Here is a 72,089-nt window from a genome sequence, read left to right as displayed (position 1 = left end):
AAATGGACGCATATTTCAAATATCAAAGTACAAGGACAAATCTCTCAAACTCCCACATATATGACACGTGAAAAAAAATGTAAAACGTTTGAAACGTTTTTTTTTTTTACAAATATCAGTTCTAAATGCGTACAATTTAAGGGTAGAAGATCACGAAAAGTTGCGACAGATAAGCAAGCAAAATGTGTTTTTTTTCTTTCTGTAGATTTTTTGTCGATAACATTTTTTAACAAACGGGATTGATTAAACTCACTTTGATACATTTAAACGTTCGTATATTGCGAAAAAATGTTAATTCTTATAATTGATACAGTTAATATTCAATGTGCCAAACGAGCTATGATGTATGAAATCCACATCGCACTAAAAATAATAATCGGAACACCTTGTTTACAGCAGCAATTATCGGAAACACATAAACACATGTACTTTAATCAGAAGAAATTGAACTAAATCAAACCCTCCGCAGAAAAAACAATGGTTTCTCTAAAGGTTATTTCGTTTATGTCATATTCTTAGAATAAAATTTTATATCGCGGATGCTAGACAAAAACACGTCCATATAAATGTCCTTAATTTCCCGACACAACCTCCAGGAAGATAAATCACTTACTAAAGACCACAATCATGATTGGATACTTGCTTATCCCGTCCGTATAGATGCTTAGAAGGCAATAATCACTTCAATACAGCTTTGGTACATGCGATATGGCATGTATTGACTTTCCATCAAACTCTCAGACGAAGACCATGGAGCTGACACAAGGCTCATTGCATCACGGAGCAACAAAGATATTCTGTAAATAATGAAACTACACTTTGAAATATTTCATTAAGGAAATTATCGTCATGGGTGATGCTTGCGATTTTCCTGTATATCATAATGCAAGCTGCATTAATGGAACTTTAAATAGGACGGTGCTAAAAGACATGCTACACTATCATTTGTTCGCAGTGTCATTGAATCATGTAGGACTAGTAATTATTTATATTCCAATGTTTCTTGTCGGTTTACTTGGAAACGGATTCCTCAGTGTGACAATAATTTGTCGTCGACGATTTTGGAGTATTACAAACTTCTTTGTGTGTAACCTAGCATTGGCAGATCTAGCAGGTACGGGTAAAACGGTTAATGATTTTCTTATATGTCTCAGGGTGTTGGTGTTGGTGTTTAATACAAAGTCTTCCTCATATTAATATTGAAACTTACGCGATTGTCTCACTGGAGCTAATTAAACGTAAAACGTGGTCCTAAAATAATCACTTATGAAAAGTGAAACTTGGCTATGGGAACGCGTATCGAATTTTAGAAAAAAAAGCAATTGATGACTGTTTACTTTGAGACTTCATTTTCAGTGCATTCCAAATAACCTTTAAATTGTACGTTAGAATAATGGAATTTACTTTTTCGTGCTATATCGGTGAGCAGACCGCTGTCTCTGTAAAAAACGCCCAAAGGTCATTTTGAGTGTGTCGTTTACAGTCTGCGTAAAAATGACCACAACCTTCTACTTTCCTTTTCTTGGTACAATACCTGGTTATATATTTAACGTCATGTTTTTGTAATTTTCTCTCTTATTTTGTGTCTCATGGCTGAGATTTCACAAACTATTTTTGTACGTATTGTTTAGTTCATGCCAAGTGCTCTAATAGAGCCTTGATATTAACAATACAACTTGATAACATGGATATTTGGAGGACCTCATTCTACAATTGATAGGCACCGAAAGAGGCAAGTTCGGATAATAATGCTATGAGATGCAATAAGAAACCAGCCCCTACTAAAGCGCTTTAACGGACCAAAAATGCAACCGTAGAAATGGGGGTGGTGAACCAAAAAATGAGGGTAAATTGGTGTAAATGTTCATGCCCAGAACCTCATACAAAAGTAAAGGTAATTTCTTTGTCACTTTCGTTAATATATCGGGATGACGGTATCGCTGATCAATTAACATTGTGATTACAAACCATAAACTCTCTAGCCTTTCCCAGCGTGTTAAATATGAAAGAGTTGCCTCATTATTGGCAAGTCCTTATAAAATAAGATTTAAAGAAGTAGTAACAATACTGCGAAATAAATAAAGCAAGTAAAATTATGATGTTATTTTATACTTGTTTTCCATACATTGAAATTGAATGTCGTGTATGCTCCAGAGGTCAATTATGTATACAATAATGCTTTAGGGAGAATTTGACGAGACTTTGTTTTCAAGGAAACTAAACAAATCACGTATCTAACGCTGTGGGTCATTATTTTTCGCCAGGCCGGAATGTGTTATATCGTGTTTGTTTTCGTGTCCACATACAAATGCAATAATGTGTCTCATTATGTTGAGAAACATCAACACGACACCGTAGTTTCATTAATCTGTGTATATTGCTACTATTTACAAACTGAAGTTGTTGTGTTTTTTTTACATTTTTACCAAACTTATTCAATGTCAAACTTAACAGATATTAGTCAAACATAAACCTTGTCAGTTTGTGTGCCATCCTAAAAGATCAAACCTAAGTGTACGACATTATTGAAATTCAGGGAAATTACATATTTATATAACTTAATGATGATTAAATTAGGGAGATTTGTCGCTTGGTATATACTGTACAAATACATGTTCTAAAAGGAAATTAGTACATCAATGCAATATTTACCATTTAAAACTCTGTATGCGCATGTAAACATTTTGATGCGTTCTTTCTTGAAAATTTATTTTACAATGCAACATTAATGAATTCTTTAGTGACCAAGTAATTTTCAAACGCGATTTGTTACATGTTTGTCAGCAAAATGCTAATTTACATGCTTAAATAAGGCAGGTATACGAGGAATTTGCGTGATGTCAAATGGACTTTTTTCCTTGTTTATTCACTACTCATACCAAATGACACGCTATTGCTTTCTCTTTAATGTATTAAGCTTACTTCAGAATGAAAATGGAATTCTCATGACTTGACAGCTTTGTAGTTGACAGTCACGAGTGCGCAAACTTGCGTGTAATTTTCCTTGTATTTACCTTTCTTTTGGGTTTACTAATAAATGCTCAATACAGCAATACCACAATACACACATACGCCATGCAGCTGGGCAAGAATACGCCTAATGGCGAGGCGAAACTACCCAGGATTATTATAACGTATTTTTGCACCGCCACATCGCTACAAGACGTATTTTCGTATTTTCGCTCTGCAATTTGGCGTTATTTCGTATTGTCGTATTTTAGGAGAAATCATCGACTATAAAATAAGGAAAACTATGCAAATATGAGCCATGCAGTAAAACGGGGCTCTGAGGTCATAACATTTCTTTGAGATATTTTAATTGGTATTGCAAGTTGTAGTTTTTTTCTGTAAACGAATCATGTGTGAAGATGGATTTGATAATCAATGGTTAAACGACTAAAGTTCTTGCAGTGTCTACCAGCTCATAGTGCCATCTTGTCCATGCAAAGTAATATCAATAATAGTTCTTCTAGTACATACTGAATACCAAGGGAGTTAATCTTGAAATATGGATCACAAAATAACGGCGATACGAATGTGTACAACTTTGTCCCATACGTAATGGTTGTTAGATTAAGATTGAAATAAGATAAAGCATGTGACAAATGTACATATAGTTATTGGCATCGTGTACAGTGTTTTCGAGTGTTTCGTTGTTTTTGAAATGTTAAAAAGTAGAAATAACCAATATCAGATTTTCACTTAAATTTACATTTCTTTATATCGCCTGACTTTTAGTCAATTCCGAAAGGACAAACCCTTTTTGAAATCAAGGTAGAACGGGATATAACTTTTTACTTAGGTAGCCAAGAAGTATAATTGTGCGTATTTCACAACTATCAATGTTCAAAGTTTCATTCAATTATGTGTAGTTGTTTCCGACTCTGCTCCTGACTAGAAATGGGCGCATGTTAAAATTCAAAATTTAAAATTCAAAGTATACGGAAAATAACTCAACAATGTGACCAAGAGTTAAATATCTTGCGCAGTGCACAGGTTGATATTGTCGTAAATGCTACAAATGTTTAATACACGTATTTCACTTAATCAATTTGAATAGTTTTCGAGTAATGGTCTGGATGAAGTGTACATAATTAAAAAACGACGGGAGAAAACTTTGCAACCAAATGCCCCAGAATAATAAATCATCTGTCAAGGTGCATGCCTTCAATTTCGATCGATCTATATTTCATCTTTCACTTAATTAAAGTTAATACTGAGTTCTGATCCGGAGGCAATTGTGAAATAAAACTTTGTGAATAAGATACAATTACAGCGCTGTGCACAACTTCACATTTTCATATATCAATGCTGAAGGTTTAGTTTATTCCTTTCATCAGTTTCTGAATTATGCTTCGGAAAGAAGTGTTTGCAAAGAATATCAAAGAATAAGTGGATATATATTTGCAATAAAAAGTGCTTAAGATATAAAAAGAAACTGGCGCATTGTATAGCTACACATCGCCATCAATCAATGTTCAAAGTTTCATTCAATTCTTACCAGGAGTTTCCAAACTTTCTATAGCTCTTTAAGAAATCAAAATGCAAGGAGGTATTTATTTCAACAGCAATGTGACCAAGAATAATTATTGCGCTGTGTACATGTTGGCATTCTTATCTAGAACAAAGCAGTTCAGCGCTCTAAGCGTGCATATTTGATTTCTTTTCAGAATTAGATTCATAAAAAAGTGGCGAATTCTGGACGACCATCGGTAAAGGAATATCTGAATCCAAAGGAAAACCTATACCTGTGGAAGCTTATGTAATGAAGGCATTGTATCAAAATATATACATGAACAGAAAGAAGATTTTAGCATGTTGATTTCTAATTAGAGATTTAATAACATTATCGCTTAATTCTCATTCTGAAAAATGGCAGCAATATTGAAGAACTTAATAGATATATATGTTACCATAAATGAAGTAAGAAAATCAGTTATCAAAGCAAAACGAGAAAGAGCTTTAGGAATAGAGGATAAACCTGTTGATGTATTAAGAAATAAGTGTGCTATATCATTTTAATACATATTGTATCATGTATGTGAGGAGCATTATTCCAAGAATTTGGGGGAAAAGTAATTTCTAGTCCGATTGCAAAATCAAATAGGTTAAACCCTAGAGACCCCTGATCATATAAGGGTACTTCACTTTCTTGTGGTATGTATACGATACATTATTCAATTTTGAATGAAAGACTTCAAGCATGGGCTGAAAGAAACTATGTTAATAGACGAAAAAAAAAGGATTTCTAAAAAAACGTACTATAGATCATGTTTTCTCCTTGACTTATATTATTGATACAAGAAAACAAAATGAAGAACCCTACCGTCTGTGATTTTATTGATTTCAAGAAAGCGTTTGATTTCTTTAACCATAGCATTTTCTAGGAATAATTAATGAATCTGCCGGTCGGGGTTAATGGCAAAATCTTAAATGCTCTAAAATCTTTATATCAGAATGTACAATCCACTGTTAGGAATAATAGGAAGTTTACTGATTGGTTTAATGTAAAATCTGGATTAAGACAAGGCTGGAGTTTATCGCTATTCCCGTTTAACCTGTTTGTGAATGATTTAGTTATTAAAATGAAAAAAATGGTAAAGGAATTTGTATTGCTGAAGGGAAATTATCTATATTACTATATGCATATGTTATTATACTCATAGCAGATAACGAGAATGATTTACAAAGTATGTTAAATGTATTAAACACATGATGTACATAAATGTATGTCTAATTTCATGGCAGTTTATGCTGTTAAAAGTAATACAGTACATTTAAGACCCTAATCTGTAAATAGACCTTCATTTAGTTTTGCATGTATGGACCATGAGCTTGAATTTGTCAATCAATATATGTTTATCTGCATGTTGCTGAATAGATACCTTAATTTTAACATAATGGCTAAACACTAAGCCGGACAAGTGGGTTTCCTCCGGTTTCGCCGACAACACAAGACCAAACTCTCGCGTAACATCGTGACAACAAGAGTGATTAATATAATGTTGAAATAACTTGTTTAACAATCGTTGCAAAATAAATGGTCATGGAATGAAACCGATATTTCTGAGTCATGCCGGTAAGAACGTGGTTGGTCCTTAACGATTGAATGTTTAGCAACAACGAAAAACGCATGTGAGAATTTCAGCCTCAAATTGAATTAACACAAAATATTGGAGTATTGGAAACAAGATACCAAACATAAAACCAATGTTGACAAGGAAGAAAGCATTCCTGCAAATTACAACTTATCTTTGGTTGTATTCCTTTTTCAGACTTGATCCATTATTCGAGGTGCTGGCTGCATATGAACCCATGTTATTGTAGATATCGACCATATTTAACCCATGTGTAATAACCCAACGTTAAAAATGCATAATGTTTGAACCGCTTTTTTTTTACATATATCAGGTAATAATGGGTACAATGTAAAGGTAAGTAGCCCGCGAAGAGTTTGGACAGACATTCACACAACGATCAACAATCAAGTTTTTCATTTTAATAGAATTTTAACCGATTACATTTTAATAAACGGGATTGATTTAACTCATTCGGATGCATTTAAACGTCCGTATATTTCGGAAAAAAACGGGTAGATTCTTATTAATGATACTGCTATTATTCACTGTACCAAAACAGCTTTGATTTATGAAATCCACAGCGCACTAAAAACATTCTCGGGAAACCTTGTTTATAGCAGCAATTATCGGAGACACATAAACACATGCAACTTTATCAAAATCAATTAACTACATCGAACCCTTCGCAAAAAACTATGGTTTCTCTATTTCTCTAAAGTTTCTTTCAATTAGGTCAAATTCTTAGAATGTCCTTTTATATCGCGGATGCTAGACGAAAACACGGCCATATAAATGTCCTTAATTTCCCGACACAACGTCCAGGAAGATAAATCACTTACTGAAGACCACAATCATGATTGGATACTTGCTTATCCCGTCCGTATAGATGCTCAGTAGGCAATATTCACTTCATTCATAATGACTATGGAACATACGATTTGTTATGTATTGACTTTCCATCAAACTCTCAGACGAAAACCCAGGAGCTGACACAAGGCTCATTGCATCACGGAGCAACAAAGATATTCTTTAAATAATGAAACTACACTTTGAAATAATTCTTTACGGCAATTATCGTCATGGATGATGCTTGCGATTTCCCTGTATATCATCATGCAAGGAGCATTAATGGAACTTTAAAAAGGACGGTACTAAAAGACATGTTCGATAATCATCTGTTCTCACTGTCTTTAAATCATTTAAGAGTAGTTTTTATTTGTGTCCCAATGTTTTTTTCGGTTTACATGGAAACGGAAATCTTAGTGTGACAATAATTTGTCGTCGACGATTTTGGAGTATTACAAACTTCTTTGTGCGTAACCTAGCATTAGCAGATCTAGCAGGTTAGGGTTAAACGGTTGAGGAATTTCTAACAGGGCTAAGGTTGTTAGTGTACGTAGTTGTTTAACAGTTTACAAAGGTATCCCTATGCCAATTGGCTACACGTTGTTTTGTTTTTTTATATATTTTCAATCACGATTTGTATATTTAAATTCAAACGGGACATGAGGTCGAAGTGTCTGCACTTCCCAAACATATTGGGGTTACCCTTGTATAAATTTTGAAACTTAAGCGATTGTCTTACTGGAGTTAACTGAACGCAAAATTTCATCCTAAAGAATAACACTGAATGAAAAGTGAAATTGGAATGCTTATTGTTAACGTATAACACATAAATAGTGCAATGCAATTGATGACTTCTTTTTTTACTTTATGATGTCACTTTTCATTGCTTTTCAAATATCCTAGAAATTGAAAATGCATTTTTGAATTATGTATTTTACGTTTTTCGTGCTATATCGGTGAACAGAATGCACATTCTGTATTCAAAAATCGCCCAAAGGTTATTTTGAATGCGTCGTTAACAGTGTATATAAAAACTGAACACCACCCTTCTACTTTCCCTTTCTTAGTTCAATTCCTGGTTAGTTACATATTTAGTGTCACTTTCTTTTAATTTTCTCTCTTAACATTTTTTGTACATAGTGTTTAGTTCATGTCATTTGCTCTAATAGAGCCTTGGTATTAAAATAAAACTTGAAAACATGGCCATTTGGAGGACCTCGTATTACAATTGATTGGCAAGTTCTGAAAACAATGCTATATGTGATTCAACAAGAAAACAGCCGTACCCTACTAAAACGCGTTAACGGATCAATAAAGACACTAGCGGAGTTCGTGGGACAGGTGAACCGGAAAATGACGATTAACTGATTATAATATAATAGACGAAACAACGTTGATAATGACAAGGAAGTGATATTAAGTGACATAATTAAGGTCTTTTTTGGTGCAGAAGTACTCATTCGGTGAAGAGCAGATGGAGATGCGCCATCCTCAGTGCCTTTGATTATCGGGATGACGATATCACTGTTTAATTAGCATTGTGACTACAAGCCATAAACTCTCTAGCCTTCCCCACCAAGTAATTACACTTCGAAATAAATATAAGAAGTCAAAGTTTGATGTTATTTTAAAATTTGATTGCCATAATTTGAACGTGAATATTGTGTGTACTCCAGGCATTCATTACAGACTACAATTATGTATACAATAATGATTTGAGGAGAATTCGACAAGACATTGTTATCAAAGAAAAGAAACAAAACAGGTATCGTGAACAAATTCCAATGGCATTTATTTATGGGTGACAAAATGGATAGTGTGGCTTTATTGTAACGAAAAAGTTAATAAAACAATAAATGCAACGTATATATGGGCCGTAATTTTGTACGCATGGGAAGGTGTTCAGAGAGATATAAGGGAATGTTAGATTGCATCTCGAAGAATTGTTTGGTTAGGATTACACCCTTTTTAAAGCAGGGTTGGTATGCCGTTATTGGCATCATTGGGTTATGGTGTTAAAGAAATAGGCTGTATATATATATCATAACGGTTTTTAAACTACGTATTAAATCACTTTCCCCCCCAGCGGACTATAAAAACGGTCTGGTCGGCGACTATTTCGTAGGTAGGGTCTGGTCGGGTTACTCGAACGTATTTGTAATGCCTAGTTAACACGTGTCTTAAGTCGAAAACATATCTTGTTTCGAAATATTGTGAATTAAAAGTTTCGAAATATTGTGAATTAAAAGCAATATTTACAATCTATTGATACAAATTGTAGTGAACGAATAAATTTCAAACAGGAAAATTTTAAGAAAATTAGCTTAGCTAAGAAGATAAGAGAGTTTCCTCTTAGTTTCTTTCGTTCTTCGTACACGCAATTGTTTAAAAGAAACTATGTATAAAATTCACAAATAACTATGTTGCCTGTGAATCGGTTAAACCCCCGAAGTGATATGTTGCTTACCTTTCACTGACCGTACCAAGGCGGTAACCTCAACAATGACCGTACCAAGGCGGTAACCTCAACAATGACCGTATATTGATAGTTGTGTAGTTTGTGTTGTCTTATAGCGTTTTGTATCTCTTGTCTGGTATTTGCTGGAACTTTCAACAGAATCTTGATTAAAGTTTAAGCTACTATTCCATGGGTTTGCCCATGTGGTTTTCATAGTTTTATCAACACCGTGTTTATAGATTCTACGAAAAATAAATACAAGGACGTTTATGCCAAACATAAGAATAGAGTTTAAGAAAAGGTTTATATATTTTTACATGTACGAGATCCAAAAAAAGAGTGTTTTAATGACACAGCACACGCGAAAAGAAGGATCAACGAGGACAATGCCTATAGCTTAGTAGGCAGATGGCAGTTACCATCGTTACACAATCACAGACGTTTATATCAAAGAACTCAAGAGTGAATGTGAGAGAAACATTATAAGCTCTGCTTTCGTTTTAATCCGCTTCAATATATCATTTTTATAATCATTATAATGAAATACAATGTTGCAATGTTCGATATGTATGTTGAGTAAACTATTTCTAAACTCATAATGAATGCTTGGTCTACTTCGGTCATACTAAATATATTCAAACAGTATTCCATACAACGGATGCTCCAATATAACGTAAACTTTTTCCACCCTGCACATACACTAAAGTCAAGAAATGCATATCAAAGCGTTATGTTTTCACTATATACTCATATTGAGCAAATATCTTAATTAAGTTATGGTTAAATTTTATGATTATGTACTTCGAAAAAATGGTTTGATCCAACGCAGTCGTGTAACTATTCATTTTGTGTAAGTACATACTAACAACCTTAAACTGTTTAGTGGTCTACATACTATTGTGAAAACTACCCATTAAGTGGGCCAGAGACTGTTAATATCTACCGGTTCACCTAATTTAACATATAACGGCTGACTGCTGATTACTGAAATAAATGAATTGGCGAATTTGAAGTATACACCCTTTTTTCAATAGACAAAACATATGTTGACCACTAAGATTTTATTCTGAATGTTCAAACAATGAAATGGCCCATCAGCCTTGAATAATTACCATTCCGAATCGTTAACTTTACAGAAATTACGTCATTATCTAGTGCCTCATCTTGTAAAACACGATAATTTAAGTCGATATAAAAATATGTTTATTACTGAAACGTATTTAAGGACATTTTAAGTTATTACTCAATCATGTCCCATTTAAAATAAACATTCAGTTAAATAAGTGATTGTCCAAGGTCAAGCGCGCGGTGGTTTCAGAATTTAATCGTTGTTGTACTGCCCAGTGTCATGCGCAGCATTATCCACACAATTGTGTTTTCCTACACATTGAATAGAAATTTAATCATTCTTAGCCATAATCTATTTTCGTAAATCTTTTTTATCTCGCATTTTAGTTTTTTTTATCCTCAAAATCCACTAATTTCCTCTGGTCCATTGTCTGGAGAATCAGGGAGTTGGGTGCTAACACCAAGTATGTGTCCTCATTTTCCATGATAAATGAGTCCATCTCTGACACCTTATCATCTGTAAAGATCTGGATTTGTAATGCTTTATAAAACTATATCTTACTTATAACAATGTGTTGTTGTTGTTTTTTTAGGAAATTCTCATTCCTCGGATACTACATATTATGTAGAACTCAATACGTTTTTTCACAAACGTTCTTTTTTTAAACATAGTCCCATGAATGGCAATTGGCAAATCTTGAAACCTTGAAATGACGTCAGCGAACCGGATATGACATTATCATTGCAGCAACATTAATATTTTTGATACCTTTTTTCTAGCTTCTATAATAGCATTCACAATATTTCTTTATTTTTCATTCTGTTGTCATATCTGTTTTATGCTGTTGTCATATCTGTTTTATGCTGTTGTCATATCTGTTTCATGCTGTTGTCATATCTGTTTTATGCTGTGTAGTTCGCTTAATGTCATATCTGTTTTATGCTGTGTAGTTCGCTTAATGTCATATCTGTTTTATGCTGTGTAGTTCGCTTAATGTCATATCTGTTTTATGCTGTGTAGTTCGCTTAATGTCATATCTGTTTTATGCTGTGTAGTTCGCGTAATGTCATATCTGTTTTATGCTGTGTAGTTCGCGTAATGTCATATCTGTTTTATGCTGTGTAGTTCGCTTAATGTCATATCTGTTTTATGCTGTGTAGTTCGCTTAATGTCATATCTGTTTTATGCTGTGTAGTTCGCTTAAACTCATTGTTGCAGTTACACTTTATTTTAGCCTTCTGATGCTGAAATTGTATTTTATTTTTTAGTATAATTTTAATTTCATAATTTTTTGAAATGGTCTGTGTGTTGTTTTCTTCTTCTTTTTCAAGCCCCCCCCCCCCGCCCCCCTAAAAAACTACAAAAACAACCCTTTCTAAAATAACGTGAGTACAGTTGAAATCATCAGTAATTCGGACGGAAGACAAGAGGATAAGACTTGTGGAATGCAATATTCACAAAGAAGGGATTTAATAGAAATATTGGCAGTGTTTTTTCCGAATTGTCCTACTCTCAAAATAAATCTGTATTAGTTTTTCTAATCGTTGCCCAGTCTCAGGATGATAAGAATACAGTCTCTTTACTTTAAACGTAAAATTACAAAGGAAGAAAATCATATGCATAAGTGGTTAAAAAATGGAGCGATGCATTATTTTTCCAGGCTGACCAACATTCCTATGAAATTTCTTTAATCACGGACAACAACTCTCGAAGTTGTTAGACGGAGTCAAATGTAACATTAAGATATTTAAGTTGATAAGGTAAATTGCTTACGCAATGGGCGACCAAAATACCTTTAACTGTCATCATGGTGTTGCCGTTAAGAAACTGGTAGGAGATTGTCGATAACTGGCTTTAGGTGCCTCTTATAACGAACGTGTTTCAGGACTTGGCCAATTTGGCCAAGAATTGGACATGACAAAGGTCATTTCCCTGTTTTATGGTCATTCCCGAACTCATGAAAATACGGGATCGATGTAAGTTCTGGTAAAAAAAGCTAAAACTTCAAATATTGTCATACAAATAGATTATGTATGCTTTTTATCATTCATTCATTTTTTAGTCTCAAAAAAGTGCTTTCGGAATGGATATATCATATCAGAAATTACGTTTAAAGATAAATGTGTCAGTGCCTTAAACATATACCAAAGAAAGAATACTCTGACTGTATCACACGATGGAAAGAAGGCATGCATAAATACTTCGGTGAAGAGTGGCCAGAAACGGATGGGGCTTACACCAAACCGAGTTTGCGTATCTATGTTGGTTTGCTTGATATTTCCCATATCGTATGTCATGTTCTTGGAGATGATGGCCATTTATTGTAAAAATATAATCTTATAAGAATACATACATACATACACACTATGACTGGAATAGGCCCAGTGTTCTGCATTTTGTAGAACTTTTTAGTTTTTACACATACTACTTGTAGCAATAAAGCACTGTCTTGTTATAAGGCTTTAAAACTGAGAAACTCATTTTTGGACTAGGGACACTTTCGTCATGTACAGTAAAAACATGAATGCGCCAAGTAGTTCGCCAACACGACTTAGTTCGTTTACAGATATGCAATTATTTCAATAAATTATTTATTACAAGTGTTTGCCATTAATGCATGTTGGTTTGTGTTTATGACACATAACAAGTAAGAACATTTTTCGTTGACAGTCATCCTCTGCACATGTTTTTTTTTTATTCAAAGCCGTTTTACCGTCAGGTCAAGCACTGGTTTCAGACATCGATAAGCCATTGGAATTTTACGAAAAAAAAATATAAAAAATAATATTTAACGAGAATTTGACACAAAATGTCAACGACTTTAGTAGGATGCATTACTTTAATATTATAATAAAAGGTAATCGACTTAGTGATGTAACAGTTAATCAAGTGATCAAAATCAATTGTTTTAATGTTTACCGGGAGGTATACTCAAGTCCAAATGAAGTTACTTACCAGTCAGACCGTCAAGTCGTATACTTCAGTCGTTCAGAGAGTAGTTTTCATCATACAGCATGGATTAATCTACCACTAACCGTAAGTAACAAGGACTAGATAGCATGGCATATTACATGAAATATCAATTTCCCTTGTGATTAATTCGGGGTATCCCTATCAAAGAAACTGCATAATTTATAAACAGAAAAAAATATATTTAAAAATATTCACACAATTATACTCAATGTAGCGAAGTTTATGGAGATGCCCGAAAGCATCTCAGGAATGAACAGATAAAATGTTTGTCGGTGCATGTTCGTTTTGTTAAAATTATTCCTAAACATTTCCATGGTAAGTACATATGAACTACATACAGTATTTCATAGTTTCGTGCCCAGATTCGGTGAGCATCAATTGAAATAATGATGAAATTCCTTTTTAGTGTTTTATCCATTTATTATAAGAGATACACAGCTTAATTCACACGGAATGTGTTGTATAACTGTTGGTACCAATACATCTTTAGTACTTGCCGCAGGCGACAGATAAAGATGTATTTTTATGTTTTCCTAGTGTGTATGTACTAAACACATAAAAGAGAAATTAACACTACCTTTGAGTTTCAAAAAAATATTACAAATGTAAACGAAAGTGATCACCAATTCCACACACTCATCTACACGAAAAAGCCACTCAAATGATTCCAAACAGGCGCATATGTCCGAAAACTGAAAATGTTTCACAGGTCACATATATAGGATCTGACACGAGTTGTCATTTAAAACAAGATTTTATTAAACGAGTTCATGAAATTTGTTAGTAAGCGAGCCTCTGGCGAGCTTACTTACAACTTTCATGGACGAGTTTAATAAAATTATTGTATTAAATGACAACGAGTGTCAGATCTTTTTTATCACATGCTTAAAACGGTGTTTTTATAAGCAATTTAGTTCCACTTTCTGAACCGATTGTTTGACAGCCAAAGTACTCAGAGTAGAATGTCAACGATACGCCATATAAATAGTTCCAAATTAAATTGACAAAATTAGGTAGCAGTTATCAAGTTTTAATTCTGATAAAGCGCTAAACAAGTCACAAATAAAAAAATGTGTAGTAAAATATCCAACAACATGAATAACGAACGATTTTAACCCCAAAAACCCCAATAAGTACACAATTTGATGACGTCACACTCAGAGTACATGCATTTACGGATTTTACGCGGTTTATGTGACCTACATCGGTCTGTCAAGTTTAACTGTGTGCACGGATTTAAAAGTTATTCGCTGTCGCTTTCTACGATGATTTTGCAGCGTTTTCTTAGTGTACATGGAGTATCAAAATATGCAGATGATTACAGCGGAGCTTTACTCTGTACTGCATGGACGTTGATGTTGAAAAAGTTCCACCAAGAATGTTTCCATAGAACAAGATGTTCTAGCCGCCATGGGATGTGTAAGGAGATGTATGTGCTGCGCAATTCGTATTTGTGTTTTCGGTAACCGACTGCCGATTAAACTGGCAAACAAATGTGATTGATTGCATATTGCTTGTGTTGGTGAAGACGTAAATGTTTGAAATGTTCTTGTGGTGTTTGTCACTATTTAAATGTGGCTGTACAGTATTTGTTGACTGACTGGATATTTCTGTGACTAATGATCTGCATTATCTGGTTGGCGGAACATCGTTATCAGAAAGTTTTTTTAACAAGATGCTTTCTGACACTATGATTCGTTAGCCTTTTGTCTCCCGGAAGTCCTTAAGCTTCATTATTGAGGTAAGTTTTGTTGGCGTTTAAACCATTTTGTTTACAAACAATGCGGAGGGATATCTAGGTCGCGTGTGATTAGTCTAGCCAATAGAAATGTCTGATAGGTTATCTTACACATGTGTAAGATAAAAATATTCGTAATGGGTATATTACACGGAAAACAAGGGTAAGCATGTGATAAATTAAAATTGGCTATTTCATACACTCGGTGACGTCATAAATTCAGCACTTCAAAGGAATGTTGGAAAGCATTGGCTGTTGTTTACCTGTCTGTTCTTGTACATTTTACTCCTTGATTCGAGAATTCCTCGTATAAAATCATGCCACCAAAGGAGGCGTATGGAAGTATTTACAACTACTGTAATAGCTCTAGATACCCACAATTTCGGCATATGTATAAAAACCCAACGTTTTCCGTGACTATATCGCAATTCAACCGAATTGCATTTTGTCTCGTACATTACAAGTAGAACTGTAAATTGTAATCGCTTTGTGTGAAGGCTTATAAGTAATGTGATACACATTTTATTCATGGATTAAGTTCCTACAACATGTGCTTCTTTTTATTTATCTGGTACCAACTCATACGGGTCTGTCCATTTTCAAACCTTAACTCATGGTTTCAGTTCTTCATTCATGCGCATACATCAGGTTGAATGTGGGATGCACATATTTGTTACATTTCTGCAAAAGTTTTAAATGCGTGGGTCAAGGAATTTGTGTTTTTGTACCATACCATTTGCATTTTACACTACGCATGCTCCTTGTTTTAATAAATTACACAAGTCTACGTTCTTATTTCTGTTTCTTACAATTAAACTCTGTCATGAAAAATGCGCTACAAATGTCAACTATGGCACGCAGTTATAGCATCTACATCCGTCCGGTAATACCAATTTGTATACCATTTGTATACCATTCAGTCTGATTAATGCAGACGACTGAATATCCATTTGATCTTAGACATTGTGCCTTATAATCATTCTTCTTGCACTTCTAATTTAAGAGAGCCTGTTGTAAGTAACTGGTAAATACCCATGAATATTTATTACACTATCTGTCCGAATGTAAAAAAGCTGAATTATTGCTATCGTACTTTCAAGAGTCACCCTGACAATACCAACCGGTTACATTCAGAAGCCAACAGCGTAGTGTCCAGTACCATGTTCGAAACACCTTATTCATCAATGCTTTCAGCACTTTGATTGTATTTAATTGCTTTTGATAATATGTTACATAATAATTAATGACATTGATATTCACGGTCACTATTTAAAATAATAATCGTACATAGGTTCTTTCGAAAGCTATCCAGTTCACTGATCAACACTGCCGTCCTTTGAAAGGACTGCACCAACAGTCTCTGTTTACAGTAAATACCTGTAGTGTGGATCAGTGGACCGGATCAATGTGTTATGATATATTTTGAACTTCCAAAGAAGGTGAAACAGACAAAAACACAATGGAGAAGAAAAGAAACATCGACCTGGTTCATGTTCAGTGGTAAAATGGAATTCCAAAGCTTGTACCAATCGAGTGACGAACAATTTTATACTTAAGCAGGTTGTTTATCGAGTGACCAACAATTTTACACTGTCATAGTTTGTTTATCGTATGTCCGACAACTTTACACTGTAGCATGTTATTTATGACGAATGTCCACATTTCTGTATATTAATTACATTGTATCTTCACATTATCTTCATAACAGTTTCGATATTGATGATGCACGCAGGCCGCCGAATTGATTCCGCAAAGACACCTACCACCATCTTTTCATTTGGAACAGTTGGAACTGTGACGGAATCTTATTTATTATGTGCACTGGATTGTCAAGTATGTAGATTCCATTAATCCGAAGACCAATCGATCATCCTCATTATTATTTCCTCGGCCTTTTCCTGTCTTTTTGCAACACTTGATGACGTCTGTAGAACCTGATGAATCGAGTCTTCGTAGGCGTATAAATACAGCAGACGCTGTTGGTGTTATTTATCCAGCATGCCTAACAAGATACCCTATTATCAGATTTGCATTGAGTGAAATGTCACAGGTAATATATCAGCAATGGTATAGCAATTATAAACCTCGTTTGCCAATTGCTATTTGAAGGCAATAAATAACGTGATGCATATGCAACGTTTCCAAGTTTATTTCAATTAAGTCGGTCTATGACAGCACGAGTAAATGAGAAAAGTAAATACAGAACAACATTTATATTTAAGGCTATTTTAAGAAGGGAAGTTACAGTAATATTATTCAAGAATACAAAACAAATATTACGGAGGAGACAAATTTGCAATGCTTTATACAAACATGTCTAATATTTATAAGATACAAAAAACGTTTCATAGGTGTTTCTTATTAAGTTTTAAACCCAGTGTACTATTTCTTTTACAAATTGTCATTGCTTAGACAAGTGTTTGTTACAAATACACATTCGAGATTTAAATCTAATAACATTTGGATGAACAGGGAGTTTCTTATCCATAAATCGTTTCCTGCCTTTGTTTAGAGCGCTCTACATTCTAACTGGTCATCTCCAATACAACTATAAGCTTGAACTTGAAAACATGAACTTCAATCCAGCTTCATTTCGCGATCAGCAGGAGATGATTCCTGGTTCGAAACTAGATCATGAGTTTACTTATGTATAAGTAATGTGTAGTTTTAAACCGAGTTCGTTAGTTGTAATATTTAGTGAAAATATTTGTTGTGCCATACAATTCATTCAAAAATAAATGTCAGTTTTTTCACATAACAAGTCCATTATTATGATTTGTGAATATATGTGAACTACTTACTAATAAAATAATACATTTATGGAAAATCAATTACTGATAACAAGATTGTAATCGTGTATTTCATAGCTTAAAACACACAAATATTAAATGACTGGTGGCTCCTAAAAGATTCATTGAGATCAACGATCGTCTCATAAGGTAGACACCTTGATTTTTACACACTTTTTTCAAATAAAACACGGTATCCTTCATAAGAATAATTGTTTTCGATATTTATTCATCCTTTAAACAATTGTATTCATAGTGGAACTGCTTATTTAGGAGTAAGTGTGCGTCTGTAAGTAAATGTTTAACGAATGAAATCCAAATTTGTCCATGTTTATACAATAAAGGGCCTTAATGTAGGCTTAATGTGTTGTTTCTTTTCTAAACAGTGTTGAATTTAGCATGGAACTTTTAAATTTACCACGATCACCTGTATTCACATCGGTACATGATGTAACAGGAAAATGGAAATAAAAAACACACAAGCAATTGATTTATTTTACATAAATTATGTGTATGTTTTCACTGTAGGATTATATTTAAATATCAAAAGGAAAATGTTATTTTTTCTATTTAACATCTAAAGTTTATTACAAATTACTCGTTTATACTGTCCCAACATTTACATAAAATGGTGCTACATTACGCACCGGAATATATGTATAATATTCTATTTTTATGCCTATCGTGTAACAAACGCTTATCAAAAAGGCAACATTTGAAAAAAATCAATTTTTCGTGAAGGTTGCAAGCTGTCAATAAATTTGTTTTAACACTTAAACCGATATATGATGATGGAAATGTTGGGTACAGTGATGATAAAAGAGTTGTCGAACGTGATATCAGTCAAGACATGTGTCTAAGGGATTGCTGGTTTGTTTGTTGTTGTTTGTTTTGGTGTGAGAGCGCCAGCAATATGTGTTTTGTGTTCGCTTTGGATTTAAGCAATAAACACTCTTTTTAAGCTCAAATGTTGTTTGTCTATTTTTTTCTGTAAAACCGATGTTTAATGTTCGTAATAGTTGTGTAAGGCTAAATGAATAAAGTCAAGTGATTTGCGTTTAAGATCGTTCGTAATGCATATTTCTACTAGTAATTTGTCCTGAATCATAGATAGCTATGTATGGTTGATTCTAATAAAGACGTAATAAGGTTTAAGCATTACTAATGAATACATAACACCGCGCTGGAAACATGTTTTATATGTCTTAGTTTAGAGATACATGGAATTCAATACTTACACTATTGTACATAAGAATGCTAGGGAATACAACTCTTAGTTATTCCAATAGTTGGATGAATAAAACTCTGCTTGCACGCACTATCTTTATCAGCGCCATTGTCTCCCTTGTATTGTCTCTCTATATCAACTCTATTAGTTTAAAGTAAGTATTCCCTTTGATACTAGTTATCCATTCATAATGCGTTTGACGGTGTTGTGAGGACTTCTTGGGAATGTGAGCGAGTGCAAATGTAACCCTTTATGACAGAAACACTTTCGGTAAAACCTTTATGACGACGTCTAAAAAGACCCTCGTAATTATAACATTTTTCTCAATATTTCCTTGAAACATGAACTTAGCCATGATTGAGAGTGTTTTGTTCTACAAATATCGGACCGCTAACATATAGAAGGGGTGTGTTATATCTACCACGCAGATAAATCACAACGCCTTTCTTTTATACCACACGTTATTAATCGAACGCTTTCCTTGAAAGCATAGTTACGCCGCCCACAACCCCGGTAATTATAATTACACACTTGTGCTCTCAATAACTCGGGTTATGGGTGCCGTAACTATTACTTATTGAATGTTTATCAGTCGTTAAGGCCTTTTATCATAAAATTCCCTGTAATTCTAGACTGATACTACCAGAATTAATGCACTATGGAATTGGTTGTCATGTGAAATAAAATAAAAAGGTCACATCAAAATTAATATAAGATATTTTTCACTTCCTTGTTGAAACGAAGACGCAGAGTAAATGCAAGCTGATTGGTGGAAAATGCATTTCTGTAACCAGACCGAACAGTCAGGAAACATCTAGCATTTAACCCATTATATCCATCATGACAGTGAAAAAGCAAAACAAAAACCGTTTGAAGTATATTTTTATCTCGCAAATGAGAGTTCAGAATTGGTATTAATGAAATATCTTGAAACATTGTATGGAGCCGATTGGCAGACGCAACTGATCATCGTACTTAAAATGTGTTATAATTATCTCAGAAATTTGGTTAATCAATTTATGTGCTTACTCAAAATAATTGCATAAATAGTTCATATTAGAACGTTTTTCAATCGTCCAAAAGAGATTAAGTTTAGGGTTGTGTACAAATGTGGTAAAGGGTGATTGTGAAGAACAATTTTTTATATATTGTTTATGAGGGGAATTTTTTTTTTCGCGCTTCGCTCGCCTTTGCTTTTTGAAAAAATGACAAAAGTGATGGTTTTTACGCTCGCTCGCTCCACTTTTTCTCAAAAATCTGTAAAACAAAAATTAGTTTGGTATGGCTTAAACCCTGTATCATAAAGTTTTCGTTTGAGTTATTAAAAAGTATATGTCTGATAAACTGACTGAAACTAAGCAATCACTGTGTTTGCTCCAGGTAATATATGTTTCAGGATATCCGCTAGTTAGTCATTAACCGTTCTATCATTGCATTTTGATGCCTGGTAATCACATTTATACTCTCACTGAGGACCACTTTATGTTAGGTGTGTAGGTTATATGGTGTCAAAAACAACCAAATATATTTCAATAACGTGTATACAGATTTAGTTTACGTTATAAAACGATACCCATCAAAATGCGATGATTTCGACAGTATACGACCAGATGCAAGTCATTATTTAATGTCCAGTAACACTTCAGAAATTAACGACTAAAGAGTAACTGATTTCATATTATAGTTTTAACGTTGGATGACCGGAGGTAATCGTTAGCATATATCGTGCTGATAGAATCAGAACGACGCATTCCACATTAGTGCAACCACAAACATATAGACACCGGACACATTTTCACACATGGGATAGGTACTCAGTTTTGAAAATACAGTTTGAATGCGAATAACCACAGAAACTGGCTATCGTATGACGAATGTTGCCAATCAACAAGGGTCAGAGTATGAACAGAGCATTTGAGGACAGTTTCTAAATGTAGATATGGTAGTCTTTCGTGATAAATTAAATACGTCGTTATAATGAATAATGCCCTTTCAGACCGGTGGAGTGTTAAACTTTAGTGTTAAGACAAATGCAAAATCGACCTGATTTTACTCAATATTACCAAAAAATGCGCTTGCGCTGAATTCCATCCGTAGTATTTTAAGTAGTGTGTGTATACCACGTGACAAATTACGCCATATATGCTTCGTCGGAAGGCAATATTTTGCTTAAAATAAAGACTTAAATCAAAGATAACTTTTCTTTTACTACACCATTTTAAATAAATCAAAGCGCAGTCTATGCCGCTTAAAGAGCCCCGCCTTCGTGTTATTACAGAAGTTTGATAAGGTGGTTAGTTTCATCAAACACTTCGACAAACCTGTTTCTAAAATAATGCTTTGACAATGCTCCGTCAGACTGCCGTATTGTGAAAAGATTTGTCGAAGTGTTTTAAGAAACTAAACTCTCAATCAAACTCTGGTAAAAGACCGAAGGCGGGGCTCCGTAAGCGGCGTAGACTGTGCTATGTTTCATTAAAAATGGTGAAGAAATGGTGAAGTTATCTTTGTTTAAAGTCTTCATCCGAAGCAAAATATTGCCTTCCGATGTAGCATTTATGACGCAATTTATCACGTGGTATACACACACTGTTAAGGGGAGGTGACCGTTAATTAGGACTCGATATTTTCTTCACCACTGATGGTCCATCTTCTTAGTAGATATGGATGACATGCGCAATGCTAGTTTTATAAACCGCTATGATTATGACTGGGCGGAAATGAAGACCATTTACAAGTTTACCAGGCTTTTATTTAGTTTTATTCGCCAGAAATAGTTGGCAAGGGCAAGTCTAGCTGAAACGTTATTTGAAATGTCAATAAGAATCAAATGCGAAGTTGTCTTGCATACTTTTTTGAAAGCAGCTTATTCTGGAAATTCTTGAAAATCGTGCAAACTGATTTTAGCGCCAAACCGTGCACTTATTTACAAAGACTGGCTGTACAGCTGTTCTTGTTGAGGATTGGGCGCCTTTCCTCCTAGTAAACATTTAAACTCGTCGAATCAGCTTTCTATTTCGCTAAATTGGGCGTATTGTTACTCGAATGAGTCAAATTTACAAGTAAATAGTATTTAGTATAGTAGAGGTGTTCGGTTGTTTCGCTTCAAAAATCAAATTTACTATGTATTTACACACATTGCTGAAATAATTCGCTTAACCTGGTCGAGAATCGCATTTTTTCATTTTTATTTTACTTGTTTCAAATTATTTTGCAAATGTTAAACAGAACATTGTATGTGGTAAATTAAATGATGTGTAACGAATAATTTCATACGCAAATTGAGGCATGTTAGCTTCTAAGTGTTGTCGTTTGCTTACTTTTAGAAGATACGTTGTCATTTGAAACATCTATACTTGTTGAAAGCTAATATTAGGTGAACAAATGACCAATAATATTTTATAAATAAAGTTTGTATTCTGTTTCATAATTTTAACTGAACTCAGCTATGAATTGACCTATCTCGTTACCTTTCATGACCGAAAGATTGTTTATTATTTTAATTTTGGAATACATGTAGTTTGTTTCTCTTATCATTTAAGTGTTCCAGCCGTCAGTATCTTAGTTTTAACACTCCTTATGATTTGCCACACTTAATTTCGTCATACATCATATTATTATTATATTATTATTTTACAAAGTGTACGTTTTGGGAATGTATACTTCCCCTACTAGTGCAATACGGCCAAATAATGTCAAAAGTAGGTCGTCATTAAAATATCATTTACTTTGTATTTACTTGTCCTGTATGCAAAACCGGAAGTGTAGAGCGTAGAGAAAGGGGACATAAGTACTGCGCTTTGATTTATAAAGTCGTATTCGACAGTCATGATGTTGTGATGTTTCAAGTTTTATTTCCTATTATTATCAGTTATTTGTGACTTGGAATGATAAATATAACTTCTGTAGCCGAAAATTACTTATCGTAAAAGGGAACAATTACAACATGCAATATTAGGAAAAACCTTGTCAGCTCATTTCCTGTGTTATTTCCTTTTGTGCCCACATATTTTTTTTATAAGTACAGGGTTTGATTATTACAAGACGGGTCAAAATACGAGTAACACATGTATTTTGCAATAATGCCTTGGTTGATAGGCATTTAATTGACCAGTAACATTGGAGTAATGTCCTTTTTACATTTTAACATGGTTGGTTCAATTCTTATGCAGACGTTTTCATTATCATACAGAAACTTGGTGGCAATGTTTGTTTCTCGGATGTTTTGCCCTTATGGTATCCCCCCAAAATAAAATAATTCAATGAAATAATGAATAAATATAATTATAACCGGATAATACTATTATTAGTTATTGTCTGTTTTATCAGCGTACTACACAACTTTATGACAGTGATTTCAGTCAAAACAATGGTCGGGTGTTGTTGCTGTTGTTATTTTGTTGTTTGTGTTTTTCAATTTGTGTGTTGTTTCTTGGGAGAAAGGGGATTGCTTTGGGTGGGGATAGGGTCAGTGAGCATGTCGATCGGTAGTTCGGTTGGTCGGTCGGTTTGTTGTATCCAAACGATAACTTTTGACAGGGTCGACGGGTTAAACTATTTTTCGGTACGCATGTTTAATACCATATTATAAATGTCAACATGAGTCTTTTCAACTTAGATTTTGCCAAAATTACGGTCCTGACTATAAATCTTGAAATGGTACACGGATTTAAAAAGTACTTGGTAAACATGTTAAACACCATAAATACAGGTCAAGTTCGACTTTGGATATAAACCACTTGTTTCGATTTGTCGGAATTGTGACTCCATTTCAAGTTTTCAAAAAAGAAGAAAAGAAAACTATCGAGACAATAACTTATAAAAAGGTCGAAGGATTTAAATATTTTTAGTTCACATGTTCAACACTTTTACATACTAGTCAATACAACCTCAACTGAACCTACCGATTCTTGACTGAGTGATGGCCTTTTTTCAACTTAGAATTTGCCAAAATTTGGTATCTGGACGATAACTATTAACATCCACAATAAATCTAAATATAAAAATAAACAAACAGCATAACCTTATCCAATCTCTTGGCAATCTTTTGACAGTGTTTGAGCCCCTTTTACATACAAATTAAGCTGGCTTACAAATTTGTTTGGGAATAACGATCAGAATTAGTTCTCATTGACAAACACAACACAATCTTGCCCCTTGTACATTACAAATTGTTATTATATTTGGTTCCACAATGACGGACGCTCACCACAAGGGGAAACATCCAATTAAACGGCTTTCTGGTATTCAATACAACTTTGGGGTCGAGGGTGGGGCAATGTGCATAAGCATTAATTTACTCTAACATTCTTCCGGAATTGTATTTTTGTATTGTGATGCGAGGCTTTCAGTTTATACAATGGATGACTAAAATAAGTTATACAAAATAAAATTGATGAAAAATAAAGTTTGGATGTAGTTGGTAGTTGGGGATTCGAATATCCAACTATGTACCTACAATTGTATAGCTGGTTATTTGAATATTTAACTTCCTGCTAGCTCGAATAAACAACTACATTGTAGTTAGATGTTTATGTTGATACTAAGCTATTCAACTTATTCAATTCTTGTCGTGTTTAATGACGGGTACACATGTCAAGAAAACACCGGCCAAATGTACTTTTATGCATGTACACATATAAATATTCGTGGGAAACACTGTTTATTTAAGTGTTTTTTTTTCTAGTTTCGCCAGTTTAATATTTGAACATTTTCAGTCGGTAATTCGCGAATATCACGTGCAAGTTATTCTTGATAACCCATATGTTGATTTGAAAACGATGGAAGATGTGTAAGATAAGTGATACTGGAAAATAACAACAAAAACCTTAGTTTTGTGAAGGACAAAAATGAAGCAAAATGGCGACCACTTTGTTAAAGCACGCATGTAAATGTAAAAGGCAGTGGGTTCATCCATAGAAAACCAATCATTGCTGATGGCATCTAGACAATTTCCGTTCAGCAAGGGAAGATTTCTTAGCTATCGTCATTGTCGTCAATTCATTATCCCATCTCTTGATCAGTCGTAGAAATTCCTTATACTAATGCGTACCATCTAATCCTTGATAAGACCGAGCAATACAGTAAACTACCGCAAACTATTATTGGAAAAGTCCCTAGTGTTGTTATGGAGTATTTCGCTGACACTGGCATCAAAACAGAGATATATATCAAGACATCTCCAGCACTGCAACCGCAGTCCTCGACGTTATGTTCAATTGTGGTGGACTTCGTCTGATAAATGCTTTATGCGCTTGGAGGCAACACGAAATATAATATACTTAGTGGGATGTGTTTCTCTTTGAATTGACAATGGATGTATTGCCGTTGGCCTCGGAGCCATCAGGCGAGGCATTGTTTAGTTACGCTGACAACTCGAATTATACAAATATGACGGAAAATGAAACATTAAACCAGACTATTGTCCGAGACCTATTACAAGACCATATTTTAGATTACAGGATGTTTCCCAGTAGGGTTACGGTTTTGCTTGTGATTTTATATATCCCGGCATTTTTCGCTGGAATAATTGGTAATGGAATGCTGGCCTATATCGTCTGCACAAACAAACGCTTACAGAATGGAACAAATCTGTTCCTATGCAACTTGGCGGTAGCCGATCTGTTTGGTAAGTAAATACAACATGTACCCGTTATGGTGAATGGAAGTTCTCTTAATGAGCGACTGACTTGACATTTGGAAAATAGTCTATTTAACTTAATAAATTGTAACGCGAGTGAATATAACTGAATTGTTCAAGGTACGACAATTTGTTCTGTGTCAACTGCATTTCTTCAAATCCAATTTAATTCATCTCCTAGTACTACATTTCAAAAAGCGGTACAGTCAAAAATACGTTGTTTAAATACATTCGCTTCCACAAGAGATTCAAGAGAGACTCAGGATTTTTTTATATTGGTATGCACTGCACGTTATCATATTTGAATTGACAATATACGCCTAGTTCTTAGAGTCAGTGTTGTTTGAGCAACAATCATCGAACACAATTACAGGTTGAATCGAAGTATTTAATGTTGAAAACTTTACCTACAATACTAGACAATGACTTGGCCACCGATGGACTTATTTTTATCATTCTAATTATTTAAGTATATTACAGCTCGCCTTTTTTAAATAAAATTGGATTAAAAATGTAATCGCTATTTTTAGCTGTACATGCGTTTGTCATAGTTACGGTTCGCACGGCAGAACAATATACATGCATGATTATTTCATTTACATGTTTGGTTTGCCAGTGCCCACGCTTTAACAAGAACGCTTTAATGAAAATGTCATAAATAGAACCAAACTAACGTCATTGAAAGAACATGTACACTAATATCTACATCAGCTACATTATGAAATACGAATCACGCTTCCATGTAAAACAGAAAAACACCAACTGCAAGGACGATGATAGCATTGGTGCTCACAAAAGTCACAATGAAGGTGATTTGAAAGATACAAAATTAAATTCATGTAGATGTTAACAACATGAATAAGTCGTAAGACATGTGTTGCACGTGAGGACACTTGCACGCGTTCATGAGACGTATAGAGGATATTTGTTGATTTCATTATAAGATCGTATTTTATGTCACGAGTGTCATAGAAAATCATAGTTTCACGAGTCCCGAAGCCACGAGTGAAAAACACTGAAATCAACAAATTTTCTGTTTCTTTTATGCTTATTTACTGAGTATCAGTAGTATTTTAGTGTAGATTTTTTTAAATACCCCCTTTATTCAAAAGAGTGTTTTCTACGCCGCTACCCATGGGACGCCACTCACGCAAAATTATAGCTGATGACGTAGTTTTTAATTTTCTATTTTCGGTTCGGAGAGAAAGTTCTCGGATGTTTTTCTTCATAGTTTATTATTCACTCGTTTTAGTGCAAATAGTTTATGAAAATTAATCAATGAACTTTTATTAACGTCGTCATGTTATAAATAAAAATTTGAAAGGTCGATCGCCAATTAAATGACTCGGCAATCACATGACCGTGGTGACGACGGTTGATTCTAATTTTAGCATTGGCTTCACATTGTTTATTTAGTTGAAACCAATTGCAGATAGGTTTAAAATAAAATTAAAGCTGCACTCTCACAGAATTACCGTTTTGACAACTTTTTTGTCTTGGAATGAACCAACTTTTGCGAAAATAACAGCAAACCAGTGATATAAGACTGCTTAGAAAGGATCAGATCATAGAGTTTCATATTTGCGTTCGAAAATTAATATTTTATGGCTAAAAGCATTAGTAACGGTTTAAGAAAAATGCATAAAATATCATTTTTTAAAACTTAAATATAAAATCTGCAATCTGATTTTTCGTCAGCAGTCATAAATCACTGTTTTCTATGCATAAATTGGCTCGTTCCAAGACAAAAAAACTTGCCAAAGCGTTCTATCTGTGAGAGTGCATCTTTAAATAAAGAAAAGCAAATCATATAGTCCGAATTTGCTATCTGTTCGATTTCTAATAATCTAAAATAGAAAAATAACAGCAAAATAAACTTTTCATTTGTGCGGTCAAATGTAGGTCACGTGAGTATTTTCTGAAATATTGTTATAACGTGATTAAATTTGAACACAACTATGACTTAATTAAGGAATGTTTATTATCGGATGGATTATAAAAGTTAAACACCAATCTATTAAGCGTTATTTGGTTTTGAGAATGTGGTTGTGAACTACATTTTACTTCATTTACCAGATAATATAGTATTTTGTCTGTACAATTATGTGAAATAACAGCGTGACATTTGTCAGCGTGACATAAAAATGTCACGAATTCTGGTTGGGTTTGGATACAGCGTTCTCTTCAGCGAACACGTCCCAAAAGGTAATACTATATAACGCTGAAGATCTTTAGCTACAAATAATCGAACATTCAGCTTCATAGTTCAAGAAAACGTTTGAAAAAGAGGATTGTCATATCATCTAATGAACGGTAGGTCGTTTATTACCAAATATAGCAAGTTCAAATTTTTATTCATCATGGCATATAATATGCATGTGATATAACAAAACAATGAAACACATATTAATTAATATCAGTGAACAAACATGTCAAACACAAAAAAAGAAACTTTACTAAACAACATCAGTGAAAATATGGAGTGATAAGACACAATGGGATGGTATTGTAATCATCAACAGATCTTTGGTTAATCGGAGTATGGAGAGTGAGTCATCTGAATTTCAGTAAGATGATTTTACAGAACAATGCCAACTGAATTAATTTAGGTCTATTGTAACAGTTCATAAGTTCATCTAATTTAAAAGATATTGGATGACGAATGTAATAAGGAACAATTAGTTTTTTACGCATGATTGAAAAATGGTTACATTCAAGTAAGTAGTGAAATTTATCACCAATAACATTCTTAGTACACAACTGACATAATCTTTGGTTTCTCTCAATGTTCAAATGCCTGCCTTTTTCAATTGGCAAAGAATGGTTTGTGGTCCCAAATTTACAAAGTATTTTACAAAGGTTACTAGGCAACAAGTCAAGATAATCTTCAAAACAATGATTACTCTTAAACATTCTATATACAAGACATTTGGAAGAGCTATCAACAGTACTAGTCCAGTTTTGCAAGAATTGGTCATACAGTCTACTTTTAACAATTGACTTTAAATTAACAGAGCTAATGACTGTTTGACTTCTAAAATAATCAGACAAACCAAGCAGTATTTAGCCTTCTGCAACCTTTTTTAAATTTCTAAGGGGAAATAACTACAATGGATTTTTATAGTATTTCTTGAAGTTGATATTTTCACTCCTGATTTTGCAGTGAAAATATCAAATTGATATTTTCTTTATTGTTATTTCACTGATAAAACTCATCGAGACTTTTCATCGAAAAGCATGAAAGAATGAGTGCTCTCACTTTCAACATCGATTATATTTCACTTCAATATAACATATTTATTTCGTGTCAAAGCGTCATAAAAATGTTCAACAGAATTAAATGTGATATATCTTCTAATAGATCAGTTCTTTATAATTCGTTACGTGACGCTTGAATACAGGCGTATTTTAACGGAGCAGTTTTACTCGAATTTGATAATGCAATATCTTATAATGAAGAGTAAAACTGAAGTGGCAACCTTCAATAAATTACTCCTTTGTAATGAATGCTTTTCAGTAGTTTATATAAATTAAATTAAATTAGATATACATTTCACTGTTAATTCTTGATGTTTTGTTTTCGAAATCAAACGTCAGTGCACACAACGCAGGGTCAAACTGTCAACAGCGTTATATTTCCGAAACCTATTGCCTGTACAATTGACAGGGAACATGCTAAAAAATCTCATATTTTAATAAAAGGTTTCGCATAACCAAACAATACTGATACAATGCAAACGACAGATACAATCCCGAGTGGCCTTACATCTAACCAGATCCAGAATAAAGGCACAAGGTTCAAGGCCGAGCAAAATAATTGTTTGTTTAAGTGTGATTTCGATTATATTTCATCTCGTGATGAAAGTTGTCACACCACTGTATGAAATATAATCGATATCTCACCATCTAACTAAAACGATCAACTATCCTCTTCATTAATCGACTTATAAAAACAGTAATTATGTATTTGGTTGTAATTGAATGGGAATATTTTAGTATTGACAGTACTCATGTTCTTGGTTGTGATTGAATGAACTACTTTAGTATTGACAGTACTCATGTTCTTGGTTGTGACTGAATGAACTATTTTAGTATTGACAGTACTCATGTTCTTGGTTGTGATTGAATGAACTACTTTAGTATTGACAGTACTCATGTCCTTGGTTGTGATTGAATGAACTGTTTTAGTATTGACAGTACTCATGTTCTTGGTTGTGACTGAATGAACTATTTTAGTATTGACAGTACTCATGTTCTTGGTTGTGACTGAATGAACTGTTTTAGTATTGACAGTACTCATGTTCTTGGTTGTGACTGAATGAACTGTTTTAGTATTGACAGTACTCATGTTCTTGGTTGTGATTGAATGAACTGTTTTAGTATTGACAGTACTCATGTTCTTGGTTGTGATTGAATGAACTATTTTAGTATTGACAGTACTCATGTTCTTGGTTGTGACTGAATGAACTGTTTTAGTATTGACAGTACTCATGTTCTTGGTTGTGACTGAATGAACTGTTTTAGTATTGACAGTACTCATGTTCTTGGTTGTGATTGAATGAACTGTTTTAGTATTGACAGTACTCATGTTCTTGGTTGTGATTGAATGAACTATTTTAGTATTGACAGTACTCATGTTCTTGGTTGTGATTGAATGAACTGTTTTAGTATTGACAGTACTCATGTTCTTGGTTGTGATTGAATGAACTGTTTTAGTATTGACAGTACTCATGTTCTTGGTTGTGACTGAATGAACTATTTTAGTATTGACAGTACTCATGTTCTTGGTTGTGACTGAATGAACTGTTTTAGTATTGACAGTACTCATGTTCTTGGTTGTGATTGAATGAACTATTTTAGTATTGACAGTACTCATGTTCTTGGTTGTGACTGAATGAACTATTTTAGTATTGACAGTACTCATGTTCTTGGTTGTGACTGAATGAACTGTTTTAGTATTGACAGTACTCATGTTCTTGGTTGTGATTGAATGAACTATTTTAGTATTGACAGTACTCATGTTCTTGGTTGTGACTGAATGAACTATTTTAGTATTGACAGTACTCATGTTCTTGGTTGTGACTGAATGAACTGTTTTAGTATTGACAGTACTCATGTTCTTGGTTGTGATTGAATGAACTATTTTAGTATTGACAGTACTCATGTTCTTGGTTGTGATTGAATGAACTGTTTTAGTATTGACAGTACTCATGTTCTTGGTTGTGATTGAATGAACTGTTTTAGTATTGACAGTACTCATGTTCTTGGTTGTGACTGAATGAACTATTTTAGTATTGACAGTACTCATGTTCTTGGTTGTGACTGAATGAACTATTTTAGTATTGACAGTACTCATGTTCTTGGTTGTGACTGAATGAACTGTTTTAGTATTGACAGTACTCATGTTCTTGGTTGTGATTGAATGAACTATTTTAGTATTGACAGTACTCATGTTCTTGGTTGTGACTGAATGAACTGTTTTAGTATTGACAGTACTCATGTCCTTGGTTGTGATTGAATGAACTGTTTTAGTATTGACAGTACTCATGTTCTTGGTTGTGATTGAATGAACTGTTTTAGTATTGACAGTACTCATGTTCTTGGTTGTGACTGAATGAACTATTTTAGTATTGACAGTACTCATGTTCTTGGTTGTGATTGAATGAACTATTTTAGTATTGACAGTACTCATGTTCTTGGTTGTGATTGAATGAACTACTTTAGTATTGACAGTACTCATGTTCTTGGTTGTGATTGAATGAACTGTTTTAGTATTGACAGTACTCATGTTCTTGGTTGTGACTGAATGAACTATTTTAGTATTGACAGTACTCATGTTCTTGGTTGTGACTGAATGAACTATTTTAGTATTGACAGTACTCATGTTCTTGGTTGTGATTGAATGAACTGTTTTAGTATTGACAGTACTCATGTTCTTGGTTGTGACTGAATGAACTATTTTAGTATTGACAGTACTCATGTTCTTGGTTGTGACTGAATGAACAATTTTAGTATTGACAGTACTCATGTTCTTGGTTGTGATTGAATGAACTGTTTTAGTATTGACAGTACTCATGTTCTTGGTTGTGATTGAATGAACTGTTTTAGTATTGACAGTACTCATGTTCTTGGTTGTGATTGAATGAACTATTTTAGTATTGACAGTACTCATGTTCTTGGTTGTGATTGAATGAACTATTTTAGTATTGACAGTACTCATGTTCTTGGTTGTGATTGAATGAACTACTTTAGTATTGACAGTACTCATGTTCTTGGTTGTGACTGAATGAACTATTTTAGTATTGACAGTACTCATGTTCTTGGTTGTGACTGAATGAACTATTTTAGTATTGACAGTACTCATGTTCTTGGTTGTGACTGAATGAACTATTTTAGTATTGACAGTACTCATGTTCTTGGTTGTGATTGAATGAACTACTTTAGTATTGACAGTACTCATGTTCTTGGTTGTGATTGAATGAACAATTTTAGTATTGACAGTACTCATGTTCTTGGTTGTGACTGAATGAACTATTTTAGTATTGACAGTACTCATGTTCTTGGTTGTGATTGAATGAACTATTTTAGTATTGACAGTACTCATGTTCTTGGTTGTGATTAAATGAACAATTTTAGTATTGACAGTACTCATGTTCTTGGTTGTGACTGAATGAACAATTTTAGTATTGACAGTACTCATGTTCTTGGTTGTGATTGAATGAACAATTTTAGTATTGACAGTACTCATGTTCTTGGTTGTGACTGAATGAACTATTTTAGTATTGACAGTACTCATGTTCTTGGTTGTGATTGAATGAACTATTTTTGTATTGACAGTACTCATGTTCTTGGTTGTGATTGAATGAACTATTTTAGTATTGACAGTACTCATGTTCTTGGTTGTGATTGAATGAACTATTTTAGTATTGCGTAATTATATAGAAGACGCCATCAACTAATTCCCTATATATTCTATAGTGGATGGACAGATTTGCACGAGATGACAATCTGATTCAAGGTCTTCCAGACCCTAACTCCATACACGGCTAATTTTTGTAAGGCACACTCAAAGGTTGCATGTCAGTCAATTTTAACGCGTTCTCAAACATCTCTATTATTTCGTAATTAGCATTTTCAGTGTGGAGTCTGCGGATGTCGACTGATTATGTAAGAATTGTAGCAGGAACCATGATGAAAGTTATGGTGTGGTGTGTATACTTTATTTCTTTTTAAGCGCCAATTGCACAGGCGCTTGAGAAAGCAAGTTATCTATTTTTAAACTGCACGCGAAAGTCGTATTAAAATTATCACATGATATATAACGGAATAACTAATAAGGACTACTGTATTTTTATGAAAACAAAGTCACTTGAGGGTTACTAAATGTTAGCTCGATTGTGCAGACATCTGAAAGCGGACAAACTTCACCCTAGATTCCGTTTCCTTGGTAGAGACTTGTTCTGTGTCCTTTTCTGAGAGGACTTGGGAAAGTTAGAGTGTACATCTTGAGTGAGAGAGGCAGGCAACATTACCACTAGACCCCTCCCACCGTCTGAAGTAGTGTGGTTGTTATAGTGTACATCTTGAGGGAGAGAGGCAGATAACAATACCACTAGACCCCTCCCACCGTCTGTAGTAGTGTGGTTGTTAGAGTGTACATCTTGAGGGAGAGAGGCAGACAACAATACCACAAGACCCCTCTCACCGACTGTAGTAGTGTGGTTGTAATAGTGTACATCTTGAGGTAGAGAGGCAGGCAACAATACCACTAGACCCCTCCCACCGTCTGTAGTAGTGTGGTTGTTATAGCGTACATCTTGAGGGTGAGAGGCAGGCAACAATACCACAAGACCCCTCTCACCGACTGTAGTAGTGTGGTTGATATAGTGTACATCTTGAGGTAGAGAGGCAGGCAACAATACCACTAGACCCCTCCCACCGTCTGTAGTAGTGTGGTTGTTATAGTGTACATCTTGAGTGAGAGAGGCAGGCAACAATACCACTAGACCCCTCTCACCGTCTGTAGTAGTGTGGTTGTTATAGTGTACATCTTGAGGGAGAGAGGCAGACAACAATACCACTAGACCCCTCCCACCGTCTGTAGTAGTGTGGTTGTTATAGTGTACATCTTGAGTGAGAGAGGCAGACAACAATACCACAAGACCCCTCCCACCGTCTGTAGTAGTGTGGTTGTTATAGTATACATCTTGAGGGAGAGAGGCAGGCAACAATACCACTAGACCCCTCCCACCGTCTGTAGTAGTGTGGTTGTTATAGTATACATCTTGAGTGTGAGAGGCAGGCAACAATACCACTAGACCCCTCCCACCGTCTGTAGTAGTGTGGTTGTTATAGTGTACATCTTGAGGGAGAGAGGCAGACAACAATACCACTAGACCCCTCCCACCGTCTGTAGTAGTGTGGTTGTTATAGTATACATCTTGAGTGTGAGAGGCAGGCAACAATACCACTAGACCCCTCCCACCGTCTGTAGTAGTGTGGTTGTTATAGTGTACATCTTGAGGGTGAGAGGCAGGCAACATTACCACTAGACCTCTCTCACCGTCTGTAGTAGTGTGGTTGTTATAGTGTACATCTTGAGTGAGAGAGGCAGGCAACAATACCACAAGACCCCTCCCACCGTCTGTAGTAGTGTGGTTGTTATAGTGTACATCTTGAGGGAGAGAGGCAGGCAACATTACCACTAGACCCCTCCCACCGTCTGTAGTAGTGTGGTTGTTATAGTGTACATCTTGAGTGTGAGAGGCAGGCAACATTACCACTAGACCCCTCCCACCGTCTGTAGTAGTGTGGTTGTTATAGTATACATAATGAGGGAGAGAGGCAGACAACAATACCACTAGACCCCTCCCACCGTCTGTAGTAGTGTGGTTGTTATAGTGTACATCTTGAGTGTGAGAGGCAGGCAACATTACCACTAGACCCCTCCCACCGTCTGTAGTAGTGTGGTTGTTATAGTATACATAATGAGGGAGAGAGGCAGACAACACTACTACTAGACCCCTCCCACCGTCTGTAGTAGTGTGGTTGTTATAGTCTACATCTTGAGTGAGAGAGGCAGGAAACAATACCACAATACCCCTCTCGACCAATGTTGTAGTGTGGTTGTTATAGTGTACATCTTGGGTGAGAGGCACTCAACAATACCACTAGACCTCTCTTACCCTCTGTAACAGTGTAGTTGTTCAATGTACATCTTGGGTGATAGCCACTGAACCATACCTCTATACCTCTCCTACCCTATGTAGCAGTGTAGTTGTTCAATGTACATATGTGGTGAGAGGCACTCAACCATACCTCTAGACCTCTCTTACCCTATGTAGCAGTGTAGTTGTTCAATGTACATATGTGGTGAGAGGCACTCAACCATACCTCCAGACCTCTCTTACCCTATGTAGCAGTGTAGTTGTTCAATGTACATGTGTGGTGAGAGGCACTCAACAATACCTCATGACCTCTCTTACCCTCTGTAGCAGTGTAGTTGTTCAATGTACATGTGTGGTGAGAGGCACTCAACAATACCTCATGACCTCTCTTACCCTCTGTAGCAGTGTAGTTGTTTAGTTTACATCTTGGGTGATAGCCACTCAACCATACCTCATGACCTCTCTGACCCTCTGTAGCAGTGTAGTTGTTCAATGTACATCTGTGGTGAGAAGCATTCAACCATACCTCATGACCTCTCTTACCCTCTGTAGCAGTGTAGTTGTTCAATGTACATTTGTGGTGAGAGGCACTCAACAATACCTCATGACCTCTCTTACCCTCTGTAGCAGTGTAGTTGTTCAATGTACATCTGTGGTGAGAGGCACTCAACAATACCTCATGACCTCTCTTACCCTCTGTAGCAGTGTAGTTGTTCAGTGTACATCTTGGGTGAGAGGCACTCGACACAACCACTAGACCCCTCACACCTTCCGTAGTAGTGTAGTTCTTCAGTGTACATCTTGGGTGATAGTCACTCAACAATACATCAAGACCTCAAGACCTCTCCTACCCTCTGTAGTAGTGTAGTTGTTCAGTGTACATCTTGGGTGAGAGGCACTCAACCATACCTCAAGACCTCTCTTACCCTCTGTAGCAGTGTAGTTGTTTAGTGTACATCATGGGTGATAATCACTCAACCATACCCCAAGACCTCTCCCACCCTCTGTAGCAGTGTAGTTGTTCAGTGTACATCTTGGGTGAGAGGCACTCAACAATACATCAAGACCTCTCTTACCCTCTGTAGTAGGACCTCTCTTACCCTCTGTAGCAGTGTAGTTGTTCAGTGTACATCTTGGGTGATAGCCACTCAACCATACCTCAAGACCTGTCTTACCCTATGTAGTAGTTTTGTTATCCAGTGTACATCTTGGGTGATAGCCACTCAACCATACCTCAAGACCTCTCTTACCCTCTGTTGTAGTGTTGTTGTCCAGTGTACATCTTGTGTGATAGCCACTCAACCATACCTCAAGACCTCTCTTACCCTCTGTAGTAGTGTAGTTATCCATTGTACCTCTTGGGTGATATCCGCTCAACCATACCTCTAGAACTCTCTTACCCTCTGTAGTAGTGTTGTTGTTCAGTGTACATCTTGGGTGATATCCACTCAACCATACCTCTAGACCTCTCTTACCCTCTGTAGTAGTGTAGTTGTTCAATGTACATCTGTGGTGAGAGGCACTCAACCATACCTCATGACCTCTCTTACCCTCTGTAGCAGTGTAGTTGTTCAATGTACATCTGTGGTGAGAGGCACTCAACAATACCTCATGACCTCTCTTACCCTCTGTAGCAGTGTAGTTGTTCAATGTACATCTGTTGTGAGAGGCACTCAACAATACCTCATGACCTCTCTTACCCTCTGTAGCAGTGTAGTTGTTCAGTGTACATCTTGGGTGAGAGGCACTCGACAAAACCACTAGACCCCTCACACCTTCTGTAGTAGTGTAGCTCTTCAGTGTACATCTTGGGTGATAGTCACTGAACAATACATCAAAACCTCAAGACCTCTCCTACCCTCTGTAGTAGTGTAGTTGTTCAGTGTACATCTTGGGTGAGAGGCACTCAACAATACATCAAGACCTCTCTTACCCTCTGTAGCAGTGTAGTTGTTCAGTGTACATCTTGGGTGATAGCCACTCAACCATACCTCTAGACCTCTCTTACCCTCTGTAGCAGTGTAGTTGTTCAGTGTACATCTTGGGTGATAGTCACTCAACCATACCTCAAGACATCTCTTACCCTATGTAGTAGTGTAGTTATCCAGTGTACATCTTGGGTGATAGCCACTCAACCATACCTCTAGACCTCTCTTACCCTCTGTAGCAGTGTAGTTGTTCAGTGTACATCTTGGGTGATAGCCACTCAACCATACCTCAAGACCTCTCTTACCCTCTGTAGCAGTGTAGTTGTCCAGTGTACATCTTGGGTGATAGCCACTCAACCATACCTCTAGACCTCTCTTACCCTCTGTAGTAGTGTAGTTATCCAGTGTACATCTTGGGTGATATCCACTCAACAATACCTCTAGACCTCTCTTACCCTCTGTAGCAGTGTAGTTGTTCAGTGTACATCTTGGGTGAGAGGCACTCAACCATACCTCAAGACCTCCCCTACCCTCTGTAGCAGTGTAGTTGTTTAGTGTACATCATGGGTGATAATCACTCAACCATACCCCAAGACCTCTCCCACCCTCTGTAGCAGTGTAGTTGTTCAGTGTACATCTTGGGTGAGAGGCACTCAACAATACATCAAGACCTCTCTTACCCTCTGTAGTAGTGTAGTTGTTCAGTGTACATCTTGGGTGAGAGGCACTTAACAATACATCAAGACCTCTCTTACCCTCTGTAGCAGTGTAGTTGTTCAGTGTACATCTTGGGTGATAGCCACTCAACCATACCTCAAGACCACTCTTACCCTATGTAGTAGTGTAGTTATCCAGTGTACATCTTGGGTGATAGCCACTCAACCATACCTCTAGACCTCTCTTACCCTCTGTAGTAGTGTAGTCGTCCAGTGTACATCTTGGGTGATAGCCACTCAACCATACCTCTAGACCTCTCTTACCCTCTGTAGCAGTGTAGTTGTTCAGTGTACATCTTGGGTGATAGCCACTCAACCATACCTCTAGACCTCTCTTACCCTCTGTAGTAGTGTAGTTATCCAGTGTACATCTTGGGTGATAGCCACTCAACCATACCTCAAGACCTCTCTTACCCTCTGTAGCAGTGTAGTTGTCCAGTGTACATCTTGGGTGATAGCCACTCAACCATACCTCTAGACCTCTCTTACCCTCTGTAGTAGTGTAGTTATCCAGTGTACATCTTGGGTGATATCCACTCAACAATACCTCTAGACCTCTCTTACCCTCTGTAGCAGTGTAGTTGTTCAGTGTACATCTTGGGTGATAGCCACTCAACCATACCACTTGACCTCTCTTACCCTCTGTAGCAGTGTAGTTGTTCAGTGTACATCTTGGGTGAGAGGCACTCAGCCATACCTCAAGACCTCTCTTACCCTCTGTAGTAGTGTAGTTGTTCAGTGTACATCTTGGGTGAGAGGCACTCAACCATACCTCAAGACCTCTCTTACCCTCTGTAGTAGTGTAGTTGTTCAGTGTACATCTTGGGTGAGAGGCACTCAACCATACCTCATGACCTCTCTTACCCTCTGTAGCAGTGTAGTTGTTCAGTGTACATCTTGGGTGATAGCCACTCAACCATACCTCTAGACCTCTCTGACCCTCTGTAGTAGTGTAGTTATCCAGTGTACATCTTGGGTGATATCCACTCAACCATACCTCAAGACCTCTCTTACCCTCTGTAGCAGTGTAGTTGTTCAGTGTACATCTTGGGTGATAGTCACTCAACCATACCTCAAGACCTCTCCCACCTTCCGTAGTAGTGTAGTTGCTCAGTGTACATCTTGGGTGAGAGGCACTCAACCATACCTCAAGACCTCTAGACCCCTCCCACCTTCCGTAGTAGTGTAGTTGTTCAGCGTACATCTTTGGTGAGAGGCACTCAAAAATACCTCAAGACCTCTAGACCCCTCCCACCTTCCGTAGTAGTGTAGTTGTTCAGTGTACATCTTGGGTGAAAGGCACTCAACAATACCTCAAGACCTCTAGACCCCTCCCACCTTCCGTAGTAGTGAGGTTGTTCAATGTACATCTTGGGTGATAGCCTCTCAACAATACCTCAAGACCTCTCCTACCCTCTGTAGCAGTGCAGTTGTTATAGTGAATTTTGGTTTGATATTTTTGTTCTGATGTTATGATTATTCACGATATTTTCATATTGTACAAAACCTCATCGATTTCAGTTTTGTTATATGTGTTTATTACAGAGCTGACAGATTTAGCCGTCGGATGAAATAGCATCGTTATGACTCTATTATTCAACATATAATAAATTATTAAGACTGAGAAAGAATGAATGAAAAAGTGAAATTGCCATATGACGAATTATAAATCAAGTGGACAATTATGTCAAATAACAGAAGGTGGGTGACATATAATAGGAAATTTACTTATTATGAAAACAATTTGATACGAGTATACGGATATTATTCGAATACTTGATATGAATATCCGGATACCGATTTGGTATCCGGTTTCCATCCCTAATAATAATAATAATACTTATCGACATTCTCGTACACCAGAGTGATGATGTACTATTGATGTAACACTGCCAAGTTTATGGATACTTACCTAGTCTCAGTAGTTTCTGGTGTATTATTGATGTGATACTGCCAAGTTATGGCTACCCTGCTTTTGTTTATATTTTCTATTGTATTATTGTGATAGTGCCAAATTTATGCCTACTCGGCTTGCCCATGTAGATTCTATTGTATTATTGATGTGGTACTGCCAAATGTATGGCTACTCGGCTTTTGTTTATACCTTATATTGTATTATTGATGTGATACTGCCAAATTTATGGCTATTCGATTTCTGTTTATACTCTCTATTGTTTTATTGATGTGATACTGCCAACTTTATGGCTACTCGATTTCTTTTTATACTCCATATTGAATAATTGATGTGACACTGCCAACTTTATGGCTACTCGATTTCTTTTTATACTCTCTATTGAATAAATGATGTGATACTGCCAACTTTATGGCTACTCGATTTCTTTTTATACTCTCTATTGAATAATTGATGTGATACTGCCAACTTTATGGCTACTCGGCTTTTGTTTATACTTTATATTGTAATATTGATGTGATACTGCCAACTTTATGGCTACTCGGCTTTTGTTTATACTTTATATTGTAATATTGATGTGATACTGCCAACTTTATGGCTACTCGGCTTTTGTTTATACTTTATATTGTAATATTGATGTGATACTGCTATATTTATGAATAACCTGCTATGTTTATACTTTCTATTATACTATTGTTGTGATACTGCCAAATTTAGACCTACACGGCATGTCCATGTAGATTCTATTGTATTATTGATGTGATACTGCTAAGTTAATCACTCATTTTCAAGATGATCAGGCTTTTAATCTTAAACCATCATGTTCTTCAACAACGAAAAAATACAGACATTTTAACAAAAAAACCTTTTAGATCTCAATTAGTGACTTAAATGTAATTTGCGGTGGGCTTTGAAATGTGAACCATATATCACTCATATATCCTCTTGCATGGTATTAAGCAAGTGGGCATTATAGATAATTACTCTTCTTCTCACTTTCCTAAAAGCTTCTCGGAATTGAACCTATTTTAGATACAATTATTATTGGTATATTTATTTCATGGAGTAGACGAATTATTGTCAGTTTACGATCAAAAGTGCGATTATTTAATAGTTTCACATTTGACCAATACAATTAGACCCATTGAAAATATTCACAATATTTAAAAAAAAAACCCACTAATTAATTACATTTTCTGCATACAATGGCGTCACACCCAACACGCCAGAACGACAAAACAATACATTTGCATATGCACGTAAACATTCAGATTTGTCATTCTGACGCCCTGATGCTTCTGTCCAAGTTTTAACCTTACGGTTACACGGTTACACGCTCCATGAGAGGAAGACCTTTTTTAGGAAAAAGTTGAAACAGACGACGGACAACGGGCAAAGGCCGATCACAGTAGAGCACCATGAGTATATTGTTAAACATATAAGAAACCAGGATTTCTACCGTTTTAATGAAATATTGCCAGAATATGCATGTGCTTTTTCTCATTTTTGGTTTTTGTTACGTCTGGTAAGAATTAAAAATAAAATTGCTCACATACCAGACGTATGAGTTACCCAATGAAATAAGGTTAGCATATGTGCCTTTTTAAAATCCTCATCGCATTGGATTAAGTGTCATATCCGGTCAGAAAATATGTTACCTGGCCCAAGTATCACGAAAATACTCGAGTCAAATCTCAGTCTCAACTTATTTGTCTGCATTGCAGTAAAAACCTTTTGCCAAAATACTAATGTTACACAATTTTTAAAAGCTCTTGTGCATTTTGTTGATTAACATTATTTTCTAAAAGAAATATTTCTACAGCATGAATTGCAATGCAAAACGTCGTATGATACCAGATTAATTTTGATAACGTAACTTCAGGCAAATCTCATATAATTTATGTCACAATATTATAAATAACTGACTGACACATTCCTTGACCATCTAACTGTATTTTCTTAGAAAGACGCTATATCGGTAAGTAAATAATGTAAATTCTCGAAGCTGGGGCTGGAGCTGACTGAATATAGAAATCAATATCAAAACTCGTTACGACCAAAGTAAAGAATCGCTTCAATTCTAAAACTTAACTAGAACTTATACTAACCTCAACATGCCAGAATGGAAAAGCTTAACACGATTTGTCTTGACATTCATTTCCGGAAAGCTAATTTAAGCCGAGATCAGAAGAAGACATGCATGTTTTCTTCTGATGAAAACGGCCTTAATTCTGCTGAGAGGAAATTCCTGGTAGAGTGAACGCCCTGATAATGTCCTGTTATTGTCTGGGTTTAAAGGAAGAAAAATTTAGCTATACAGTTTATTTCTTCTTTTTTTGCTTGAACGGTTGTTGTCATAGGTAACCTTTTAACTGTTTTAATAGTTCAACAAGGTTTTCATAGATATATAAACTTCACGCAGGTTTCAACAAGATTGCTATCAACTCTAACATTTAGTTTGCTTTGCAAATGGAGGTATGTTTCTGTTTTTGAGAAAAACAAATGTCATCATGGCATACAACAAATATGCTTGCAATTTTGATAGTTCTTTTGATGGAGAAAGATCTGCTTGGTTTGACAAAACATTAAGGCGGCATAAGACAGTGTTTATAATGGAATTGTATTCTGAAAAATGACCACAGAATAGTATTTTTTAATTCTAGAACTGTAGAATGAAAAGCCGAAAATAAAGTCAACCGTATGTATTTAGCTTATGCAAACTGTAAATAAGCCAAATGCTAGAACATTTTGGTAACATACCAATACATACACATTTTAAGAAAAAAATAATGCTAACGATATAAATATTAATGAATTTGTTCGTTCTTTCAAATCCATGTCAAAGACATCTTAACCCATTAAGGATCTTTCTGATTCGGTGAATAATTTTGAAAATTCATGAATTATATTGTTAGTTCATTGTTGAGGAGATGTACAATTATTTTAATAGATTCAAAACAATTAAATTGTCAGTAATTTGCATATACATAGCCTGGGATAGAATAAATAAGAATCCATATTCATTTAAGCCCCTAAATATTAACCAAGCTTTACAATATTTCCGCTAACAATAATAAATGCCAGTGCAGAAGAAATATCTGGTGTTCTACTATGTCCACTTTCTTAAAGTCTCGGTTTTGAAAGTGTGTATTTGATATTGACTTCAAAAACAATTTCGAATCTATTTAAACTCAAAGAGTACCAGAACAATATGTGTTCAACTTGGTTTCATAACTTAAGATCTCAGCTCGAAATAGAATACAATTGTAAATTCCATTATTTTGTATATGAAGGGTATTGAACCTGTGTTTAAAATGAAAGCCATCGAGAATTATCCAGCTTAAGACTGAATATGATTTTTTTGTTCACAACATACTGTTAAGTCCGAATATTATTTCCTACTTCGTTTAACTATTAATTGTAACTTAGAGATAAGTATTTTATTACATATTGGCCGAATATGGCAAAATGTTAATAGTTGATGTCAGGAAAGAGTTACAAAATATTACGAAAATATGTTATGCTTAGGATTACGAACAAGAAAAAAATTAGAAGTACCTAAGAGATTCTTGAAGTTTTTGTAACATCAAGATAGTGATTTTGTTATAATATATATATTAATGTTCAGCGAGAAGTTTTAAGTTATAGTATTGTACATCTCGATCAGATAGATACATGGATCTTTTATAGAACTTTTTGACATAAATTTTGTTCGCAGAAGTACTTTACAGAAGCCCCTGAATGGAATTAAATCAATGCAAACGAAACACGCAACATCACGGACCTGTTTACCAGTTTATAGGTCTGTGGCAATATTTAACACCGTGACAGAACGGACGACATGATATTGTTCAGCACTTATGATAAAGGTGAAAGCAAAACAGTGATACTAAGAACCGTCTTGCCCTAACCTCAAGCATGAACATAAGAACAGTAATCAGATGTGGGTAATACTAGTACATCACAGTTCTAATACATAGAAGTGTGTTCATCTTTTGTTGAATCAAAAAGGCAAATGCCGAAGTAATAATAAAATATGAATTGAGATCTTACATTTATTTAGAAATAATGAGATAAATGTCTTCTTATTTCTGTGACCGCCTTAGTGGTTACGCATGACGAACTGTTTATTTATTTGTTTCCTTTCAGACAATATGTACGTATGCAGTAAATGGAAAATGTTCTTTTTTGTGAATTTTTTTCCAAATATTACTAGGGCTCTATCTACTTTCAGTGACAGTAATCTGTATCCCAGTGGCTGTTGGACAGGCTCTTTACAGAATATGGATTTATGGAGAGTTCATGTGCAAACTCACCGGATTCTTGCAAGGTATCGATATCAAATTAGTTTTCCTCTTTTCATATCAAAGCCTTCAGTATATGGATATCAGATTATACGGCTTCTGCAAGATGTTTCCTACTTATTCCTATCAATGTGATTTACACTGTTAAAAATATAAATTATAAATAATCACCCGAAACAGAAACGATACTTATTTCATGTGTGATTACTTTGAAACTACAATAATACCGCTAAATCTTGAAATTATCGCAAATTCGTCTGTTCGTGTTGACGCTTTGATAGAGTGGACACTTACCACTCGTTTTTATCGTTATCGTGGCTATGTTTTGCACATGGTTTTGAACTAACAACTTATTTACAGTTAATAAATCATATAATTCTCTGCGATTGTATACATTTACGGATTGGGTAAATCAAATTAAAGATATAGGAACTGGTAGCATTCAGAAACAACTTCAACATCTTGTCTATTATTTCATTGGGTGATGGTATATATTGAGTGTAGTGATTCAAGTTGTTTGATCTTTGTAAATGGAGGGTTGCAAGTGTCAGCACATTCACGTGCTCTTTGGCGTTGTTCCCCTTCATGTATCCTTATATTCACAAATCTTAATTAACGATTTGGTTGCCAAAATGATCAGTTTACTTCGAACTTGCCAAACTATGAAAACTTTTCAGTTGTGTTTCAGACACATTTAACCGAGCTTTTAAACCCCCCATTTCATTTAATAAATACTTTTGAGGCAACAACTTATCTCCTATAATATTTGCCTCATGCTGGACATCTCCTTTAATCCCGTGTCAAAATCGTTATAATCACCAGGGCGCATCAGTCTTGCGTGTATACATGCACCTAATTCCTTATTGAGGGTAAACCCTACCTCAAGGCACAGGGCAAACTTGCCCCAGTGGTAAATTTATATCCAGTTTGTAATTCTATAGGCATGCACATATTTGCTCTTGGGGCCAATTTTGTTATATAAAGCCACCATGCAAAAACAACATTCCTGTTGTGGTTTTTATTCTAATGATGGTTTTTATTCTAATGATGGTTTTTATTCTAATGGCATAGGTATTTTATTGTTCGCTTATAAGGGTAAGGGAAAATGGAGCTTATTCCATTAAACATTTCATCATACATCATTATACCACGGTCTGCAAAAGAGTCAAGCAGTTTAAGCTTTGGAAGCATGAAATGATTGTGGCATTAAGTCAGCTCTAATCCATCACCTGAATGTTCAGTGCAACATCTAAAGCCTGTCGATTGATTTCTCACACCAGACACACCGACTATAGCCATGGCAACTTGGTATACAGTACTTTGACACGGGGAACTAACAACTGAAGAGGTGGACTCACATTCCTGCAAAGCTCCCGTACATGTATAGAATTTGCATTGAGTTTACTTCGACCGATCAATTGAAGCTATAAATTACACTCCCAAGAATTACGCGGCGACAGTTCGAATCCGCTTTTGGGGTGACACGAATGTGTTGATTTTACTGGTTAGCGTAAACGTCGTGTAGTACTGCGCTGGAATAAGAAAGAACGTAATTATAACATTGCATAAATGTTTTCCGGCGTTTTCAGGGGTAACCGTTGCAGCGAGTGTATTTACCATAGCGTTACTCAGTGTAGACCGCTTCCTTGCCATTCGCCATCCACTCGTCTTCAGAAGACTAAGTACGAACGCAACAGCCATAAAACTGCTTCTGATTGTCTGGTACGTCACATATTTATTATAACAAACTGATTACACATCGTCCAAAAACTTAAAAGAATAAGTTGTTTAATATTTTTAATCGTTAACATTCACAACAAAGTGTCGACACTTGAATCTATTCGCAATATATTCGCTGTTAATCACATGAATTGATAGTTTCAGTCAACCAGAATCCTATCCTGAGCTGATTTGTCAGCCACAATGGGAAAAGGGAATCACGATTACATTGTTTAGTTAGATATGCTTGCTAACTATTTACAACCAAACAAAAGATACACGCAACAAAGGTTTGATTAAGGTCTGCGGAGGTGGACATTTTTGTACCGTTATATTGGCAGACAAGCATATTATGCTTGACGTCATTCGCGTTAAGATCTATTCAGAATAATAGGTTCCAGGGATGTGACATGCATAGACAGTACTACATTTATGAGAGCCACTCTGAATGAATATACAGTACTACATTTATGAGAGCCACTCTGAATGAATATACAGTACTACATTTATGAGAGCCACTCTGAATGAATATACAGTACTACATTTATGAGAGCAACTCTGAATGAATATACAGTACTACATTTATGAGAGCCACTCCAGGGATGTGACATGAATATACAGTACTACATTTATGAGAGCCACTCTGAATGAATATACAGTACTACATTTATGAGAGCCACTCTGAATGAATATACAGTACTACATTTATGAGAGCCACTCTGAATGAATATACAGTACTTCATTTATGAGAGCCACTCTGAATGTAGAAAAGAATAAGCGAAATCAGTGACTATTGCTTTAATGATTCAAATGCATCTTTATATAGAACATCGGCTTGGGTATACAAAATAACACTTTTATATGAACTTTTGACTTTGATGTTTTCCTTTTTAATCTCTTAAAGGCAATTTTAGATAGCACTTTGATAATTGCGCGTGTTTCAACTAATGGTAATGCTCGTCAATGGCATATATATGATGTATTGAAAGGCTTGTAAGTGGGGTGTTTTATATGATGCATTGGTTTGATAGCTAGATCAACCAATATGGTGGAGGACCATGAACTAGGTTTTAATTTGTTATCCAGTTGTACAATCACAACAATTATATATGTGTGTGTGTGTGTGTGGAAGGCCATGGTTTTCAACTTGTGTCAGTGATAATTAAAGGGACTCGCTCATGGTTTGTAAAATGCACTTTTTCAATACGAAATAAAACGTAGGAAATCATAAGGAGTGTTAAACATGGCAAACCATCGTGGCCAATAGGTAAAAGTGCTGTGTTTTCTCTTTATTTTTACTTTAACAGCGTGGGTTCGCACCTCACCAAACACGTATTTTTTATACTTAAATTGTTTTCCCTGCGTTTTGGATATTATATAGTAACACATTGATAAAATGCGTGTTTTCGATGCATTACCGGGAAATAATTTAAGATAAAAAACATGAGCGAATCCCTTTAATGACAGTAAACAGAAATGTGAAGCATGAGTCAGATAAATATAGATTCACAGAAATGTGAAGAATGAGTCAGATAAATATAGATTCACAGAAATGTGAAGCATGAGTCAGATAAATATAGATTTATGGCATTACGCAATGAAAATTATGAAGTATTAAAAGGGTTTGGTTAAAAGTTGCAAAAGGCAATCCAATTTTTTTCTAGTATGTACATGTATATACTGCATAGTGCGTTAACCAGAAATTTTATTGATATTATCGGTGTCCTTCCTATCACTTTACCCTTATGCCTACAGGGAACGCGGCATAAAATGGAGCACCAGTTCTTAATAATGAAACATTTTCTCTTCAGGATACTCGCCATTATCCTAATGGTACCACTGTTCATCATTCGCCAGATATCCGTGATGGACCTAATTCCTGAGGAACCCGTTCATTTCTGCAGCGAGATATGGAGCGAGGATTACCACCGTCAGCAGTACGATGTAGCGCAGTTTGTGGTGGTCTACATTATACCGGGTGTAATGATCTGCGTCTGTTATGGCGCTATTGGCAGCGAGCTATGGAAAGAGGACAAAGACCTGCATCGAGCAGAGTCCGAGACTGGCCAAGGTCTGGCCAAACAAGTCATGAAAGGCCGTAAACGCGTTGCTAAAATGTTAATTGCCCTGGCTGTTTTATTCGCTGTTTGTTGGCTGCCGTACCACACAGTGAGCCTGTACTTGGACTTTCACCCAGAGGAGAATAAACTCTTGGTGGCTTTACCATACACTATCTTTCTTGGACATTCAAACAGTGCCTTGAATCCAATCCTGTACTTTTGTTCCAGCAAAAGTTTTCGAGGTGTTCTATTCAGAATGTTCAAATGTAAACAGAAACCATTTAAACAAACCAGAAGGGTGAGTTATGTCCATATCATGTTGCGTCTTAACGGTTAATGGTCATTTTCCAGCATTATTTTTTTCTATTAAATGAACTTCCTTTAACGAGACGTCAGTGACAATCAATATACGTTTTTTCATAACCCTTTATAAAGACACCTGTACCCACTTCTTTTGTAAGAAAAGACAGGTGAATATTTTAAATGAACACCTTATTGTCATGGTAAATGTTCGGAAAATAACTCATTATAACAATGCGGTCTTAAATGTCAACAGCAGTAAAATTATATTTTGTTGTTATTTTATTAATATTCCACCAAAAGAGCATACACTAAATTATAATAGCTAACTTTAAAACTATTATTCAATATTTGACAGGAAAACGTGGTAGTAAGGTGTACCCGAAACAACGCCGGCACCACAACAACAGCGTTAACCAGACGGCGGTGTATGCGGCTCTCCAGTAACACGAGTTTGAAGTCTTCTTCTGGAACACTACGAACAAGTTACAAATCCACCCGAAATTCATCCTCGAATCGACATAATGGTCAATATCAACACTACACTCAAAGTCCACGGAACAGTTTCAAGGACAAACTAATACAAGAAAACAGAGATCTTATTCATAAAAACAATGACAAGAATAAATCACCGATTTGCGCAGACGTACGGATAATCGAACCAAACGAAGAACAAAACGACATTGTAAACACCAGTTATCATAAAAAGGCTTTCATGGAGGCCACAATCAGTATCCCTACCACCATCAACGAAGAGAGCAGTCGACATAACTCTTTGGTACCTGTGCCTAAAATAACACCGACAGCCAGTATGGAAGCGATTCACGAGGAATCTGCGGAGGTGTCGTCTGCTAACAACATGGGAGACGGAAATAAAGACAGCGATGACATTCCCATGTTGACTATTGCTGTTGTCACAACATCTGACTCTAATGATACCTGCTCGGATTCACGGAACAAAAGTTCCAATCAAATAAACCAACTTCAGATCGAAGCAAATGTAAATGTTCAATAGAACATTCAAAAGTTTGTCAGCTGTGATTCTTGAATCTTATTTTGTTTAAAAAGATGTTATGTATTTTTTTAACGTTATACATGTATATAGTCGAACCACGAAAAACCGAAATAGTCGTATAGAAATACTTTGAATTATCTGATTTTGGCATCATAAATGTTAGTTAAAACAATAAGCGCCAACTACCTTAAAAGTAAATTGGACTTTAAAAGCTTGCATTCGTTTTAGTCACACGATACAGTGACGTCATATTTCTTGATTACGTCAATTTTATAACATGTAGGATCTATTTTTTCGTGTCGCGGTTCACACATTTGTTCATTTGTACATTTGACATATCATTGTCTTTGTTGAATCCTGAATAAAACCCATTACGTCCTGAATTGCTTACTTACGAGAATGTAACGATTAACGAAGAATAGTTCGATAAAAGCACAATAAGGTATCTTTATTCATGAACTCAACAGAAACAACTAAACAACAACAATAACAACGACAACAACAACAACAACAACAACAACAACAACAATAGCAACAAAAAACACACACATTCGACTTTTTTTGCTTACGAAGTTATTGTTGTAGGGAATAAACTTCGCATCATAAATTTAGGGAGGGGTTGCAAAACATTTTGCTTTGTAGTAACTATCGTTCACAAGTGAATTCAGTTTGTATAACTATCGTTCACAACAAGTGACGTCGGTTTGTATAACTATCGTTCACAATAAGTGACGTCGGTTTGTATTACTATCGTTCACAACAAGTGACGTCGGTTTGTATTACTATCGTTCACAACAAGTGAATTCAGTTTGTATTACTATCGTTCACAACAAGTGAATTCAGTTTGTTTAACTATCGTTCACAACAAGTGACGTCGGTTTGTATAACTATCGTTCACAATAAGTGACGTCGGTTTGTATTACTATTGTTCACAGTAAGTGACGTCAGTTTATATAACTATCGTTCACAGCAAGTGACGTCGGTTTGTATTACTATCGTTCACAACAGGTGACGTCGGTTTGTATTACTATCGTCCACAATAAGTGACGTCGGTTTGTATTGCGATCGTTCACATTAAGTGACGTCGGTTTGTATTACTATCGTTCACAATAAGTGAAGTCATTATGACATTAAGTCCAATTCAACTTACAACTTCTTTAATAAAACGGGCCATTGACATTGACTGCACATTGACTGAATATACTCCAAATAGTTATAGCAACTAGATGACTTACTGGGCATGATCATTTGGCAGATGTTTTCCAGTTAATGTATTGGGTAACGCATGATGTACTTTTATTTATATATAAAAAACATGATCCTGTTTGGGTTAAGTGATTGTTTAGTTTCTACCTGAAGATTGGTTAATTCCAAGTAGGAAGGATGTGTGTGCACGCGTTTATTATACTTTATGTTTTATCTTAGTTATGGTTACGTTGACCTTGACCATATAGACCCAGAATACAGTACTACCTTTCTGCTACATTGGCTTCGATAAAGCGTCAAAATCGTTGTTTCCACTTTCCTGACCGACCGCATTTTATTTAATTCTTTCTATAATAGTGGACTACCCTGATATAGGTCGGTTTGGCATACAATAGTTATGTCATAGTAATACACCTACCTAACCTATTTTTTGAAGATTTGAGTGGAAACAAAATTCTTGTTATTGGGTCTACGGTAACGCTTTGTAAGGTTTTCGAGCGCAAACCGTTTGTTTATACTTAAACCTAAACAAGACACGGCACAGTAACAGAATCTACGCCTTCATTAAAGCTTCATCACGGCGGAGAACCCACGTGACTTATTGGTCAAGTGCACGGTAAAAATGTTAACAAAAGGTCTCGATCCAGGTAGGGTTTTATTGTCGGATACCCCCAACTTCTGCGCTATGCTGATGTAGGCAGTGTAACGGAAGAACGTACCGCGAATGCCGACAATGTTTGTCATTCCCGGGTATATATGTCGAAAATCATTTTGGTAGTTACAGTGACGTTGACCTTGACTATGACGGCACAGCATCACTGGATATGCATACAAGCAGTCATACAGTTCTAACCGAATAAAAGAGCGGTGACTTATATTTATGTGTTATAATAATAGTCATGACGTTCACCAGTAGCAAGAAGATGCGTTTCCATATAACCCTTCTTATATCGTTGATTTCATTGGCATACGTCATTCCTACTTTATTTTACTGAGCGGAATCAAGTAACGTAAGTAATGCCATTGTGGTCTTGACCTTTAACTCACATACCCCAAATAAGTCTCTAAAAATAAAACCTTATTATACACTTAATTGTGTAACATTGTTCTTTGCGTAACTAAATAAACTTAACAATGCAACCACCTGTTTGACGTCCGTGTGTCCGATCAATGACGATCACTTATAGAAGAGTTTCTCGGGAAAACTTGGTTAAAATCACTCTCTTTGTTTTTGCAATCAATTCTGAACTTAACTGTTTAAAAAATATTTGATAAAAGAGTTGCTTCATTTGCATATATTCTAACTTGTGTACAGAGAGCTGATCATTTCTGTAAATGTGGTCTAACGACAATTCCAATCCAGTAATTCAAAGTAATCAAACCAATCTTTATCATTAAATCAAGAAAATAAACCCTCTTTATTTTGTCTTTAACTCTTCTAATCATACTTCATTAGTTTGATTTAGGCGTTCCTAAGACAATGAGCGTTTTAATGAGACTCAAAGACTCTCTTACATTGCCGATGGCTAAAATAGCCCTTGAACAGTACCTTTTTGACACGTGGCCTATACTATAAAGTACATTTCAATTTTATGTTAACACTGATTGTTTGGATCTGTTTTACTTATTTATAAGTCATGCTTTATGTTTGTACAAATGACAAACATCTTTGTATCAAAGATAAGAACGCTGGTAAACGACCATGTACTTTCGAGACCATCGATTCAGCTGGAGTATTTTCTGGAGAGTAATGACCTCCGTGATCTATTACCATGGGAACAACTGACATACAATTCTAGATGGTTTGTAAAAAATTATACAAAAATCACTTCTCAAAACCAAATCCAGAACAACAAAAAACGGCTTTTGAATAGGAAATATTTAGTTTTGATTTTCTAAGCGATTAAGTCGATAGGCCGAGCGCACCGAGTCGCCGACTTAACGTCAGCAAGGTGTACTGCGCAAATGTCTCTTTACTACCCAGTGCGCATGCGCTAGCTTAACAATTCCGCAAGTACTAACACATTTGTAAAACTAAACAACGACTTAATAGGAATTTGTTTTTTCAGACTAAATTTAAATTTGGAGGTTTCAAATCTGCTTTATGGATTTCTGATTGTCAGAGCTCTTCTAAATCATTGAATGTGAATCTGCTCGCCGATCCGAGTATATGAGGCATGGGCCTAAACACTAGTGTGTATTACTTCGACAAAAGCTAGATTTATGTTTACAAAGAGCTGTAGTTTCTTTTTTTGAGAATGCTACATTATTAGTTTGATTAACGATTTAGAACAAGTAAGCTAAAACAACATACAATTTAGAATTCAATTTACACTTACAGCCAATGAAATATATGTAGATATGCAATCATTAAGTACTGGGGCCGATTTCTCGAAATAGATTAACTAATCGGATTAAAAACGGGATTAAATTCGTTGAACGATTTAGCTGATCCACTTGTTTTAATCCGATTTCACGAAGCTGTGATTAGTTGATCGAGATTATCTTTCCGTTGATTCGCTTAAAAGGCATGAATACTCTTCAAAAGGAGAATGACCAGTAGTATATGTCATAACATTGGTCAAGTCAAGTCAAGACAAGTCAATATTTATTTATTGTCGGGTACTATCATCAACAGTTTAACATAAGCTATGAATAGCTTTTGACCAACTTATCTCATATAGCTTTTGGACCGTCTGCTGCCAAAAAACGCTCGACCAATTGGTCTGAGGAAGAAAAGAGCACAGCCTTGAGCTGATTTCACCCAAAGGGCAGAAGCTATTTGGATCCTTTAGAGGTGGTTCGCTTGGGGGGAAGGAGAAGAAGAAGTTGTGGGAGTCCATCACACAACAACTGAATGCGTTTTCAACAGCGCATTTAATGCAGACACTTTTTTCCTTCGATTTTCTTCTTAAGATCCAGTGTTGTTGTTTTGGGGGAAATTTACTGCCTTCTTAGCTTCCCTTTCGAAACACATTCAATTTTCCCAAAAATATTGTTATGTTTTTGGAATTTGAAAGTCGTTCTTTATGGGTCTCTTTCATTATATATTTAATTATCAAAGCTTGCGGAACTTGTTAATCTTATACCATATTTACAATGTACCTTATCAATGCTGAGCTCACCCATGGTTTTTGGTAAAAACATAAATATTGATTGATTTGGGCTGATTTTGATGATTGGACATAAAATTATGTAACCGGGGTGAAGGAATCATGTTATAATATCCAGGCTTTATCTCCTTGTGATTGAGTTATATACATTTGGATTCAACCACAGGTGGTGCTCTTCATTTTTTGTTTACATCCTAAAATCTATAAGTAAAGAAATTTAACATCTCTGTTATTTCAGATCGGGTGTCTGCTGTCCATATAGGACATTGGAAGAGGTTAAGATAATGTACAGAAACTCGAAGGCAGCTGGTAAGCTTAATTATGTCTTTTTTAAAAGTGAAATCTAGTACATGTATGTTAAATTTGATTTAAAACTTCACATTATGATTTCTTTACATTGTTCAGAAGGTTTCAGTAAACTGTTCAGCCATGCCAATGTTTTGTAGCTTAAATGTCTATATTTAAAAGAAAAATAGCAACTAATGACATATTGAGTTATAAACATCAGAATAGTTCAACTATTAAATAAGTACATAGAGATAATATTCAAATATTAATTATTGACAATGATTTCAGTGAAAGGGAAGATCGACTTAACTCGAAAGACTGGTGGTGGGGGAATGATTTGCATAAGCCAGTCAGAGGAAGTAATGGCCAACCATTTAGAAGTATTCAATGCTCGGCAGCTAAATGGGGTCCCATTTTTGGTTGGCCATTGGGTTTGAATGTAAGCTTATTAGCCAAAGCTGTTCAATGAATTAAATTTATAAAAAATACATTTTTTGTCTTGCTTAACTGTTAGCACAAAGATCTAGCTACTTTAGGTACTATTCAATTTCCTGATTTTTTTTTAAAATTTTATTTTGCCATGAGCAGGTGGAGCAGCTGCTAAAGATGAGCATGGAGTGGTTGAGGAAAGTGGATGGAGTTCGCTCCTCGAAAATATGGATACAGATATTTGAGTGATGAAAGCTTCATAGATGGATTAGTTGACATTTGTACAAACTAAATCAAAATAGTGATTTTAAAATGTTGTTGTTGCAAATGCTTAAAGCACTAGGTATCATGTATATATTTATATATAAACCATGTTACAATGTTTGAAATAAAGTTTGGAAATTAATATTTTTCAGCATTCGAAATGTCATCGACTATCATCCAAGTGAAGCTGATATCTGCAAAGCGAATGCCCCATTAGAGGATGCAGTGGGTGATTGCGATGTGCCGAGCACATCTGGTTTCGTGCCCTCCAAAGGTATGGGGTTTTTTATATTGCAGTATGAAATTTTTAATAAGGAAAGTTGTGTTATCTACTTTTTCATACAAAGTAATTTGTGCGAGTACTTGTATAACTTAGAAACTAAATCCTTAATGCCTAAGGAGTTATCAAGTGAGTACTGTAACTTAGTTGTAACTTTTATGCGTATGATCCTTTATACCGATGTTCTTTAAATATGCACTGACTACTACTTCCTTTACTACCTTCTATGCATCCATTTGTTCTCTCTGAGTGCAGATGTTGTTTCTTGTGAATACTTGATGAAAAATTCTTTAGAACCGGTGTTAAATAGGACAAGTCTGCATTTTACATTAATCTTTAGTGTTAAATAATGATAATTTGACATCTTCAATATTGCAATCTTGCACATTTGTATCAACAAAAATAATTCTAATTTTCATGAAACCCTGTTTATTAAACTCATACTTTAGCAATGACTTTATTTAAATAAAAGATATCCTCCAGTATACTTGTAAAATGTTTGTTGTTCGGGATCAGGAAAAATGTCGAAACGAAAGAGAAAAAGTGATGCTGGGACCAGCTGTTTCAGCTTGAAGAAAAGAGGTTAACAGCAGAGACAGCAGCATTTTCTGCCCAAGAGCACTATTGGGGAGAGAAGAACAGAAGGGAGGAGGAGTTGCATCTTGTTACACTAAATCTTCGCAAACATCAACTTAAGGAATTTCAATAATTTAAAATAAATCAGATGTATAAATTCATCCAAATTCTAAAAATACTAAAGCACTCTTTCTCCAAAATAAGATTTGGCAAAATATTGTTTTAAAGATATACCACAGTTAATGATATTGTTTAGATATTACAAAAAGGATGAATAAATGTCAAACATTGGTTCTAAAGAAGGATACCAAGTTTAATTTGAAAGAAAGGAGCATAGAACATACTATTTTTACCTTATGAGACTATAGTAGATCACAATAAATCTTTAAGCATTCACTATTCATTTTTTTAAATGAGCTGCTATCAAATACATGGTTAAAATGTTGTTATCAGTATTTAATATTTTCCATAAATGCATGATTAAATAAGTAGTTAATGGTTTCTCAGTCAAAGATTTTGTTTGTTAAATATAAGTATGTACTGATTTTGAATAAGAGTGTCACTTTAATATTACAAAAAGGAAAATTAAATGTCAAAACCAATGGTTATTATGAAGGAAACAGAGTTGTATTTGAAAGAATGAGAATAAAAAAGTGGTATTTGTACCTTATGATACAATAGCAGTCCTAAGTAAATCTTTTAGCACTCATCAATCATTTAAAACAGTGCTTTCTGCTATTTATAAGATACATGGTTACAATCATATTATTTGGAAAGATATGTTAGTCTGTTGGTGCTGTTGTAATACTTTTTTATTTACCTCTACTTATAACAGTCATTGAAGTTAGGCTTTCGGATGAACAAGCACAAATTCTTATACTTTTGTTTGGCATCAAATCGTTTTTTCCTGAGCTCTGTTAAATTTGAATGTTAAATGGGATTTTATATTCATGAGCAATTTTCATTAAGGTTCATTTAAGTTTCTTGCAGTGTCACACAATGATATTCCTAAAATCAACTACCTACGTTAATAATCTACTATAATCTAGTAATCTACTAAGTATAATTGAGTTTTACTTCTTGCTAAAAACAAGTTAGTGGTCCTAACATATATTTTGAAATAAGAACTAGATGAGCACAAAGAATTTTCATTGCTACTGGCTCTGAAGTATGTAAAGATACCTTTCGTGAATTTTAAGTATGTGAGTCACTCCTACTAGATAATTGGATCAAAATTTCACAGATATTTATGGGTATGTAATACATCATGAAGCCTATTCATTTTGATGTAAATTTGATGAAGTATATTCATTTTGCCTATGATCTTGCTTTATTGTTGTTACTAGTTTTACATGTACATTTGCACACTTCATAAAAGTTGTTGAGTTTGTGCAATTATTTGCTGCAATAGGCCATACCAAGTTGTTACACGTGTTCTTACTTAACATTTACTTAAAAAAATACCTGACTTCATTTACCAAAGTCTGACAGATGACAGTTCTTTAAAATAACTCATCTAGAAATTCATGCTGTGTTCAAATCGCTTTTGTTTATTGTTTATTGTTTATATCAGTTTAAAAAATTATATCACTTGTTGGCCATGATAAACTGATCTATGTATATGTTTCTACAGTTTGTTGATATTACTTCAAAGCTTCTTTACAATTTCGTTCATATCAGAGGGAGGAATTGCATATATAACAACTTTCATGCAAATTTGTGATATCTTATTCATAACAATTTTCAAGCAAATTTGTGATATCTTATTCTGTGATACTAAATACTGTCATATATAATATTCTCATCTGTAAAAAAGACTTATTTATATACATATGTTGTTCTGTTTTTATTTCTACTCATATACCATTAAGCAATGTATTCTGTTTTCCCTGAATAAGTAATAAATAAAATCCATCTCAAATAGGAGTTAAAAATGTATGAAGAGTTATCATGTTTTTAGTCCCATTTCATTTCAGAATGGCTATTCAAAATTTTCTTAAACTATAGAATAATTAACATATTAAAACTTATTGAAATACTACAGAATGTGTCATCCATCCACCTGTACCTTCTGTTCATAGGTCAAATTTTATACAGACTAAAATAGTTTTTTAAGGCTATTACAACTACATTTATGACTTGCACCATGTTACATGAGGATGCTCAGGAGGTAAAATATTCATGACATCATTTTATTTTTGCACATGTTTAATAATGAATACAGTTTTCACTCCATATGTGGCAGAGACAAGAATAAAGTAATGGGTCAAGACAAATGCATAAAACATTTATTTTTGAACTTAAATATAAAAATCTTCACTCAAAATCTTTGTCAGCAGTGTTATATAACTGTTTTTCCCCAAAATTGGCTTGTTCATTCTGTGGGAGTGCAGCTTTTAAGGTTCAATGTAATACATTAAGAATTAGATGAGAAAATAATGCTATTGGCACCAGCGTGAGAATGATTACATTTCCATATCTACAGAGACAAGCTTTAATTAAACAAGAGATGTTTGTTAAACATTATGACCTTTGACATGATGACCCCTAAAATCAATATAAATCTTGTACTGGTCAGGGCCAGCCTCCACGTCAAGAGTGATGGCCATAGGTCTAGGCATTGTTGATTAATCACTCGGACAAGCTTTAAAATCCTTTAAATTTATTGCCACTGTGACCTTGACCTTTGACCGAATGGCCCCCTAAATAAATAGGGGTCATCTACTGGTCAGGCCATATCTTTATGTCAAGTATGATGACCATACTTAAAGTAATTGACGGACTGACTGGCATGTGCAAAGCAATATACTCCTCTTCTTCGAATGGGGGCATAAAATATAAATTCGACTAATAATATAAAATCACTAGTAAGAGTTTGCATTATTGCAAATAATATAAAACCATACAGGTTTTTAAAAATAAGGTTGGGCCACAATGTCTCTATATCGAAGTCCATTTTCGTTTGCTGGAATAACTAACATCTGCCTGGGGCTGGTCAATGTCTGTAGCATCGTGCATGTTTGCCATGATGTCTCTACGTTCAATGCCATAGTTATGAAGAAAAGCACAGGCTATGATCACTTGGCATGCCATCTCTGGTTCCAAAAGAAGACCATACGACAAGCATGGGGATCGCCTTTTCAGCACGCTTATCCGAGATTTAATCCTATTAATTATTAGGATTAAAATGACGGGATTAAGCTCATTAGATGATCCCGTTAATGTTTCGTGAAACCCAAAAATTAACAAGATCACCTTAATCCCGTTTTTGATCGCGATCAGCCGCTAATCCCGGGATCATCTTTTTCGAGAAATCGGCCCCTGGGCTTAATTGTTAAGAATTTCAACTTTCCTGGGTGTTAAAAGATCCGCCCACTGTCACGCATCCACACTCCCTGTGTCAGATTTTGCGTTGACAACGTGTCTGTCAATGAGTTTGTATTCTAAGTCAGTAAGATGACCTGAATTGAAATCTCAATGATTAAGAAAGAGCTCGTTCGCTACTCTCACTACGCCCATTCTTAATCATTATGATTTTATTTCATGTCATCTAACTAGCATATAGTATACTCTTCTATACTCTATTGCTGCGAGATATGCTGTCATATGAACACAATCATTGGTTTTGTCTGAGAAAAAAGATGGATTAAATGGGTTTTCATACATATTTTAAAAAGCGATGTTCAATCAGTTGTATATGTTCGGTCTGCCTTATTGTCAGTGCGTTTTTAAGCGCGTCATTGGGATTTACTAAATATGGATTGAGTATTGATGTCTCATTTAAGTAGCGCCCGTTTTGTCTCGATGGCGATTTATATATTTTTTCGGAAATTGACCTCCATCTTGAATATCTCGTTTTCAAGAATGGTGACGCGAGGCTTTGAATCGGATTCTTGTATATGAGGGTCTATGCTACAAAAATAAGAAAAAAACAGCACCACCATGCAATGTTTTGACTTCCGCTGCCGGACTCAACTATTAATACAAGCTATTTATCTATAAAATAGCTGTTGTTATCGAGAAAAATCAACCCGTTTCACCACCTTGATGTTTACGTTAGCAATACACATCTAATCATTCAACATATCCGCTTGAGGGCGCCTTACAGTATTTCGTAATCAAAAGATTCCCGCGCCCGCCATTTCGTTGAAGCATGTCATTGGTTAAAACGTAAAAAGAAATTCAGCGCATGCGCTTAATCGAGCGCGCAACCACCCGTTTCACTTTCGTTCAGGCAGTCGAACCGAGAGGTCAGTTTTTTAAGAGCTAGGTTTTCTAGGGGCGGTCGCCAGTAATACGCCAAGTTGGCAGGCGACCAGATAGTCTAAAATAATAGACGTGTTATACGGGATTCTTCCAATCCCTAACGTCTAAACGGGAATGTGCAAAAAACGGGGGTGTTTTAAAAATATTGAAATTGTTTTAAGTGAAGTAATTTATGGTTGAAATTGATCATAAAGAGTTATATTCATATTTTACCATGTAAGTGAAATGTTATTTTGCACTAAACAAGCATTTAATGCATTAAAACAAGTTGTTTACCTTTCCAATAAAACGAAAGTTGACTGACACAGACAACAATTATGCGAAGGGGAACAACTCGATACAATCGTAATAGCTCGGCCTCCTCCGACAAAGCTTCGAGATAGACCTCGTTTATACAATCGTAACAACTCGGCCATGGCCGAAATGTTCCGAGCGATTTAAAACTGTGTCCTAAAGCCTTGCAGGTGCCCTTCATGTATATATCGTTATGTTTTGACAGAATGAAATGAAGAAAAGCCGTCGCACTCATAATTTTAAGTTGGCTATTTATTTGTTTGTGTACGGAACTAATATAAAATAACATTATTTGTTAATATTTCTTGTTTTTATGATATTTTATAGACGCTATATGCTTTAACCCGGAATCCTGATCGGAACAACTACCCACTTTTGATACTAAACAATTTGTACGTGAAGGATTTGCCATATCAAAAATCTAAAAAAAATCCGTCAACGTACAATTATTTGGACTAGCGACCAGATTGCTTCGTGCTTGTTTAAATAACATGGAGCCTCGCCATTTAATCCAAACTTTAAATGTAAAGAAAACAAAATTAAATTCTGACAGGTTATTGTACTGTTGTTTTATTGAATATAGAAAAGCAAGCAATGGCTAGGGTTGAACTTCGAGTACGAGAAGCTAAGCACTCCAATCGTTCTTGTTAGTTGAGGATTTATCGATAAGTAAATATTAACTATATTCACATTCCAAGAATGTTTCTAGAACGTAACATCTCCTTCGTTTTCGATACGTCCGTTTTATTCGTGAACATTCCATATCTACGACACCACATCAACATTTTCAAATTCAGTGACACGTTTTACGCATCCAGACGACGTGTATGAATGTGTCCTACATGTTATCTCAGTAAGGCGATGGGCAGTACTCAGTTGGAATTGCGTTGGGCCAATACCACACAACTATATGTGTTATCCAACAAATATTTAGGCTACTGGATCACAGGCATCACTGCATTACAGGCATCACTGCATTACAGGCACAAGCAGGCCGACAGTCGGTTAACAATATGACACGAGCAGGCCGACGGTCGGTAAACAATATGACAGGAACAGGCCGAAGGTCAAATAACAATATGCCACGAGCAGGCCGACAGTCAGTAAACAATATGACACGAACAGGTCGACGGTCAAATAACAATATGACTTCAGCAGGCCGACAGTCGGTTAACAATATGACACGAGCAGGCCGACGGTCGGTAAACAATATGACAGGAACAGGCCGAAGGTCAAATAACAATATGCCACGAGCAGGCCGACAGTCAGTAAACAATATGACACGAACAGGTCGACGGTCAAATAACAATATGACTTCAGCAGGCCGACAGTCGATTAACAATATGACACGAACAGGCCGATGGTCAAATTACAATATGACACGAGAAGACCGACAGTCGGTTAACAATAAGACACGAACAGGCCGACGGACAAATAACAATATGCCACGAGCAGGCCGACGGTCGGTAAACAATATGACACGAACAGGCCGACGGACAAATAACAATATGCCACGAGCAGGCCGACAGTCGGTAAACAATATGACACGAACAGGCCGACGGACAAATAACAATATGCCACGAGCAGTCCGACGGTCGGTAAACAATATGACACGAACAGGCCGACGGAGAAATAACAGTATGACACGAGCAGGCCGACGGTCGGTTAACAATATGACACGAGCAGGCCGACAGTCAGTAAACAATATGACACGAGCAGGCCGACGGTCGGTAAACAATATGACTTCAGCAGGCCGACTGTCGATTATACATATGACACGAACAGGTCGACGGTCAAACAACAATATGACTTCAGCAGGCCGACAGTCGATTAACAATATGACACGAACAGGCCGATGGTCAAATTGCAATATGACACGAGCAGACCGACAGTCGGTTAACAATAAGACACGAGCAGGCCGACGGTCAAAAAACAGTATGACCTGAGCTGGTCGACGGTCTTTGAACAATATGACACAAGCAGGCCGACAGTCGGTTAACAATATGACACGAGCAGGCCGACGGTCGGTAAACAATATGACAGGAACAGGCCGAAGGTCAAATAACAATATGCCACGAGCAGGCCGACAGTCAGTAAACAATATGACACGAACAGGTCGACGGTCAAATAACAATATGACTTCAGCAGGCCGACAGTCGATTAACAATATGACACGAACAGGCCGATGATCAAATTACAATATGACACGAGAAGACAGACGGTCGGTTAACAATAAGACAAGAGCAGGCCGACGGTCAAAAAACAATATGACCTGAGCTGGTCGACGGTCTTTGAACAATATAACACAAGCAGGCCGACAGTCGGTTAACAATATGACACGAGCAGGCCGACGGTCGGTAAACAATATGACACGAACAGGCCGACGGTAAAATAACAATATGCCACGAGCAGACCGACAGTCGGTAAACAATATGACATGAGCAGGCCGACAGTCGGTAAACAATATGACACGAGCAGGCGACGGTAAAATAACAATATGCCACGAGCAGACCGACAGTAGGTAAACAATATTACATGAGCAGGCCGACAGTCGATTAACAATATGACACGAACAGACCGACGGTCAAGTAACAATATGACCTGAGCAGGCCGACAGTCGATTATATATATGACACGAACAGACCGACGGTCAAATTATGATATGACTTGAGCAGGCTGACAGTCGGTTAACAATATTACACGAACAGGTCGATGGTCAAAAACCAATATGACACGAGCAGTCCGACAGTCGGTTAACAATATGACACGAGCAGGCCGACGTTCAAATAACGATATGACTTGAGCAGGCCGACAGTCGGTTAACAATATTACACGAACAGGCCGATGGTCAAAAACCAATATGACACGAGCAGACCGACAGTCGGTTAACAATATGACACGAGCAGGCCGATGGTCAAAACACATTATGACACGAGCAGACCGACAGTCGGTTAAAAATATGACACGAGTAGGCCGATGTTAAAAAACAATAAGACCTGAGCAGGCCGACAGTCGATTAACAATATGATACGAGCAGGCCGACGGTCGGTTAATTTTTGACACGATTAGGCCCACAATCTGTTTACATTATGATCCGAACAGGCTGACGGTCTATTTCTTAATCGATGAACCTTTCTCGAGACACACAGTTCAAGGCCTGAAGACACTTAACTAGAAAAGCACGTCACAATAGAACAAGGCCAGATTCCATATACAACCTCACACTTGACCCTATAGGTAAAACATGCTTACCTAGATACAACCTCACACTTGACCCTACAGGTAATACATGCTTACCTAGATACAACCTCACACTTGACCCTACAGGTAAAACATGCTTACCTAGGTACAACCTCACACTTGACCCTATAGGTAAAACCTGCTTACCTAGATACAACCTCACACTTGACCCTATAGGTAAAACCTGCTTACCTAGATACAACCTCACACTTGACCCTACAGGTAAAACATGCTTACCTAGATACAACCTCACACTTGACCCTACAGGTAAAACATGCTTACCTAGATACAACCTCACACTTGAACCTACAGGTAAAACATGCTTACCTAGGTACAACCTCACACTTGATCCTACAGGTAAAACATGCTTACCTAGATACAACCTCACACTTGACCCTACAGGAAAACATACTTACCTAGATACAACCTCACACTTGATCCTACAGGAAAACATGCTTACCTAGATACAACCTCACACTTGACCCTACAGGTAAAACATGCTTACCGAGATACAACCTCACACTTGACCCTACAGTCAAATCATGTTTTGGACATACGACCTCACACTTTACCCTACAGGTAAAACATGCTTACCTAGATACAACCTCACACTTGACCCTACAGGTAAAACATGCTTACCTAGATACAACCTCACACTTGATCCTACAGGTAAAACATACTTACCTAGATACAACCTCACACTTGATCCTACAGGAAAACATACTTACCTAGATACAACCTCACACTTGACCCTACAGGAAAACATACTTACCTAGATACAACCTCACACTTGATCCTACAGGAAAACATACTTACCTAGATACAACCTCACACTTGACCCTACAGGAAAACATACTTACCTAGATACAACCTCACACTTGATCCTACAGGAAAACATACTTACCTAGATACAACCTCACACTTTACCTGATCGTTAAAAATCGGAGGTTCATCCGCTCACTTGTCCCAAAAGTAAAAACCTGTTTTCGGGTGTACAACTTATCCTTATATTAAGTACAATGCGCATAAGGTCAGACGTGTTGGCATAGAGACTTGGAAGTATGATGCAGATCCCAACAGCTGCCCCTGGCTTACTTTAAATAGTTGCCTGTGGCCTCAGTTGGGTAAAAACAATCTTGACCCTGAAAATAAATAATACAACATTTTATGGGTTGCTTATCACGTGATGGGACACAATACAACTATTTATCATAATTTGTCGACGATATTATAACAGTTCATAAAAGTTAAAAATCCGCTAGGGTTATATAATTGACAAGGGAAGAAACTTGCACAAACATAATTCGTCATGAAAACGGTAAACGTCCAGTTCAGACATGAATTTTATAGCTAATATACCAATCCTAAGCATATCACTGCGTTCTACGCAAAGACTCATCATTTTTACATCGAAATGACACAACGATCTTACCGGTTATTCCAAATTGTAGCAGGAATCCAATTGAAATATACTCACAGGTGTTTTCGACTTATTCTACTGCTGTTATGAGGAGCATTAAAACGAAATGTTAAACACTCACACCAAAGAGCACAAATAAGTACATTAACTGTACTGCGTATAGTAGGTTCAGAGGTACCGCTTTCGAAAAGACACTGCGATCATGTTCCTGTATTAAATTGCCCTGGTAACGTTTCAAAGACTTTTTCCTTTACATGAAGTAGGTAAAGTCATAACAATTAATTAAACTTGTCCGTTCATCAGTGACATTGTGACACGATGTCATCAGAAGAGTTGGGTTTCCTTTATTGTGTGGTTATGACAGTTTTTCATTACTTATAGAAGTAGAAATAATACAATCATAGTCTTTAGAAAATATTATTAATGAGACATCTGTTTCGTGTGCGTTTTCGAAATGTCATAGTTAGTAGACGGATTATGTTTGATTACTGCCGGGGAGAAGGACAATGAACCATCGCACACATTCACGCGTAGCATCACGTGATCATGTGAGCTAAAACTTGAACATCCACGTACTTCTAGTATAACTAAATAAAAGTGACTATGTGATTAAGTGTTCGGTAATATGAAATGTACTTGCGAATTTAGATACATTTTCTAATACTGTCGATCTAATGATGTAAATTTTGATCAATTTCAAGCACAGTTACAACATACACAGATATGCCATATTTGCCGATAAAATACGAAAAAATGTGGATAAAATCAACACGTTTATTTGTTAACATTGCCTCCTAAGCCACAATCTGTTCAATAACATTTTTATCTTTAAAGTTATGATACCAAACTAAGATGTCGATCGAAGAATATGTTTTTCGCCACATACTGGACGCATACATTTTTCAAAATTTAAAGAAAAAGTCCATTTACCAGGCAAAAGTTGAGAGAATCCAGAATCGGTACTTTTCATTCTAAATCCGCCATTTTGTTTGCCACGAAACATTTTTCTCACTTAATGTTTGCATGAAACGAAATTACGCCCCCCCCCCCCCTCGATAAAGGAAACGCTGCAATGCAAGAGTGTGTTTAAAGGAACACAGGCTTTATGTATATTGATGCATATTTTAGCAAGCATTATTTATAGAATAATACATGGTTGATCATGGCTTTTGGTTGATAATAGCCCCAGTGGAAGGAATAATTGCCCGAGTGCTTAAGCGTGTAGCATTTTTGATAATAATTACCATTTAACTCGTTATAATTACTTTCAATTTCTGTTCTCATATATTCTCCTGGGCTGGTATTCATAAAACACCATAAGTCATGTCCTAACTTGAGTCATTTTCTTAGGTTACATATTTCACTGGTCATATGATATAATAACTTACTAAAATCTGAAATACTTTATTTTCATTAGTTTTATGTTATACACATGATTTTATGTTTAAAAACTTGTATTTATTTTCTTAATTTGACCATGAACATTTTAGGAAATCGACTGTTAAAGCTGCACTCTCACAGAATTACCATTTTTACAACCTTTTTATTTGTTGTCTTGGAAAGGGCAAATGTTTGCGTAGATATCTGCAAACCAATAATATAAGATTGCTGACAAAAAAAATCAGATCGTACATTTTTATATTTCCGTTCGAAAATTAATGTTTTATGGCTTGAACCGTTACTAACGGTTTAATAAAAATGCATAAAACATCAATTCTTGAACTTAAATATACACATCTGCGATCTATTTTTGTCAGCATTCCTATATCACTGGTTTGCAGATATTTACACAAAAAATGGCTCGTTCAAAGACAAAAAAAGAAAAAAAAAGTTGTCAAAACGTTCAATCTGTGAGAGTGCAGCTTCAAGAAGTGACTTAAGATGCTTCATGAATACCAGTTCAGTTTTCATTAGCATGCCCCTTTTAAACTGGAAGAGTATAGAATTTCCCTTATTCACCCAAAGCTTGTGTCAGACTTAACTCATAACTAAAAAGTTAAAAACATGAAAACTTAAGTTCATAATTATCAAAATTACAGCACCTGGGTCTGGGAGTTTTATGCCCCAAAGGTCTGTCTGTCCATCCTTTTGCCTCAATGGTTTCCGATCAATATCCGAAAACGAATAGGCCCAGGGTTCTTAAGCTGTGTAGGCATGTTGATCAAGCTAGAAGCTTTTTGGACGGTGCCCTTCAGGGCCCGTCCTAAGTAGGCACATCAGCCGATCAAACTACAAGCCAAAGCACGCCAGTGCGCTCAGTAAATAGTTCGCATCATTGTTTTGAATACACAGCTGATTTAAAGTGGCTGTTACATAGTTTTTTTCTAAAATATATGGGCGAATAGTGAGAGAAGTGGGTCATGTATAATTTATTGACAATTGGTACTCAAATCAAATATTTATATTGATAAATCATTTCGCCAATATTGACTACTTCATGGAAATATTTCCACTACATTACTACAAAACTGCATTCGGAACTCCTCGGCCGTTTTACTGTATCGATAAAAATAAATCCGTAAATGTTTCGAACTGAATACAGAAGTACATTGTTGCTATAACTAATTAATTCAATACTTTGAACTATCGAAATATTTTTAAATATATATCATACTGTAGACTCTTTTAGTAGAATCATCAAAATATGATGTGTTAATGGCATGACCCAAAATGACCCGGTTTATCCAAGATGGCGGACGAATCAACACTATTGTATTTCCTCAACTCACGGTTACTGTATGTTGGACAGCACGGCCGTATATTAGGATGAATCCCTCAAACACGTCTTGTCGGGTCCAGGGTTAGCAGTTCGAGAGCGCCGCTCGCTGCCACGCATGCGCAAAGCTTACTTGATTCCTATACCGAAATATAACCGGCTAACATATACTAATACTTTCACCACACTCCTCCCCACTCTATAAAAAGAACCTAAACAGGGGAGGAAGTAATTTATATTTAACGACAATTTAAGGACTTTAAAACGCATGCGTTGACTTCCAACTTCCAATTTAGAAAACCCTAACCAATTTAGGATAACATCAGTACAAGTAATCCAAAACAATTTGAGCCCTAAAAGTATAGTTCACACAAATTAAGAAGTATTTAAAGTGCCAAAATATTCAAAAATTTACTTAATTGAATGAAAGTGTGAACCTTTTACACTAGAACTGATAAAAATATACCAATTGTACCTAAAATGGCAAAAGTAACAATTAGTATATAAATTGTGACCTGCAAGGTTTCACAATTTACTCTCGTTCTTGTTCTTCACATGCTGTAAGCACGACTTTTTTATACACCACAGGGATATTTTGTTCTCCTTCAATGCATTTTTATCTTGAAAACTTTCACTCTCCCGCCATATCATCACACCCTTTTCCCCCTTTCCTATCAATAGAGGTTCCAGTAGCACTCAATGGTCAGGAACGACACTAATGTCCTATTTCAAGATAAACCTCAATATCACCTGCAAATATTCCAAGGCTCTTATAGGGTAAATATGGTTTGTGTTTGTTAGTCTGACTGCTGGGTATATTCTTAATTGTAAAGCTTGGAAAGCTCTCATTCCTTTTAAAAATTCTATTTCTTGTCCTAGGATGATCATTTGTGCTATCAGGACTATTACATTGGACTACTGGCCTAGGTCACCTTCATACCCAATGGGAGAAATAAATGTTCCGGTCACCTAGCCGCCTTTGGCATCACAGCTCACCTGAAAGGTTGGTTGGAGGATGCAGCTGGTGCTCCACGATAAGGAGTGTTTGTAGAGCCAGATGACACGGGCTTCTGTCTTGTATTCCTTGAAGTTGTCTTTGTAAATGATGTAGTAGTTGAGGAAAAAGGTCAAGTAGAGAAAGAGATAGATTGCTGTGTAACAGCAGGTTCTGGACGGTCGTTGTCCTCACTAGAATGTCTAGTTCTTGGACTATGGGTTGACAACTTCAGGTTCTCCACATTGCATACGCTTACTGCACTGGTCATTACGTTTTCTGCTGGTCAGTTTTGTTTGCTTTTACTATAATACTCAGCAGTTTCTAAGTTAAAGGCATTTTACCCCCTGTTCATTCCACAGGTCTACCTTTAACGCATGGCAGTTACCATACGAGTACGTACTCTGTCCCTTCAACCTCATGTTGAGTGACATGTCTTGCCTTGATTTATTTGCGACACACTTGTACTGCAGAGCTTTGGTGTAACAGACTTCACTTGGATCCCAACTCCCCGCTCGAGTCCCAACTCCCCGCTCGAAATGGCTGGAGGCAGCTCTTCCTCTGTCGAACGATCAAAGGTGCTGGAGGCAGCTCTCAAGTCCCTGGCCTTTATCGTTACACAAAACGTTACAGCCCACTGAATGACAAATCCTCCAACTTCAAACTTATAGCTGTAAGCTAAACATTCATTCATCACCAGTATAAATTGCGCGTCCGCATATACTGTAGCGTTTTTCTTGAGGATTATTCAAACATATTCAAACAAGCTGTGTCTGTACTTTGCGTGCAACGCACATAGTACCTATACATCCGGTTAATTTTCATTTTCACTACACCAATTCCCAGTTTGTGGCTCTGGACAATCAACTTTAAAATGTCCCTCTTCCCCACAATTGAAGCAGAGGTTACCCATTCCCTGTCTGGGCCTCCTATATTCCCTAGGAGCTGGTCTTTGACGGCGTTGTTATTCTTTCACTGCCTTTGTCAAAGCATCCATCCTCTCCAGCATACTCGTACCCGCTGCACTTTTCTGTACAGCATTAACCGAAACTTCTTCTCTCGGTTTCTTCCCCTTCTTACCATCAATGGCCTGGGAAATATGCTGGAAATACTTCATTGTGTTCATAGCCACTTCCAATGACTTTGGCTTTTGTGTTAGGGCATGCTTACCAGCTTCCTTGTCGGTACATCCCTGGCAGAAATGGTGCACAACTTCTTCTGTTAAATGCCACTCTGGAAGGTTATAAAAGGCATGGGTGGCGAGCTCAAGTAGCCGGTCTGCCCAGTCTTCGAGAGTCTCATCTGGTGCCTGCAAGGCTTGTCGAAACATGACTTTGGACATCTCTATAACCTCCCTTGTTCCGAAACGCTCACCTAGACGAGTTTTCAAAGTGGCATATGTGAAAGTCACGACTTCTGAATAAATGGCATAAAATTCACCAGCTTTTCCTGTTAAGCTCCAAACAAGACGCTGCAAGCGTTCAGTTTCAGTCCATATATTATAATCAGCACACATTTCAAACTTTTTACGAAAGGCCAACCAGCTTGTTTTGCCATCATATCTCAGATCTTTTGAGTTCAATGCCTGGCCCTGAACTGTCAAGGCCCCTAGTTTATCTACCAAACCTGGACTTGTTGAAGAAGAACTTGATCTTGCACGACCTTTACCATCCTTCATGCGCATTGACTTTGTTCGCTGCCGGGACACATGCTGATCCTTTCCTGTAACCCCTGTTGGACATGTGGAAACCTACTTAGGCTCCAGGCAGCGTCTTGGTCAGTGTCGTACGGAGTTGAAGCATAAGTAGGCTTGTCCGCTATGGTCACCTTCTCAGCTACTCCTGGAGGGTTCAGTCTTTTGTACTTTTTAAACTCTTCCAAAGAAGCAAGGTGCATCTTTTTCAGGGCGTTCAGTTCTTGGGCCATGTGTCCGACTTCCTCTCTGATCATTCTCGCATCATCATTGCTTTTAATTTGGTGAGCAAGATCACCTTGGCTAATGTGTTCCGCCATTTTCACAAAATCATCCAGTTACTCAAGATCAAAGTTTAAATAAAATAAAGTTTAACTTACAAAAGAAATTACTTAAAGATCAAAACACAAAAACAATTAACATAGAGCAGCGTTAAAGAAAACTAACTAACTTACCATTTTTAATTAATAAACAAATAAGATATTCAGATTTAAATTTTCAAACAGTCTATTTTAGTACAGTGCAACTGTATACTAGATGTTTAGCCTGGTAATATGTTGATGATGCAAAATGATTACAACTTATGTCCAGTGATATGTCTGCCCGTGCAACGGGTTAATAACTAACACCTGGATGTAACAACACCAGCGAGCCCCCACTTTCAGGATCACGAAACCATCTGTCACAACAATGTGTGATCTGGAGGCTTGTGTAACAAGCTCTGTATCCTGATGAAGAGGTAAAATATCAATTGCTGGGAATACACCAACTCAATCCGGCATGTACCAACCTTTGACAACTATGCATCGATATTTAATTTCCTGGAGAACTATCCCATATAAATATTCATGGCTCTGTCCTGCTGTTTATAAATGTAAACAAATGTCTTTTTCTAGTACCTTTGCATATCAATTAGCTTACCAAACACAGATCTGCAAGATCTTACAAATGGTATCTCATCACTCAACTAAACTGCCAAATTCAGCAATGACAGCTTATGGCTATGTATTATATACTGAAAGTATAAAAACACATGTTACAATAACAAATTACAATCAATCCGTGTGTTAAACAGTCGTTATTCACTTCAATATAAGCAAGTACTCATTTGTTTTCATTTACCCCTGGGCGCGGCCATCTTGGATTGACGCATGCGTGTAACGCGTTTCCGGTCTAATTTCCAAAGACGGTTCACGTGTTCTCAAACTCTTGCAAAGAGCTTTATTCATGCATACCTAAGTTTAATATACAAGGCCATGCATAATTATTCATCCTAACAGGTTGAGTTTAGCATCCATGGGTAGCAATAACAACGTAAAAAAATAATTTAATGCGGTATATTAAAGTGATATATCATTTTAAAGGTTATGTCATTACAAACTCAAATATGCACATTTTTTCAAAATCCATCAATTTTTGACAGAATTATGGCCCTTTTAATTTTACATTTTTATCAATTTTTCTGCCAAAATAGGTCAAATTCAAAACTTCGGAATTTAAATGAAATGAATAATGTCAAACAACACATTTTGTTTATTTTCTATAAATTTAATACACATTCCTAAATATCAGAACCTAAACAAATTTTAAGCAAATTATTTTACTTTAAAAAAATGATGAAAAAACGTCCATTTTTAAGAAATTTTAAAATTGCTTAATATTTTGAAGAATGAGCTTGAAAAAGGTAAAAGACAAAGAACATTTACATTCTTCCATTCACTGCTTGACTGTTGCATTTTTACAATGAATAGTATTATAAATAGGAAGATTAAAGGCAAACAAAAAATTAGTTGCCATGGTAACCATTCAATAAAAATACAAAAAATGCTTTAAACATCGCTTTTTGTTAAAAATGAGAATTATGTACATCTTGCCATGATTGCCTGACAGTTGTAATAAAGGTGAACTTCAACCCATCTAGCAATTCTGAATATTTCAATATAAGTATGAGATTGTCAGCAATTTTCAAGGTTAAATTATAAATATAATTCTATACAAAGTATGACCAAATGATTAACAAATAACAGAAATATTTCATTGACTGAAGCGGACATGCTAAAAAGTATCACATTGAAAATACAAAGGTTTTTAGACAACAATTACAGTTTCTTAAGAAAACTAGACTCTATAGTTACCATGGCAACTGTTTAAAGTGACACTCTTATTCAGTATCAATGCATACACATGTATAACAAACATACACTTTGACTGTTAACCCTTTAACAACTTACTTAATAATTCATTTTTGGAAAATATTAAGTATTGATAAAAATATTGTAACCGTGTATTTAAGCTGAAAAAGCAAAGATATTAAATGATTGGTGAATGCATAAAGATTTACTGTGATCTACTATGATCTCAAATGGTA

At 35.9% G+C, this 72,089-nt stretch overlaps 2 protein-coding genes and 1 long non-coding RNA gene across 3 annotated transcripts in view; 1 reads left to right on the top strand and 2 right to left on the bottom strand.

Moving 5' to 3' along the window:
* The first annotated feature begins 25,493 nt into the window (after nt 1-25,493).
* LOC128215324 (QRFP-like peptide receptor) lies at nt 25,494-48,942 on the top strand. The gene is made up of 5 exons (XM_052922023.1): nt 25,494-25,809; nt 43,779-43,874; nt 45,438-45,570; nt 47,379-47,925; nt 48,286-48,942. Exons 1-5 carry the CDS (start codon nt 25,494-25,496, stop codon nt 48,940-48,942), a joined length of 1,749 nt encoding a protein of 582 aa, XP_052777983.1.
* Nucleotides 48,943-68,795: 19,853 nt separating this feature from the next.
* On the bottom strand, nt 68,796-69,712 carry LOC128215323 (uncharacterized). Its single transcript, XM_052922022.1, has one exon. The coding sequence runs from the start codon at nt 69,710-69,712 to the stop codon at nt 68,993-68,995; it is 720 nt and encodes a 239-aa protein (XP_052777982.1). The 3' UTR covers nt 68,796-68,992.
* Nucleotides 69,713-69,776: 64 nt separating this feature from the next.
* LOC128212917 (uncharacterized) overlaps nt 69,777-72,089 on the bottom strand; it is a 5,826-nt gene continuing 3,513 nt past the window's right edge. The window contains exons 4-5 of the long non-coding RNA XR_008257641.1: nt 70,643-72,089; nt 69,777-70,449 (exon numbers count right to left, since the gene is read on the bottom strand). The exon at nt 70,643-72,089 is cut by the window's right edge and continues 968 nt beyond it. This is a non-coding gene — a long non-coding RNA (uncharacterized LOC128212917). The remainder of the gene's footprint in view (nt 70,450-70,642) is intronic.

The sequence above is a fragment of the Mya arenaria genome, chromosome 13, assembly GCF_026914265.1.
Source record: "Mya arenaria isolate MELC-2E11 chromosome 13, ASM2691426v1".
NCBI classification, from domain to species: domain Eukaryota; kingdom Metazoa; phylum Mollusca; class Bivalvia; order Myida; family Myidae; genus Mya; species Mya arenaria.
This window is presented reverse-complemented; position numbering and strand designations above follow the sequence as displayed.

Coding starts and splice junctions, on each gene's coding strand:
- LOC128215324 (XM_052922023.1), top strand. CDS start 25,494: ATGGATGTATTGCCGTTGGCCTCGGAGCCATCAGGCGAGGCATTGTTT. Junction 43,875..45,437: donor ACTCACCGGATTCTTGCAAG/GTATCGATATCA, acceptor CGGCGTTTTCAG/GGGTAACCGTTGCAGCGAGT. Junction 45,571..47,378: donor AAACTGCTTCTGATTGTCTG/GTACGTCACATA, acceptor TTTTCTCTTCAG/GATACTCGCCATTATCCTAA.
- LOC128215323 (XM_052922022.1), bottom strand. CDS start 69,712: ATGCGCATGAAGGATGGTAAAGGTCGTGCAAGATCAAGTTCTTCTTCA.